General features: G+C 38.6%; 2 protein-coding genes across 8 annotated transcripts; one reads left to right on the forward strand and one right to left on the reverse strand.

The window, feature by feature from the left end:
- Positions 1-10,554: 10,554 nt before the first annotated feature.
- Positions 10,555-18,544, reverse strand: LOC116666976 (translation initiation factor IF-2-like). 6 transcript variants are annotated; one of them, XM_032490807.1, is made up of 3 exons: positions 18,299-18,507; positions 13,349-13,408; positions 10,555-10,759 (listed from the first exon to the last, which is right to left on the reverse strand). In XM_032490807.1, exons 1-3 carry the CDS (start codon positions 18,471-18,473, stop codon positions 10,692-10,694), a joined length of 303 nt encoding a protein of 100 aa, XP_032346698.1. In that variant the 5' UTR covers positions 18,474-18,507; the 3' UTR covers positions 10,555-10,691. The 6 variants fall into 6 exon arrangements, with proteins under 6 accessions (XP_032346698.1, XP_032346697.1, XP_032346696.1 ...); XM_032490806.1 differs by having other exon boundaries at positions 13,349-13,499; XM_032490805.1 differs by having other exon boundaries at positions 13,349-13,514.
- Positions 18,248-58,362, forward strand: RAB11FIP2 (RAB11 family interacting protein 2). 2 transcript variants are annotated; one of them, XM_032490802.1, is made up of 6 exons: positions 18,248-19,006; positions 24,357-24,799; positions 25,496-25,964; positions 26,216-26,282; positions 48,270-48,315; positions 54,027-54,077. In XM_032490802.1, the coding sequence occupies exons 1-4, from the start codon at positions 18,654-18,656 to the stop codon at positions 26,277-26,279; spliced, it is 1,329 nt and encodes a 442-aa protein (XP_032346693.1). In that variant the 5' UTR covers positions 18,248-18,653; the 3' UTR covers positions 26,280-26,282; positions 48,270-48,315; positions 54,027-54,077. The 2 variants fall into 2 exon arrangements, with proteins under 2 accessions (XP_032346693.1, XP_006192993.2); XM_006192931.3 differs by lacking the exon at positions 26,216-26,282 and having other exon boundaries at positions 18,256-19,006; positions 54,027-58,362.
- The last annotated feature ends 13,727 nt before the right edge of the window (positions 58,363-72,089 follow it).

Consider the following 72,089-nt stretch of genomic DNA (forward strand, 5'->3'; position numbering starts at 1 on the left):
AATCTGGGTCTTCGCTCCTATAAATGTATCGTATTGCATTTACTGGCTAATAAAGTCTCAAAGAACAAGATTGCCCTTCTTCTCACAACTTGATCCTTTACAAATTTACAAATGTAATGCTTTAACCTACTTGAACTCAGCTCTGGCTCCCTGAGGGAAGATGCTAACCAAGTGAAAGTGTCTGTTCTCGGTTAGCTGGGCCCAGGATCGCAGCGGCTGCATCAGGAGAGGGCAGACTTGTGCCTGAAGGGTACGGGTGGCCTCCCGTAGATGTCTGCGGAGCCCGCGTTAATGAGGTTAATAAACCAAGGTCAAGACAAGGAGACAAAAGGAGAGGGTGGACACCGAGAAGGCAAAACCCAGGGACCAGGTACCGGAAGGTTTGGAAACACAACAAGGACAACGCCTATTATCAGGCTGGAGACTTAGTACCAACTCCCCGAAAACCAAACAGAGCTAAAAGCTGACGAATAGGTGACCTTCTTCAGAACTGAGGTATTCAGTCCCTCCAAGCCATCAAATGCTGAAAGAAATATTTCTCTGCATGGTTTCTGTATGTGGACCATCTCAGCCATCTTACCTGAAAAGCAGCGATGACACTCATGTGGTCTGATGGACGGTCTTGTGATAAAAGGTCTTTACTCAAAGCCCACCCAGAATGAGTCATTTTAGCCTATTTTTTGGTTAAAAGGGTAAAAAAAAGAAAGGGGGGGGGTAATAGTTTGAAAAGAGAAGCTCCAAAGGAGGTAAATACATAAGAAACTGCACTAACATTGTAGGCAGTAACTTGAACGTGACCTTGTATAAAAATGGAACTTTCTTTATCAAACAGTGAAATGTTTTGTCTACACAATGCAAAGCATTCTGAACTCAGAACAGTAAAACAATGAGTTTGTACCAGAAGAGAGGGTAGGTGGAGAAAAGTAAAAGACCAAAGAGAAGAGAAGAAATAAGAGGTAGCGAGAGGGTTAATGTGTCTTCTGAGCATGCTTCACCTGTCAGATAAAAAGAGCCCATTTCTGTTGCAAATTATCCTCACGTAAGACTGAAGTTTTTTCTGAATTCCCTGGATGTTTGTCATTGAGCCTCTTCATTTGAAAAAAATGGATTATTAAAGCTGTTGGCTAAATAATTCAACAAATTGTTTCTGTGTTGACACCACCACAAAGGTATAACCCAGACGTTAATTTCTAGGTAATTTGAAACCAAAGCATTTGGATCTAAAATAATTACTCGGTTTTCCATTCTGCTCTGCTAGTTGATGTTCATTGGAAAGAATAAATGGTTTCTTAGAGTCTGAAATGCACGTGCCCTATTTGTTTTTAAGTTCTTGATTGGGCAGATACACCACCCATTATTCATAGCTAAGAACCACTTTGCTGCCTCCTCAAAGATAAAGCAGTGTGTGATTGAGGTGGGAAGCCCCCAAAAAACGACCAGCAGGACTCCCAGGCAGGGCCACTACTCTCCTGCCAGCACCATCCGGTTCCCTGGCCCAGATGCTCTGTCTCACTTTTTGCCTCTGATATGGCTTACTTCTAGGAAAGTGGAATTTACCCCTAAAATTCTATTGGTTCCCTGAGTTCACTCCTGATTGGTTCTTTCTTTCACTCCTGTTTGGTCCATTTCCCTCACTCCTGATTGGTCCATTTGTAGTGCTTTATTTGCAAGGAGCTCACTCCTGATTGCTTATTTCTCTCCCTCCTGATTGGTCCATTTCTACAAAGCTTGTTCCTAATTAGTCAACTTTTGTTATACCTTATTTGCATATGATGTTGCAAAGTGTAAACTGGCAGCTTATGAAAGCCTGTGTAAATCTACAAACCGGGTCCAGAGCTTGGAGTGTTAACTCCTCTGGGCCCGCTGGCGTAATAAACCTGAGTTCTCCAACTCTCCGAGTGCTGCTTGGTCTCTCACCCGGATCCAGGTTGCTGTCACCACCGAGCTGAAACATCAACACGTTTTTCTGCAACATGATCACCGTCAAAATGTCAACAACAAAATCTGTTTCACTGAACTTCAAAATAAGCCACTAAGAGCACTCAGTGGCCACTGGCCACCTCTTGTTTGTTTCCTTCATCATTTAACAGTTCAAAATCTTATGGAAAGCAAGTACTTCTCAGGAAAATGGTTGTAGCTCAGGTTGTTCCTCGATGAATGTGGGGCCTTCTGGAAATAACATTATATAAGGTCCCTATTGCCAACATCTTAATCCAGGTTAAAAAAAAAATCAAGTGACATGAGAGTCTTTGGGGCAACCCTAAAGAGTGAAACAAGGTCATTCAGAAGGTCTGCAGGTGTCTGTGGAGATGAGGAGGGGCAGGGAAGGAATACGGAAAGTCCACGGCTTCTGAAGGATGTTCTGGGGAAAACAAGTACCCTCTTCCCCGCAACACACACCTTTTTCCGACCTCAGTCCACTCCCTTGTAGAAGACAGGTTTTTTGTTTGTTTGGTTTATTTTGTTTGGCATATTCAGGGAACCATCTCCACCAACTCATGAGTTGCTATCTTAGTCTCAGAGGGCAGGGGTTCAATCATCTTGGATTAACATAAGGAGAACAAAATCCACCCTGTGTTTCAGAGCTGAAATGCCAGTTGGTCTATGTTTTATAAATGTTTCCGTAGTTTTATCTTTATTTCGGATGCAGATGAGACACCATGACTTTCCTCCTTCTCCTTCTTCCCCTCCTTCCCCTCCTTCCCCTCCTTCTCCTCCTTCTCCTCCTCCTTTTTTAAGATTTTGCATGTAAGAGAAAAGCTTTCCAGTGAAAAATCTGTTTGCAGGGGTAACGTGCTTGCCTGAACATTTTGGGAAATATTTGCTTATTCTTCACAACAAATATTTGGCAGAGTAACTGTGTCTTAAATAGTAGCTAAAACTCTGGAGTGCAGACATTATTCCCCGAGGAGTGGCAAACATTTCCTTTCGATGCAGTGAGTGGTACTGCATTCCTACTCTGTGCTTGGCACCCTCTAAGTGCTGGAAGGTATCAAAGTGTGAGAAGCAGTTCCAAGCTTTTTTCAATGTTATTGAAGAGAAAAGACAGATGTAATGGACTTTGCAAGAGAGCATGTAGTTAAGTACCAACATATGCCTTGCCAAGGACATACTCTTATATGAAGCACTAAGTAAAAAATAAAAATTAAAAAATGAATTTTTATAATAAAAAATAAATTGTATCGAAGCCCTGCTAAGAAAAATGGCTTAGCATTACCTTCACTGGAGGCAGCACAGTAAAAACACAGATTTTTAAGATCAGACAGTACCAATCCAGGTAATCAGTGGAGTGGCAAATATCTCAGCCAGGCGGTCCTTAATCAGACCTGGGTTTGAATCCTGACTCTTCCATTTATTGGTTTTGGGGTCTTTGACAAGTTTAGTTTCCAATTGCAAATGAGGATAATAATGTAGTATAATTTATTTATGTCAAAGTCTCACTGAAGTGGGGTATAAACATGAAATGGTTTTATTTTTGTCCAATCACTGCTTTTAACTATTGTTTCGGAAAAGCTTACCTTTCTCATTTGAAGGCTTGTAATTTCTTATCCCTGTGATGAGCAGTACTGACCTCGGGAACAATTTCTTGTCCCTCCATTAAACAGTACTGAGATCAAGCAAAATCACTTGGCAGTTTGGTCCAGAAAACAGTTGTTTAGGAGGATAACATGATAAGCCGATTCTGGAGGATAAGAGTAAACTAAATAGCTTACTGATCAAGACTAGCTACTTGCTCAATAAGATTCATTTAAAGACCGGAGCTTTGATTTGCACTTAGCTAAACCTATTAGCATTAAACTTACTATTATTATCACGAACTGTCCAGTCTACCCCAGTGAACCCTCCTCCTGCCTTGCAATTCCTGTCCTGTCACCAGTCCAGACCCTAACACCCTTTCCCAACTTCCCCACTTCAAGGCACCACTGAGACTTTGTCAAGGCAGTGTTCTTTCTTATCGCAGTAGATCTAATAAATTTCTCCCTACTTTACCAGTAGGTTTTCTGGCGGCTTTTTAAGACGTTAATTGTCAACACATCCCTTAAGAATATCTTCAGCAAGTTTCATAATATTCTGGCCATGCTTGAATTAAAACACAAACCTATCTGGTCTGGCTTACAAAGTTCAATTTGCATCTTCTTCAAAACACTCATCCGGCCTTACCTCAACCCAGATGTGTGGCTTAAGGGAACTGAGAGAGGGAAGCAGGTTGGCCCTCCTTTTAGATGGGGGTAGGTAAGAGGCAGAGGGGATGAGTGGTTTGAGATGAGCTTCTTTCCTTTAGAACTAACACCACTTGGGGGGAGGAAGGTGAATGGTCACTTGTTAGTTGTGTGGAGAAATTTCTCTCATTTTGCTGCTCTGGCTGGTTCCACATGTCCCCATGGCTCCCAACATGGCAGCCCCAGGTAGACGGTGCTCATGGCTTTCTCTGGGCTACTTGGCATCATGCTGGCCCCTTCATCACTGATGGCCCTCTCAAAGAGGGCCATCATACCTGCCTCCCAAAACCTTTCTTGGTAAAGCGTTGCCCTGTTCTGCCCCCTCTTTTATAAACTTTGTGCTCCTTCATATGGAGCCACAAAACTACTGAGAAAATTAGACTAAAACAGAACGCTGCAGTGAGAATTAAACACACTTTTAAATATGCAGCCCATAGACAACAGCTAGAAATCGTCTTTCTTCCCTATTCTACGCGATGTGTTGTGTTGGTGATATGACCTCTGTAATCAAGAATGAAATACAAGAATATTGTATACATTTTTTTCTGATAATGGCACCATATACATTTGGTACCATTGGTAAATACATTTACCATTTTTAAGAAAGTAAGAAAAGAAAGGTTCATGGACATTACACTTGAAAACCAAAAACTAACCTACTTTAACTCTATCAAACGACAAACAAATGCAAATTTACCATCAAGTATTTTAATTCTTGTCCAGACCCAATAAGGAGGAACATTTTGATGGCGGAATGTCACTCTGTTTTTGACTTTTTGTTGTTGCTGCCTTTTAATAAATAATCTTGAACCCCATGTCTTAAAAATAGATATTTCATGGTTGATGTGGTTAGACTCCATTCAAGGTGTGAAATGAGTATGTGCCAACATGAAAGGGGAAGAGTTCTCTTAATAACGCTTTCTGTGACATGTCTTAAAGACTATTGCTATTTGGAGGAGCTCCAAGAGAGCAGAGTGAGAAATATTTATAGCATATGCATGTAATAAAAAATGTAATCATGAACAAACAATACATTAAACTGGTAGGACATAGTTTACATTAGATCACAGGAATGAATATCAAAAATATAGGCAATATTTTTGAAAAAACAACCAGCAGTGAAAAATTTATTTATAATGCAAACCAGACACTCCAAAATAATTTGTGGTTTACTTAATTCTTACCGTTCATCCTATATTCTTTTGAATAAGCTGAAGGAAGGCACCCGAGTAACTACCTCAGCTGTTTTTGATTTTGATTCTGAATTTTCAGGGAGATGAAAACTCTAGTGTATACAACAAAAGGAGATGGCATGTCATCTTTTAGAAATTTAGATTTTTTTTCTCCCTCATTGTAGATACATATTAAAAAGAAATGTATTACAATAAATTACTATATTTCCAAATTCTCATTATTTTCTAGGCAAACAATAATTGCATATAAATTCTGACTAAAGAAATATCACATTGCATCTTCTGTGTTCTGAAATATGCGCTCATAGAAAATCATTACAGTAACAAAACCAGCTGTATGTAATAGAAAGCAAATGATTTACAATGTTACTATGTGAAACTACTTTATTTCATATTATCATAAAAAGAGCAGAACTGAATATTTGCATGACAAACAGAAGAATCCAGGAAATTCCAAATGCAACTCAGTTTTTTTTTTTTTTAAATAGGTATTAACGCTGGGAGGTGATTTGAAAGCCTTCTACTCTAGAGAATATTAGCAATAATAATTTGCAGTCATCATTAGTTCAACAATTGAAAGGGAAAAAAATCTCCAAACACTAATAGAATATAGAAACAAATACTTGGAGTAATATATGCTTCAATCGTTCAACATCTACATTACAAGAGCTTATTACACTTCGCGATTCTGAACACTTTGTTTCATTTAAGCTGAAAAGTAGAATGCATTTTTGTTCCCGAATGACGCTTGACCCTGACACTTGAACCTCACCGAAAGTCTTCAATGTCTGTATTTTGATGTTTTATATGTCCATCATCGTATCTGCCTATCAGCAGCCTAGTCCGAGAGAATTGGCCCCGCCCACATCCCTAAGAAATGGGGAATCCTATACAGACTGTGGGGGCCCCAGCTCTCTTCCTCTATCCAGCCACAGACACAGGGATGGAGTCAGAGTTGCCTCAAGAAAAGTCGAATTGGACTTGGGAGACTTTTTCAGCCATGAAGTTAAGCCTGGGCAAGAAGAGGGAGCCTTAAGATGAAAAAGCAGAAAATGAGGAAGTAAGAGCTGTGAGGCAGAGACCAGGCACAGAGTCCAGAGAGAGAATGAGGGGATAGTGACACAGAAGCAGGGAGAGCCTGAGCAGAGAGGCGCGTCATTGGTGGGTCACCCGTGAGGTCCGGGAACCCCTGCAGCTGAGAATCCCCTACCTCCCAAACTTCAGCTCTGGTCTCTAGGACACCTAGCCCAGAATTGGGTCCGTGGTGTAAATATCCGTATCTTTGATTTTCCTCCACATATATCAATGTAATAAAACCATCCTAAGTAAATTACCTGGTATGAGTCTCAGGTTCCTGCAGCCTAAAAACCTACAATTTATATGCATATGTGTAAAATTATATATATTTATTATAGTGCATAAATAATATAATAATTGTTACATAATACTATGCTATTATATATTTTATATTTATAATACAGCATAGTATAGTGTAATATTTATAATAATGTTATATAATACTAAATATATAATAAATACATATATATTATATATTACATATTACATATGTAGCATGGTAGGTTCTTACATACATCACCAAACCAGAGAAGGGTCCCAGGATACAGTTATTTCTGCCTAAGGTCCAAGCTCCAAGTCCCTTGTTAAGCTACCAAATAAGAGTTCTCTTTAGTGATCATACCCTTTAGAAGCAACTAGTATAAATTATTTAATAACTTTTATGGTGTGAGCAATGGGTGGATATAAAACACATTTTAAACAATTGAGAAAATGCACTGAGTACAGTAAACTAGCTCTTGGTTTATGTTTTCATAACTAAGTATCATATGTCACGATGACATTAAATTATAATATACCAAAGACTACAACAGGGTGGGCCATGACTCTAAATAAACCTTGGTGTTCTTCTAAGATGCCTTTGCTTTCTCAACTTGAACATCAACTTTACCTAATGCGTGAAAGCTCTAAGTGATTAACTGTATCAAGTGTTGCTAATCAGCCCAATAAGATGAGGACTGAAAATTGACCCTGGCGACATGTAGGTGTAGAGCGGCAAAGACAAAAATCTGAACTGAGTATGTTCAAGAGAAAATCTTTCTCCAAAAATAAATAGAAAAGTAGGGTGATAGCTGGAGGGGGTGTAAGGTCAAATGAGTTGTTGTTTTAATATGAGATGTATTAGAGAATATGTACATTGATGAGAAGTGGAGAAGAAAACAGCTAAGGATGCAAGAGGCAGAAGGGATAATGGAAGGTGCAAAACTTTGAGAAGACAAGGGATGAGGCCCATTACCTGTGCAGAGGAACCGTCCTTAGATGGGAGCACAGATAGGTGATCCACTGCAACAGGACAGGAGACTGAAGGAGAGTAGTGGGGCACCCTCATGAATTTCCATTAATGCAGGCAAAATTCCCATTAACTTTGCAAGAAGCCACATCACAATATGTTTCAACTGCCATTGGAATCAGCCAAGGCCCTACATCTTTTCCCTGTTTGCTGTTGAGGGGTCAGTTGTCCAATCCACCGCAGGTGATTTTTAGGACCAGGATCACTACAGACATCATGTCAGGTTAACACATTTGTAGGGTTATATATGTTAATACATTTTAACATTTAGTCCTAAAGTACCCTTATAAGCTGATAGAAAAGGGGAATCCAGCACCGTATCATAACACCATGGAGGGGCCCCTCAAATCCCCTCCGTGGGCTCTGGCAATCACTCCACTTTGCTTACAGTGTATTGTCCCTTGTAGTGGGCATTTCAGGCTCCACACTCAGGTGATATGTAAGAAATGCAAATATCTCCCTCCTGTTCAACTTAATCTCTATTTTGATCCTCCCCTTTCTACTCCTGTCAACATTCATCGAGAAAACATCATAGCTGGATAAACTTAATCATTTCAGGTTTTAAACTCAAGTTAGGGAATAATTTCTGCCTCCCTATCCTTCTCCCTGGGACAGAGTTTTCTAAGGGCTGAACTGAATTTGAGGCCCCAGGGGAGAAGCCCGGGTGAGTCCAAGGCTGTGAGCATCTGTTCCCACTGGCATCTCCTCATGTACAGAAATACGTGTGGGCGTTCTCATGGTCGGTCCGTGGTCCTTGCTCCGTGGGCTCCAAACCTTCCCAGCTATGACTTAGAAGATCATTTAGGTCTACCAGTGGTTTCTTAGTCACTTTCACACTTCTCTGGGAAAGATGAAATTCTCAGAGGTTTTCTGGTGCCTCTCGGATGGCAGGAGGCTCAGGGGGTTAACCTCGGATTTTCTCTGCCTGGAGTTCCCCTGGCCTGATGTTCCACCGCTACAGTTGCTGCTCCAAGTCAGCATGCTGCAAGGGATTGGGGAGCTCTAGAACTTTGCTCAGTTGCAAGGACCCTCCCGGGAAACAAGATACAAGCGATAACTGCTTTTGGTCTCGAGGCTCCATCAACATTACGCCCAATTCCCATGCTCATCATGGGCAGGAAGAGAAGTGCCATGGAGACATTCAAAAATATCCAACAGGTTAACTTTCTCTACCAGTCCTCTTTTTTTTCTCCCTTCTCCCTGATTAGTGAGATCTTTGTCCAGGCTAATTCTTTCATCAATTGCATTCTTCCAAAAGTCTTTATTTACTGCATAAACTTGGGCTTTTGCTAATTCTTCCCCTCCTGTTTACTCTGAGATGGCAAAGCTAGGAATGGACCCTGGTGCAGTACGTCTGGCTCTCTGAGCTGCTGCCTGAAACTGGGAGGAAAGTCACCAGGGGACCGGGTATTATTAGGAATGAGAAGCACATAAGTTATCAGCATATTATCAACCTTACAACCACATGAGCTTGTTAAGGTGTGTTTTTCCAGGAAGGCACTGGCTTTTTCATTCCATAATAAATTTAAATTTAGTCTGTCTAAATACAGTATATTTTATCAGTATATTTGCTGAAACACATATATTTATCTACTTAACTATCAAGCTTATTTATTCATTACCTTGTAAAGTGGATTGAGTTGAATGATGGTAAACTAGAATCTTTTTGCTTTTAAATCTGTCCACCTCTTATCATTCTGTGCAACTACTGGTGCTAAAAGAAAAAGTGTGAATGCTAATATGTATACACTTAATAAATACAAGCCTAAAGACTATGATCAGATTTCACATTTGTAAAATTCTTTAAAATTTACAGAATGCTTTTACATGCACTACGGTGTGTTACTCTCCAGCAAACGTCTAATAAACATAATTAGTAGATTGCGGTGGTATATGAGCCTTGGTCTCCTGAATGAAAACCCAATGACTTCCCAATATTTGGTTATGAAAGCAGAAGAACCTATGGGATGTCGAAAGTGACTTTTTTCAATGGATAGTGTTCACTAATACATTTCAACCCCTCTGCAGTTTGTGGATGCCAGACACCCACAGTACAGGCAACTGCTTTAGGGAGTACGCCGTGAACAAAACAGATCAATTGTCTTTGGCTTGTCTCTGAGCTTTCACTAAAGCAATGTTAGGCTCAGGGATTGTGTCAAGGATGCTATGATAATGCTTGAAGCCAATTGAGGTACAAGAGTTGTTCAAAGGATAGGAAGGACTTGGTTTCCAAGTTTCCTGCCTCATCCTGATGTGAGCAATGCCTAAGAGGAGAATCCACTGCACAACCTCCGTTCATTCTTTGTGATGGGATGGGAAAAAATGGTGATGTGTGTGTTGGCTGTAGCTTTCTCTCTTTCAAATTAAATGAGAATGTGATGTTAAAGAATTTAGTATGAGGTGAGCAATCAGCAAATATCAACTATTATTATTATTAAAATAGAGATAACATGCTTAAAATTAGAATGGTACATGGGGATTCAAGAACACTGATTAGTCACCAAATGTTTATGTTAATAGGTGTACCAAGGGATGTTTTGTTTTTAAATTCATCACAATTCGCAAAAATCTAGTATATTAAAATATTATCTGGTATATGATCTATTAAGTTTCTAATTCAGCTACTTATAGAGATAGAAGGTACATAGTTAGGAAGTCTTCATTATTTTTCTGCAACTCAAGAATGTTTAATTCTTATAAAATTGTAAAAATGATACTTTTGAAAGTCAATATTAAATATTAAATGAAGGTCTGAGATATTATTAAGGAGTAATTTTATTTTTATTTTATTTGGGAAAAAATGCCTAATAACATCAGGTTTGGCTTGAAACTAAAGTAACTCGGGTTCTCCACTTGCTGGCTCTCATCTCATGCTGAACTAGAGAGATGCCAACCATAGCCCCAGATCCTTAACTACTTGGTGAAGAAAATTCCAGAACAACCGCGCTGTGAGCCTTTGCCTTCAGATACGAGGAAAGCAGCTGCAAGAGAGGTGAAATTGCGCCATCAGCAATTGTGCCATTTTTGAGCCCTCCCTGCCCTTTACCTGAGCCCTCATGTTTCCTCCCAACGACCCATTTTGCAGATGAGCAAACCTAAATTTGGAGAGTTTAAATAATGTTCCAAAGGTCACACTGGTAGTGCCCAAGGGACAAAACCTTTCCTGGGATGGACACGCAACAGAAGTCGAGTGAACATCTCTGTCTGAGTGAATGTCTGTATCCCAGGAACATTGGAGAAATCTCATTTTAGAAAATGTTGCAAGCCCTTGTTCTCTGAGGTGTCTGATGCACCAGACTTTGTTTTTACAAAGCTAGATTGCTCCTTTTTTTTCTGATGTCCAAGTGTCTATAGAAAAGGAAAACAAAAACCCCCAAAATTACAAAGATGATTCAGCTCAGAAATTCATGCAATGCACTTTGTAGTTTGGACAGGAGTTTTTTGTTTGTTTGTTTGTTTTTGTTTTTTGTTTTTTTTTAGAACTTCCTTTTCTTAAGACCTCAGGTTACAAGAGCACAGTTACAAGCACACATTACACCATCTAAATACCTTAACCCTCCTGCATAAGCCTGATAACAACCACGGTAACGCTCATCGATGAGAGTCTATTGGGAAGCCGTCCCTAGATCATCCGAGATCCAAGTTTGGAGACAGAAGAAATTTACAAGTTGCTATTTTGCTACAGAAGAATTTAAGTTGCTCAAAGTCATGCATGCCATTAGTTGGCTGAGCCAGATGGCCTCTCTCAGTTCAACGCTCCTTCTATTATACTTAACTTTCTGGAAGCAAGTGTCGCTTTTCGATCTACACTGCCAAAGTAAGTCCAATGCTTAATTTTGGCTACGTAGGTCATCAATGATCATTTCAACAACTAGAAAATGATTATAATACAGTTTCATAACAGTCCTCCCTTATATCATAACTTGTAAGTGCTCTGAATGTGACCTAATCCTGACCGTGTGAAAGATAAGCGCCCAGTTGTGAGCCAAAACTGTTTTTATTATCAGACATTCAGACGGGCTACATAGTTCAGGCTGATTGAAAACTGCATAGCAGAAATGGTTTAAAATGTGACCTTGGAACAAGAAGAGTTGGGTCTATCCCTCAAAATGCAGTGCTTTTCTCCGGGCTTTATATCAAGCACACAAAATAAAACAAATACTTTTGAAGCCTTTTACTTTGTTTTGCACAGATTAAATAAGTAGAAAGCGAGAGAGCACTAGATCTTATGTAGCGGGAGAGAAACATCCCACCAAATGTTTTTTGCCAGCTGCTCACCAGTTTAATGCTCTCCAAATGATCATATATATTAGTTCCAGAAATGTTACAATTCTAATCCTTTACTGTTTGTTTTAAAAAATCCTCCATTTTGGACTTTAACTGGTCATGAAAAAACATTAACAGATGTTTACAAAGGAGAAGGACGATAACTTTACGTAACTCTAATAAACATGTTTTTCAGTATTAACCAAAATTATCCAGTCCCTGTTAACCTCCACATAAATCCATTAAAGCAGCAATATTTTGGAAGATTTCAGTAAAACTCTGATGATGAGACAATCATAATTTGAAGACAAATATCTATGTATTTACAAAATCTCTTTCCAATAACAATAACCTCTGCTTTTCAGTAGTTTTACATATCTATAAATTTATTTTATTTTATAAAAAAACATATTTTTTCATAGAAACAAATCATGTATTAACATATAAAATTATGATATGTTATAATATATGCTATATAATATTTATTAATTTAATATATATTATAAATTATATGTATTATATAGGCACATATGATATGTGTGCTGCTAGATATTACATATCACATAGAATATGTAAATTTTATAATATATTATTATGTTGTATGTTTATTATACATGTAACATATAACACATTATCTACAATATTTTATCTACCTATCTTTCTTTCTATCTATCTATCAATTTTGGAAATTCTGGAGGTGGAAGGGGCCTCAGAGGCACAGAAGGATTATGACTTCTCAAGTCTACAACTCTTTAACTGAAAAGCCAGAATTAGAACTCAGGTCTTCTGATGCTCAGGCCTATGGGTTTTCCACACTATCATTCACAAACTCCTAAAAATTTCATTGTCAGTTGTCAAAAGGAGGCCTGATTACCAAAAACAAACAAACAACTCAACACATATGCACAGGAGACACAGATATCACTGTAGCATAGTTTATGCAAGGGAAAAACTGGAAACTATTTAAACATCTTTTGGAAGGAGAAAAGCTCACACTGGGCCTACTCATTTGACCCAATACCGCTGTAATAGTTAAAGTAAATAAATCCACATTCTATGCATTAACATGTGTTGAATTTGTTAAGGGAACAAAAATTGCACAACATAGTAGTATGATGCCATGAAGAGAAATTTTTAAAAATCCATGCAAAACATTTTGATGTACAAATATGTATGTATTCTGGTCTACAAATTCTTACCCTTCTCAGCATGTCTTCATTGTTTGAAAAAGCTACACATAATATGAATAGAAGCTACATTTATTACTACAAGTGAAAAGTTTAAGATTTTTCAAAACCACTTACACTTCCATGTAATTTCTTCCAAATCTTGAACTGCTAGTGTCAATTTCCTCAATGCAGTGTCTATTAATAAAAGTTATATTTACTTCCTTTCTGTGATGATCATTTTCATTTGGGAGAGAGCGAGAGCTGTCATTTTGAAGATCTTTTTCTCCTGAATTAGAAGATCCTTCATTAATAAATTACATAAAACGGAGTCTGCTTTAGTATATTGACCAAATTCAATTAGATAATTATAATACAATTTGCTTCTTTGTGTCGTGGATGTACTACTTAGAATTATTAAATGATAGAGAATGTTTTAGTGGTTCTTATTATAGACTCTTACTTTACAAATGAATAAACAGAGGTCCAAAGAAGGCAAATTACTTCCCTAAAGATATGCAGCTAGTAATAGGCAGACCTGGGATTAAGACCCAGGCTGCTGCCTAGAGCTCTTTAAATGACACACCACACTGTTTCTCCTGCATCACAAACCTTGTCTATACTCTGCCCACTCCCAGAGACAAATTAATCAGTGATGGAAAAAAAGGCAATCACCAAAAACTCCTGATACTAGTTTATTGTGATTATAATTTCAAATCAATATGCCAAGCTTACTTTTTGACTGATGATGTGGAGATTAATCTATGCATGTATCTCCAACATAACTCTTAGTTTTGCCATATGTATATGTGTATAAATTTTATATACATTTGAGTTGTATATATATTTGCAATGTGCATGTGTATACCTGAAGTCTGAAGATAGTAATGGTACATTGAGAAAGCTGCTTGTTGCCTTATGTCTCTGAACCTCCATCTGGAAAATAATATCTGTTACGTAATGTGATGTATATATGGGCTATTTAAACACTAAGAGTACTATAACTGGCCTACAATAGATTTGCAAGTCTCAGTTTTGGAGATGCTGATGCCCAAAGTGGGGAAAAAATCTTTCATGATGCTTGGAATAAGTCTCCTTATGGAATTTTATTAAATTAGTAAATACGTACTTAGTAAATACGTTCATCTGTGAAAGCCTCCACTGCTGGAGAATAAATATTGATTATTTTTACTTTCTTGTCAAATCGTTCATTTTCATTGCAGCAGTATTGTTAACAGTTAGAAATTCCAGCATTTTCCTCCTTTAAGATATATTATTTTCCCAAGCCCTTGACTGTGGAATTATACCAAACATTTCTGGACATATCATTAGTCACAGGTTAATTTTGAAAAGTGACTTCGATTCTGGTGTGTTATCCTTATGAATGCAATCCTTTTCCCTTGTTTAAATCATTGTCTTTGTATATCTTAAAATCAGTAAAAAAAAATCTTTAAAACTTTAAGACAATAAACATTTTTGCAGAACCACTTTGATCCCAGATCTTACATAATTACTATTATATTTCAGTATGAGTCAACCATATATTTGACCCAAGTTTTTTTTATTGAATATTTTTACTTTAAATACAAATAATCAAAAAAGAAAAAAAAAACTTTCATATAGGAAATCACTTTTACAATGTGATTCAAGATTCTATTTAGTTTATTTTGATTTGTTTGTTTATTTGTTTCTCCTGGAGCAAAAATATACTATATTCTTATTTTGGCTTAGAATATTAAGTCATAACTTCTGATCTTGCCAGATAGTAAAACTAAACACTTTTGGCTCTAGCCAGGTTTTTGGAAGAAATTTAGGTGCAGCAGGAAGAGATGTTAGTAATTCCAGTTGTCCAACTCTCGCCTTTAGAGCATTCCCTGAATTGTGTTGGAATATGTTACTGTGTTGCTGCGAACTACGCCTGCCAACTTCCACCCTAGAGATGGCTATATTTCAGAGATGAGTGAAACGATACTTGTAAACAAGTTTATAATCATTAATAAAGCTTACCAAACAACTTAAGCTCTTTAGAAACACATTCATTCTCATAATTAGTTGCCTATTGCTTATTTAATTACAACTTTTAGTAGAGACACACAGACTTTTAAAAATGCAATTTGTGAAAATTTTAAACTTAAGTTTATCTTCATGATGTTTATTTTGCCTTTGTAAGTTTTAGGTGTCAATTTATTTCTCTCTGGAGATCCTAGTTGAAACTCCACCATGGACTATTCCAATGCACTCTTTAAAAATCCCTACGAATATTTTTCTGTAAAGTTGACAACTGCCCACTTTGGGATCCAGATGCTATATTCGCAGTGGGATGATTTTGTTCTGTTTCCCAAACACAGCCCTTTCTTATACGGTCTCTCAGAGATGGAAAATTCTGCTTCGTTTTTTTACATTTTATAGTAACCTTTCATCAGAATTACCTAAAACCAGGTCTCTTCATTCCAGATGGCGTCTAGTTCAAGATTATTCAAGACTCATTTGTAGTTTGGTTCCCTAAATATCTTGGTGGTAAATTAATCCAATGTCTCTTTTTAGAGCTCCTACTTCTTGCAGAACTCACACAGCCACTGTTTGTGTGTGTAAGCAGCACTGAAAAACTGGAGTTTCCAATAAATGAAAAGAAATCGACAGACACTAGCAAGTGTCAGCGGGTCTCTGAAAGAATGTGCTGGAACCTGAGAGGTCTTTGAGCTTTGTGGTGGTGTCCTTTAGAGTCAGGGGAGTATTTCTTTCTACAAGATTAAAATAATATATAATGTTATCCCCTCTTCCCCTAAGGTTTTTCAACTCTGTGGTTGCTCTTCTGACACAAATATATTGGGCCCTCTTGTATCTCCATTCAAAAAATATTTAATGAAAAGATCCTTGTTTCTTAAGAGTTTTAAGTGCTGCAGCTGGTATCCACTGGGCAAACAGAAAACATGGAGAACATAGTGTTCTCCTCAAATGGAAAGTTTTTAAACCTTGCCTGAAAATAATAAACACAATACCTAACACTTTCATAGTCATTTTAAGTTGGAGAAGTGTATGCACATCTGTCATATTGTTTTGTAGTCTTGTGAAGGGAGAAAGGCATTAAGCCATTCAATAATTGTCTACTGCATGCTAAGCACCATGAAAGGATGGGCCATGATACACAAGGCAGTCCAAACAGCTTAGGCTTTTCTTGGGAAGAGGAGACACGAATAGAAAGAGATACAATAAAAGTAGTATATAAATATCTACTGTAATAGAGAAATAGAGGGACAAATGGAGACTTAGAATGATGTTCCACACTATGCTAGGAAATGTACATGTATTGTCTCATAATATCCCTCCCAACTCTATTACAGCAATTTTATCAACAATTCATGGACAAGGAAATCCAAGCTCCCAGAATCTAATTGCCTCAGGAAGCTAAGTGCCCATCAGGAGCTTTGTACGGAATTTCTGGCAGGCAGGACATCAAGCAAGGCTCCTGACTCATCAGCCATTACCCGCCAGATCAGGCTGGTTTCGGAAAAAATGCAGTATTAACATATCCCATTTTTTTCTCTTAACACTGCCCCTTTCATTCCAACAGCACTGGTGTCCATCAGGCCTTGCCCTCAAGGCAGGAAAGGAAATTGTAGGTCGTCCTTTGTGAAGGAGGCTGTTTGCTTTTCTTAGTTGACTTAGTTGACTATGACCAGAATCATTTCTAAGTTTGGTTTCCGGGGAAAGGAACAGTTCAACAGGTAGAGCGCAAGTTCAAAACCCCAGAGGTCTGGGGTTCAATTCCCAGTACCTCCTCAAAGCCGCAATCAATGAAGAAATGTAGTTAAATTTGGTTTCTGAAGTTAGACTTCCAGACTGAGGGCCCAGGTGGGTCCTTTGCATAGTGAGCCCATGGAGTCGCGATGGGGTCTCAAGACATGATGGAGACCTGTTTTACCCATAAAGAAACGGAGGCTCAGAGAGGCGAAATGACTTGAGTAAGGTCACACAGACTTGATGGTGGCAGACGTGGGATCAGAACTAGGTTTTCTGATTCCAGCCCAGTGCCTCCCGTGATCTTCATTAATCCCTGTGTTAGCTTTGGAATCTTTTATGTGCTTCCCTCTGTCCTGTCATCTGAGTGGGGGATGTCCTTCTAGTCAATTAACAGCCTTCTCTCTTGTCAAAAAGAGAAGAGTGGATAAGGGATCGAGGGAAAGTGTGTTTTCGGCCACTGAAGGGGGCTGCTTTATTTCAGCACCACCCATGGACCGCCCGCTCCGTGCCAGGCACTGGGCATCCAGGGTACAGCAAACACAGCTTCCAAAGACTGAAACTGGGTTGCTCTCTAGACCAGGCAGGCCCCGCTCCTTGACTGTTGCATCTCAGTGCTGTCTCCCGCTGTTCCCCGAGCCCCACTGCCGGCCCGTGCAGGTGCCCACGGCCCCAGCGCCGTGCCAGGCCCGCAGCGGGCGTGAAACGGCGGGAGAAACCCAGCAATCGCGCGGAGCAGGCAGCCCCAACGCCCGAGCCTTACGCTCCCGGTCACCACGGCAACCGGGGAGGTGCTGACCCCTGACCCCGGGGCCCCGCCCGGCCCCGCCCCGTCGCGTTCCCGAGATCAACATGGAGAAGGCCAACCCGGAAGTGCCGCCGCCGCCGCCGCCCGCCGGGTGCTAGGAACCGCCGGCCCGGCGAGGCCGAGCCCGGCGTCTGCCGCCCTGCAGCCCGCAGCCTGCCCCGTGGTCCTTCCACTCCAGGGCAGGCCGCGTCCCCGCACCCGGTCCCACTCCATCCCCCGGAGACCCGCGCCCGCCCCCACCCCCGCCCGAGAGGAGGAGCCGAGGGGAGGAGGAGGAGGAGGGAGAGGTTTGTGAAAGGGAGCGAGGCCGCGCGAGCCGCCGGCGGTTCGTATTACCGGGGTCGGGAGGAGGAGCCCGGCCGGGCCTGCGGACCAACGCGGGGAGGGCGGGAGGCACGGAGGAGGCGGGGGCGGCCCGGTCTCGAGGAGGCGGGCGGGAGGCCGGGGGCTGCGAATCGGGGTGGGCGAGCTCTAGTCCGCGGGGCGGGGGGCGCCCTCCCACCTCCGCCGCCCGCCGCCGGGCCTTGGCGGCCTGGCCTCACCTGCCTGCAGGCCCGGGAGCCGCCCGCCGCCGCCGAGGGCCCGTCCCGGGGGCCGGCGGGACGTGAAGGTGCGGACTCGAGGCGCGGGTGTCCGTGCGGAAGCCTGGACGGCGCGGCCAGGTGATGGTGGGCCCCTGTACATCTCCGGAGGAAAGGGGACCCCCGCCCAGAGCATCCGTGCCCCCGGGCTGCCCCAGTGAGGCGTTTGGACATCAACCCTAGGGAAGTCGGGCAGCTGTGAGTTTGCCTGTCTCCGTTAAGTGCCCTTAGGATGCAGTGATTAAGGAATTAGGCTCTGCCTCCGGGAGGGGCACTGCCTGCGCTGTTGAACTCGGTGCAAAGAAAAAGGACAGAAATGATGCTTTCCGAGCAAGCCCAAAAGTGGTTTCCAACCCACGTGCAGGTCACAGTGCTCCAAGCCAAAGATCTTAAGCCAAAAGGCAAAAGTGGCACCAATGACACGTACACTATAATTCAGCTGGGCAAGGAGAAGTACTCCACCTCTGTGGCTGAGAAAACCCTTGAGCCAGTCTGGAAGGAAGAGGCCTCTTTTGAGCTACCTGGATTGCTAATGCAGGGGAATCCAGAGAAATACATTCTTTTCCTCATAGTTATGCACAGGTCCCTGGTGGGTCTGGATAAGTTTTTAGGGCAGGTGGCCATCAATCTCAATGACATCTTTGAGGACAAACAAAGAAGGAAAACAGAGTAAGTTATGTAATTTATTTTGAATTTGGGGGAGCTTAACTATATCTTATTTATGGATTTTCTGTTCTTGGAAATGATTTGTCTACCTGGGGCATTGGTTTTTTGGACTGAATTATGAAACCCACTTTTAAGCACCATATTTGCATGAATCTGACATAAAAATAGCCCTTGTGAAGAAACATTTTTTAAATGGAGTATTTAATGATCCATTACTCTCTCATTTGTTTGGGGTAAGCATCTTCAATAATTGAATGTTTTGCACAGGATTTCAAGTATATTCACATTGTTTCACTACTTATAAGAGGACTGGATCACAGTGTTGACCAACTAAAACAACATATATGTAAAATTTTAAGATCTTTAAACATTACAATTTTGCAGGAAATAGAACATCAGAAAATTAAATCTGCCAACATAACGTCTTATGTATATATATTTTTTTTCAGTTGAACTCCGAAGCTGTCAAGTGATATATTACCAAATTTAAAACTCAGTATTTTATTTCAGCATTTTAAGCACAGTTGGCTTTTATTTTAGCTCAGCCATTTTTCGGGGTCACTACATCTTGATGGAGTCCAAAGCTGTTAAAAAAAAGTTTTAAAAGTATGTGCAAACATCCTCAACCTTGAACACAATTACTTCAAAGTTAGTTCTGCAAAGCCAGTGTGTTTAGACCATATTAAATGCTGTCAGATTGGAGACAGTGATTAAATTCTTGTCATGAAATGATTTAATGACGTCTTCAGTGACAACATGGCCTTTTTAATACGACTTCCAAGCTTAGGGTAGATATATTCTAATTTAAAAAACTGAAAGTTAAAACTAGGATATTATGTCTTAAATTGAGAAATAGTATGTTTTCCGAGATAGTGACACCCCTTACTTAAATTTTATAATTCCTCTAGTCTGAGAGAAGATGGAATTAATGAGAGAAGAATATAGATTGAATTTTTAAGAGAACTTCAGATTTCAAAAATAGCTTTGGAGTTTCAGTTATAACTGAAATTTATTTATGCTTTAAAAAACTTTTTATAATAACTTTCTTGAAGTTCATTTTACTTTCTTATACTTTAAAGCAACCATCTCTTTCTATATATATCTTCCTGCAAGCTTCTCTTGATTGGAGTTTTATTTTTATTGAAAAAATGTTTTTTAAAATCAGGTCTTTAAGGTTTAATATATTGTAGGGTAAAAGGGTAGAGAGATAAGCAATACTAGGAATTCTAGAGGAAAACTGGTAAATATTTAAACCGATGAGATGAAAATGTTTTAAGAAAAAGGTTTAATAAAAGTGTAAAGTTGAATACATTATCAGTGATTTTAGTAACACTTTGATACCTTACAAAGTAGCATTAAGATACTTCTGAAGAGTTCTTCATCAAATTTAAACTGAAAAATAGATACTCACCAAATAATTTATTTCAAATTGCCTATTTTGGATGACCTCACTGTATAATATTTAAATGTTTTGAATGTAAACTTTTAAGTATATCACATCTTCAAATTTCAGACTGCATTTACAGTGCTTTTAACGTTAATGAATGATGTACTACAGGTCTTCTCTGAAATACAAATTTTCCAAGTGAAAGTAGGCCCAACTGTGAACCCAGAGATTCTGAGGATGAAATAAGCTTTTAAAATTTCTTCTCATTTTACCCTCTGTTTTTGGCAGCATCACAATAACGATAAGTATGACTGTAAACAATTCTCTAATATCATAGTTTCCCTACAGAAACTCTCTGTTGGCTACTATGTAAAATGGATCCTAGAACTTTTTGGGATAGAGGGAGTGCCTTTCAGTGTTAGCAACAGGACTTGTGATGTTATTGCATTCAAAGTGATTTTCACATGTTATTAAATCCCTAACATTTTCTCTCTTTGTGGATAAATGGGGACCATATATTTGGTGAGATACCTTTATTGGTAATATTTCTAGTTTTTTAATATATTTAATAGCTTCCTTTTCCAGCACAGCTATACATATGGCACAGTAAGAGACAGACTTGAGCCACCGGTGTATTGCAAGAAAGATATTTAATATTCTACACATTGCTGAACCTTGTCAGCATATTCCCAAGTGCTTTTTAGAAAACCAGTATGAGTGATGAAGGCTACCAGCTGATTTAGAAGTCCCATGGAACTGCTGGGTGTGACGCTTTTTACTATTGACACTGAAGACAAGTATTTACAGCTTGTCTTCCAGTTGTGTTGTGAGAGGCAGAGAAGTGTGATGGCTAAAACTATGGTATTACCTACTTCTATACCTTAAAAAATTAAAATCCACCCCCCCCTTTTTTTTCTTTTAGGGCGAGGGGAAAAGGGCCTTAGCCAGAACACTTTGAGTAGGGCATGGAAAGGGAACTTCTGTATCTCCCACTTTAATGGGTGTCTGGGTTGGTCCTGGCACAAGATTTAAGGAAATTTATATAGTATTTAATAATAGAATGGTAAAATTTTACTTTTATGCTGTTATGTAATACTGATTGATATTTTTTTTTTTTTGACAATAGAAATGGGTGATGTTGATTTTTTTTAAAATGCTCATGAAAAGTAGTAACAATCAGAGCCCCTAGAGTTAGGTACGACTCAAACACATGCAGATTTTAGGACTTTGGTGTGCACCTCGGCCATGCACCTGCGTCCTGGCCTCTGGCACCCTTACTGCCAATCTTGTCCTGTTTCTGACCATACAGCACCAATTGCTTGGGATAGTTCCCACATGTGTGGTGGTTTTTGAACATGGGCCTGTGCCCACGAAAAATTGAACAGAGGCCATATACAGTTTAAATCCAGCACTCCAGAGGTAAAAAAAAAAAAAAAAAATCAGCATTAATCCACTAAGCCTCAGATGCTATGTCTTCATTTTATCTTTTCGAAGCCTGGGAAAACAAGCGCTATCTCTGGAATGATTCGTGAAGGTCTCATTAAGACCCCCCATTATTTCACTTTCAGAACAGAGCAGCCAGAGTTACTTGTCATGCCTGTGTTTTGAATTAGTGTATTTGTTAAAGTTCTTTGCAATTTTTCCCCCACCTTTGGCGGGGAGGATGGAAAATACTATATTTACAGTTTGTATTCAAACACAGGCTTGCTTTATCCTTTAGAGCTTACCTAAGTCTTTAGCTTTCCGTAGCAAAGAACCAAACAGTGCAGCGCACACACACACAGTATTAGCTTGGTGGTTTTAATAATATAGTTCTAGAAATGAAAATTCACTGAACATTTATTTAGTCCAAGGCAAACTGCCTTCAAGGAGCTTACACTCCAGCAGGAGAAAACCTGTATTGCCTTCCTCTTTGGCTCTCATGCCTCCTGGTTAAATACAGTGTTGTGTGATAGACAACCAGGTATGTGTTTAACCTTATTAACATATGTGGTTCATTCAATTCGAAAGAACTACTGTTTCCATGCAGCTGTTTATTCATCAACTTTGGCCATTTTCCTTGTTGATTTCAGTCTGACATTGAGAAGTTACTTACTCTCTGTGCCTCAGTTTCCTCATCTGTGAAATAAGGATGTTAGGCTAGATGATGTATTTGATCATATTTCTAAAATTCTATGCATTTTGATTATCCTCACTCCCTTCCATTTTTTTTGGTTATTGATTTTTTTTTCTCAGATTTGCTTTAATTTGTTATACATGTGGAAATCCTACATGCTTGAGTTTTTTTGTTTGATTCTGTTTTGTTTGGGAATTTTGAGAGGTGCTTTTTTTCCCAAAGTGGACTCACCTATTTTCTGTGTAACTTGAGATGTTAACAGAGCACTTCTCACATGTCAACTGTCAGAAGGATTCCCCGCCCCACCTCCCAACTGAAAATGCTCTGTTTTCCAAAACTGTGAGTTAATAAGTGGATATATAACCTTGTTTCATGTCCAGGCTTTTCGAGAGCTCAGTTTTGTGGTTGTTCAGGGTTCTCTGTTCCACAGAGTGTGTTGCTGTCACTTGTTACTTCTTAGTCCCTGAGTCTTCAGATTTCACCATTTGCCTCAGATAAGGGATTTTCTCCATTTAGGGTCTCAGGTTAATGCTTTCTATTATAAAATATTTTTTTAAAGTTGCTTGTTTTGATTGATTTGATCGTTTTATTACTTGATTGAATTGCTCCAAATTAATCAAAATATTTCTCTTGCCCGATACTTGCTAAGATGTAGCTGGTATAGATATTATGTGCCAGTTTTCTTCTGCCTGGAAAGACCTGTGAACCAGTCTTCCACCTGATGTATAGTAAATGTAGCCGCTTCTGCTAGATCCTGTAAAATGAGATCAGAGTACCCTGTGTAACTAAGAAAATGTAACACCTATAGAGCTGTATTTAAATAACAGCCTGTCTGCAGGAAGAGATACTATGCTTCATTGTCAAGTAATGTGAAAACATGGTAGAAACTCTCCTGTAGGCTGGAGTTTGCAGATTTTTGGCTGTTTGCCCTGTAGACAGACAACTTGTGACACCAACAACTAGAGAAGTTCTCATGGATAGAAGTACTATAAACAAAACCAAAATAAACTTTGCTTCTTAGACATCGTTTAAAGATGGGCAGTGTAATTCATGAAGTGACTAAAAGCATAAGATTTGGCTGCAGTTAAGTTTTATTTGGTATTGTCAGTATCAGTAGTTAATGAAACACAGATTCTAGGAGGAAGCGTTTAAGCTTTCTTTTTGCTTCAAAACTCTTTACAAGATTTATTACTGTTTGTCACTTTTGGCATTTTACTTATTTTGCATATTTTATTCAGGAAAAGGCTTTGACTTTTTTTATATGAATCTAAATTACATCATATGTAATTTAATTTCATGATTAGCAAACTATAGTAGTCTCCCATATTAACAAAATTGTTTTAATAGCTTTTATGAAAGAAATATTTTAAGATAGAAGGTAAATATTTATTATTTTATTAAAATGTTATTTTTAAATTATTTTATAGTGCTCAAAAATAGTTTGTATTGATAAATTATTTTAGGATCTCTACCTCAGTGTCTTTTAATGATAAAAAAAAAAAAACATTCTTCAACCGTTAGTAGCACTTACCCCAGGTGGAAACATAATAGCCATCATTGGTAAGAATTTTTGATGATGAGTGATTTTCAAATCATGAAAGAAAAAGTTGTCTAAATACCTTTACAGAAAAGACTGATTGCTTCTGTATATGCCACATGGCAGAGACTTAACTAGGTTTTTAAATGAAGCGATGAGTAAAACCAGAAGCGCCCTGGTTGACAGTTTCTCCTCCAGTGCTCAGATTGTCTTGATGTAGAGTAACTTTACCTAAAAAGCTATTTGTATACAACAGAGCTCAGTAATCCTCTCTTCATTACATGTTACAACCCTGTTTTTCCTTCTCTTTAAGGTGGTTTAGATTAGAATCCAAACAAGGAAAAAGAGCCAAAAGCAGGGGTGAGATAAAGGTCAATATTCAATTTATGAGGAACAATATGACAGCAAGTATGTTTGACTTATCAATGAAGGACAAAACAAGATCTCCTTTTGCAAAATTAAAAGATAAGATGAAAGGTAGAAAAAATGATGGAACATTTTCTGATACATCTTCTGCAATCATTCCAAGTTCTCACATGCCTGATGCCAATGCTGAATTTTCAAGTAGTGAAATGCAGATGAAAGCTAAACCAAAAAAGCCTTTCCTTTTGGGTCCTCAGCGACTCTCTTCAGCACATTCTATGTCTGACTTAACTGGGGCCCACATCTCTTCTGAGAAGCTGAAGTCGGGTACCATCACTCAAACCCATCTTCTCGGACGCCAGATAGATTCCTTTGGAGCAGTTCCGGAAAGTGGTAAGTGACACGTTCTTTCTAGTTGCCCTTACGTGGTCTGAACTACCCTCTTAATTTTTAAAGTTTAACTTCTGCAGTTAGAGAATAAAAATTGCTGTTTCTTGGTAGTATTTTCTAGGTTTTGTCACCAAATATTTATTGAGTACCTACTATACTCAAAATTGGTAAGATTATTAAAGGCAGAGCTTGTCTGCATTCAGTGCTGTATTTGTAGTATTAGATAATAAAAGTGAGCCCTGGTCCTTTTTCATGGCCTGGCTTTTTTTTAACTGCCGTTTCTCCTGTCTCAAAAGCCTGACACATAAATGAATATTCCATTTCATCAGAAAACTCCTAGAAAAAAAACATTAAATGTTCAGAAGTAAGAAAGTAAATTTAATGCTAATGATGAAAAAAAGTGAGAATTTATAGCACTATGATGCCAACCCGAACCTTTAGTTTTGACATTATAATCTGTTTATGTTATTCTTTCTGAGCTACTAATTACTAATTGTCTAGCAATATACTAATTGTTATTAGCCTACATACTGTTGTACCTTAGCATTTTTAGGTTGTTTTCCTTGATTATTTTAAAGGTTAATATCTTTAAATAGCTAATTGCTCTCATTCTAAAAGCAGCAGTATGCACCCAGAATGTGTCAAATAGTGTGATGTAATGTGTCACTGATTATGTACTGACTACAAAATTGTTTGCAGGAAGTCTCAAATCTCCTCACAGAAGAACATTAAGCTTTGATACTTCTAAAATGAACCAGCCCGACAGCAGTGTGGATGAAGGTGAATCGTCTTTCGGAAGACAAAATGACCCATTTACAAATGTGACTGCTTCATTACCACAAAAATTTGCAACACTGCCAAGGAAGAAAAATCCATTTGAAGAAAGCACTGAATCATGGGACAGCAGCATGAATTTATTTTCAAAATCAGTTGAAGTAAGAAAAGAAAATAAAAGAGAGAAAAGGGAGAAAGTTAGCCTGTTTGAAAGAGTGACTGGAAAAAAAGACAGCAGAAGATCTGATAAACTTAACAATGGGGGATCTGATAACCCTTGTGACTTGAAATCACCTAATGCATTTAGTGAAAATCGCCAGGACTATTTTGATTACGAGTCAACCAATCCGTTTACAACAAAATTCAGGGCTTCAAATGTAATGCCATCTTCAAGGTAAGCTTAACATGGGGGAAGTTATACTCTTCTGGAAAATATTGTACTTGAAAGTATCAGATATCCCTTTTAAATACTTGCATATTTTAAATTCCTTTTACTTTACTTGAAAAAAAAAATTCTTATCTTATTTTTATAATTAATTTTGGAGCCAGGCAAAGTTGCATACATCTTTGGAATTGAACTTTTTATCTCAGAAGGATACAAGATTCTTAATCCCTACATAGTTTATTTCTGCTTATGTTCGCCAGAAATTCACCGAAACTTTCAGAGAGAACAGCATGGCTTTTGATGAGACATGATGAGAGTGAATGAACGGTGGGTGTTAATTCAAGCCAGAAATTAAGGTGATATGTTGTGTTTCTAGATATTATTTTTCAGAGTTTAGTTATGAATCAATAGCAGCCTATGGGCTATTCTTTAAGAAATACTGGCTTAAGTTAAGTATTAATAGTTTTCCTTATAGGTGTTAACTATCCTTATTAAATGACAATTTGAAGTAGTTTTTATTTGTGGATGTTTATTAGAAGTCAGTGAACCTTAGGGGTACTGTAAATACATGAAAGAGTATCTGTAATGATGACTTACAGTCATAGAAATAATCTATCACCATAAACTTTAGATTTTAAACATCTGAGTTCTCAGGTATATAATGGTACTTTGTAATGCCTTAAATGTATGCATTTAAGTAAAATTATGGATTTTGCAGAAGTGAATGGTGGAATAGCTGACTAAGGAAACCTCAAGCAAAGTGTAAGATGAATTTATTGGAATCTTACGCAGTTAGCACGGAAGAGTGTGGTAGACTGCTTGCCACGTAACATGAACATTCTTTCCCTAGGTGGAAACGTATGGTGTTCAGACCCAAATGGGAAACCTGGCTCAGTAGCTCTGTGACCTCTCTCAACGTCAGCATCTCCATCTTTGGAAAAAAGAAAATAATACCTACTTGATAGGATTGGGGGATGATAAATGATTAAGTACATGGTACCAAGCCAGGCCCCATATAGGGAACCCATAATGATGGTTGCGCTTACGTTTTATATAGTGCCATGTCATACTGAATTCAGAAACAGTGCTTTGTTTTGTCCCACCATAAACAGAACACAGAACCGACAATCAGCTTTTTAGGCTTTGATCTTCCCCGCCTGTCTTCTCATCTTCTCATATATGTTAAAACATGGATTTAAAGTTTTCCAGGGAAAGTGTATGTCTCTTTGTTTTCTTTTATCTATAAATGGGCATTTACTGTGGCTTTAGAAAATAGTGTTTGGTTTTCTTTAGAGACTGTACTCCAAAGAAATACGTTTTTATTATATGATACTAATATTTTATTGGAGAGTCCATGGTTTCAATATGCTGTTCTCAAATATTTCATTTTGGCATTTTACATAATATTTCACTTCACATATTGCATTGAGTCTTACACTACAGAGGTAAATAGAAATGTATTTGCTCCCCCCTGCCCATAACAACTTTTTTTGAAGAAGAGTATTAAAAACAGCTATTGGAGATAATTTAGAGATTGGGTAGTTTACATAATTTTAGAGTCAAAGAAAAGCGAGAAAATGGGAAATGGGAGAAAAATTGTATTTTTAAATTTCGGCAGCATATGGAAAATAGTATCCTCAGATTTTTAATTGCCTCATACTTGGATGGTTTACATGAACCTAAAAATTAGTGTTTTAGAAGTGAGTGTGGCATTTTGCCAAATTTAGGCTTTGTTTTGGGCTACCTCAATATCAATGTTGTTTCCATCAAAATTAGAGCTGTTTCATGATATCTGTATAAAATGATTGTAAGTATGTAAAAAGCGATAGTTTTTTTTAAGATTTTCTCTTCTTCATATTCACATGATGCCATCTATGAGGACAAAAACGTTTGTAGATTTCTGTGAAGTTGCTCCTCCTTTTTGTGTCACAAACCATCTTTGTGGCAAATGTAAAACATTTGCAGCCAAGGGGTAGCTCTAATTAATAGTATACAAAAGAAGGATTGACTGTAAGTAGATCTAGGAAAAGAGTGTAGTTCACATTTTTTGGAAAGCAGCTTTATCTGGAGTGGAATCAGGGAAGATACAGTCGAGGTAGTTTGGCCTTGCAGTGTATTTGTGTATATCATTCCTCAGTTATATGGGACATTTTAGATTTCTCATGTTAGCATCTAAACCAAATGCACTTTTGAAGCTACAGACTCACATCACTAGGACACATGCTGTTGATTATTTTTTTCCCGTAGTGCTAAATGGATCTATTTACAGAGTCTCTTGGACTCTTGCGACTGATGTTTGTGATGTTTGCTGAACAGAGTCAAGAGTGAAATATGTAGCTGTGAACCTGGATATTGTTAGAATGAACTGGCTGCCCTGGGATCACAGGTACACGGGAACCGTGTTGTTACCCTCTGGGTGAATAATGTGTATCATTATTGGAAAACTGGAGACCTTTCCTTATGCCAAATAATTTTAGGTACTAAGGAATACTTACTTAAAAGTTAGGGTTTTTATTTCTTTGTGAGTAAAGTCCACCTGAAGAAATCACCTAGTAATCACAAAAAATATTGCATCTTGCTTCTGTTCTTGGAATAGATCCCACAGACTGGCATAAAACGGAGAGAGGAAATGAGTTAGGCTTTTTGTTGGGTTATTTCAATAAAGAGCAGGGCTCTCTGAAACAGTTTTTCGTATAGTTTCTAATTCTTGGTCTCTTTCCTCTTCCATGCCCCCACTTCTTTGAAGCCTTTCTTACCCTTGTATGAAGAGGTAGTTGCTCCTTGTGCCGCAGTGTTTCCTACCTAAGTCTTACTTCTATGGACATCACATTGTTTACTAATGTGACCAGCCACTTTTTCCCCCTCTCTCCACCATGGACATCTTGAGGGCCGGGTCTGCACTTCATTCATCTTTCAACGCTTAATCTCCAGCATGATGCTTGGTAGGTAGCAGATGTTAGAAAATCATTTTTTGAATAAGTGAGCAGAGTATAGCAGATGGACTTCCTAAAATGCAGCTTTCATTCCCTCAGTCCCTTAGTCTCTTGCTTCCAGCCCAGTGTGGGCTGTGAAGGTCTTTCTGATACACCAAAAACAGACGTGCAAAGGCAGATGTGTGCATTTTTAGATACAACTAAGCATGATTAGAAATCTAAGTGAATTTTAAGGGACTACTAAAATTTAATATTCATACCCTAACTAGCACATTTCTGGAATTTGTTAAGAACTCTGTAGTAGTTAGGATAGGTTGTCAGCTGCAATAAACAGCCTCTGATCTTGTGGCCTTGTCTCAGTAAAGTTTATTGCTCTTTGTTGTCACAGTTTCATTCCCTGAGATGGGGATGGGAGAAGTGGGTGCTTCGTTCCATGCACTCATTCAGCTCCACACAGTCACTCAGGAACCAGGCACCTTCCTTCTTGTGATGCAGCCATTTCCCACACGTCCTCCAAGGTCATGTGGCAGGGAGAGTGGAGGATCACACGTGGGACGTCTTCATTTGCCAGGCCTGGCAGGGTTACCCGTGACTTCCCCGTGTGTACTACTGGCTGGCGCTCGGTCATGTCCCAACCTCAGTGCAGCCAATTAGGAAACAGGGTTTAGCTGTGGACCCAGAGGAAACTGAATTGGGTGTGGTGAGTATACAGTATTGCCCTGGATGCCTGTTCTAAGAAGACTGGATACTAACGCTTGGCATGCTGTAAAACCCCTACTACACGTGTACATGAAAGTGTAGTTGGAACTCTTGTAATTTTCAGGAAAATGTTTTATCAGTTTATTACTGGTATTGAGTTGTGTTCTAGAATTGCTCCTCCTCTTGCTTTTTAACTGTAATTGACGGTAGCTTAGCAGCATCGGTATCAATGAATTTGTTGTGCGGTTAACCCCACAGATTGTAAAACAATGCTTTTTTGCATCAGCAGTATTTACCTTTCTAAAAACAAGTATTTCTGAATGTTCGTTACGCCACTTTTCAATGATGTGTTCACAACCAGCTCTTCTGTAATACTGGGCTAGTTTCCCACTGTGGGGTGGGAATAGGTGGGTTTGTTCACTGAGCCAGATTTCTTTCTTTCTTTTTTTTTTTTTTCAACAGAGACAGCTAGACCGTTCACTTAGGTAGAGACGTGACCACGTTCTGGCTTATCAAAGACTTAGTGGAAGAGATGGAGGGTCAGCCCTCCACATCCCTGGGTTCCACATCTGTGGAGTCAGTCAACCTCGATTTGAAAGTATTTCGGGGGCAAAAATTCCAGACAGTAAAACTGGAATTTGTTGCATGCTGGCAGCTACTTACATAGCATTTACATTGTATTGGGTATTATAAGTAATTGAGAGATGATTTAAAGTATATGGGAAAGATGTATCTAGATTATATGCAAATACGACGCCATTTTACATAAGGGACTTGAGCATGGAGATCTTAGTAATCTCCTGGGGTCCCAGGACCTGTGCCCCACAGATACCGAGGGATGGCTGTATGCCAGTTACAGTCTAGTCCATGAAAACCTCCTATACAGTCCTCCCTGTTGCCTGTCTTCTTCCATACCCTAGACCAGAGGTTGGCAAGCTAGGCTGGTGGCCCATTCTGGCTTGCTGCCTGTTTTTGTAAATAAGGTTTTATTGGAACCATTTGTTTATGGCTGCTTTTGTGCTATAATGGCAGAGTTGAGTAGTTATGACAGAGACTGTGTGACCTGCAAAGCCAAAAATATTTGTTATTTGACCTTTTACAGAGATAGTTTGCTGAACCATGGACTAGCTAAACGGAAATCTTTAAGAAAGGCAGAGCCATAAGATAGGAGCAGCCTGGGACCGCGAATGCATGTGGAAGTTCTTCTAATGATCGAGAATAACCCTTGAACTTTGTCTTGAATGATAAATTCTCAGAATATCAAGTTACTGTGATTTTTGCATATATTTATAATAGCACTTAGCATTAATATTATTTAGCATTTAGGGCACATAGTGGCTCTTCTTCTGTTTAAGAAAGCCTAATTCAAAAAACTGTCAGAACCGCTGATTTGCAGCACCAAATCCAAACTCTTCTTTCTAATTTTCAGGGGTTGCTGTAGACTTCTCTTAATGATCCAGCTTTTCCTTTACTATTCCTCACCTCTCTGTTCTAGGTGAGTTAATTTCCTTAGCGCACCTCTCTACCCTGAGTTCCTTGTGACTCTTGCCAACTCCATTCCTTGGCCCAGTTGTGGAATGCACTCTTAACTCATCTCTGAGTGTCCTAAGCCTGGCTACCCTTGATGCTAAAAGCTCTTTAATCCTATCTTGGTCGATAACATAGTGTTCCCTTCTGTGGAATTCTGCCGATACAGAACATAATTGCTGTGTGATGTTTATTGTATCTAGGTTTTGGCCCAACTAACCTGCATGAACTTCTGAACAGTTGTGCTGAATCTTTTTTTGTGGGTGCCTGCAGCGCCTGGGTCACCGCGTGGCCTCAGTGCCGATCATCAGGGGCACCCGGGGATTTTTTTTTTTTAAACTGCAGTTTGTTGGGTCCTACCTCAGACTGAATTAGAATCTTCAGTGAGTATGCCCTGAAATGAAAACCAAGATTTTAAAAAACTTCCTACTGATTCTGAGGCTTAAAAATTGTCGATCTAAATCACATCATTTATTTCATAGAAGTTCATTAAGTACTTACTTCAGGAGTTGTGCTCGTAAACTGGTAATGGAATAGACAGTTCAGTCCCATTAGCTTTGTTTATAGGGCCCTAACTAAGGTAGAAGGATCAGTAAGGAGATCAGCTTGACTAAAACAGGGATGTGGAGAAGAGTACGGACTTGGCTGAAAAGCTAAGAAACACCTAAATTAGAGTAGGCACTGAAGACCAGGCAGAAATGTCTGACTGTTAAATGTTTACGGCATCTGAGGGATGAATGGTTTCTCAGGATTGTTCAGTAGTGATGAACAGCAATATTTTTAAAATATGCTTGTGTTTGTATGCTACCTGTAATAAATTGAAGAGAAACTCTGTGATGTGTATTCTTCTGAGCCTCTAGTTTAGGACTGAAGAACTCCTCCTGGTTAAGGGAATTCATTAATATAAGGAGTAAATTCCTTATGTTGTGTACGTCTTATCCTGAAATTTAAAAAAAAACAGTCAGTCACACAAGCATACTCTGTATGATGGTTGTTTAATGTTACAGGGGCAGCTCATCAGAGCAAGAACTTATGGGAGATCTTTTTACGAAGGATTTTGTTTTGGGAACACCCTTCTATTGAGTGACCTGCACAAAGAACAAGCCTTCCCTTCTTTATCTTCTGCCTCCTTGTAGTTGTGAATACCATGTAGCAGATTTCAGTTGTGCTGTGATTACTTAATGGTATGCTTTATGGTAATAGTCCTAGGGTCATTGATTTTACTAGAACATGTTATGTGTGTATTTCCCTTTGCAGTATTTGCTGTGGAAGAACCTGTATGCTGCTTAGCTGCTGAATTTAGGCCAAACATATTTTTTACAGCACTACATAAATAGTGTCTGAGATCAGTACTTCAGGTTGCTCACTAGTATTTCATAATTTTGCATGGTAGTATGCCTTTTACTTTGGGGATCAAGTTAACCTAGTTCTCCCTTCCCTTCGTCCCTCCCTGCTTACTTTAATCAGTTCCTGTCGATGGTTGTATCATAGGTTTCTTAGAAGCTACAGAAAATTGGTTACCTAGAATGTATATTTAAATGTGTTTCTAATTTTCACACATCAAAAATCACCATAGGCTTTTAAGCATGTAACCATTATTACTAAGTCGTATAACATGTCCATTAAAAAGACGAGACTGTTCTCTGTAGACGTACATCTTGATTTTAAAAAGTTATAGTAAACAAATGATCCTAAAGAGAAGATCCTATTCATAGTTGGAAAACTTTCATTTTTATAATGCTCCGTATGGACTTTTTTTTCCTGTATAAGTTTAAAGCTCAGTCTTTGGCTTAATAAACCTTAACATACATAAGGTTTATTTCAATAGCAATATTTATTTTTGTCCATATTTGTCTAATATTAAAGATAATCTGCCTGTTATTCATGGCAGCCTATAAATCTTTTATAGGCTGAAAATTCATAGCCTCAGGTATGAGGCAGAAAGCAAAAACTTTTGAGATGATTTTTGGAGCCATTAATCCATTACTGCCCAGGGATTTACAGAATGTATCCAATGAAACGTTGACTGGGAGCATGAAATACGCGATTTGATTAGTTCCCTTAACACTAACTAGAACTTTTATGCTTAACTCCCCAGATACTACTTGAAACTTTTTTACCCTTTGTCATCCTAATACTCATTATAATAGCTCTCATTAATTGGTACATCTCTCAATGGGTTAATTTGCAGATACCAACCATGCCATCCTTTTGCTAACTTACAAATGCAAATTGGTATTTATAGACTTCAAAATTGAAAACAAAAAAAGCTCTAACAAAAAAAAACAAAAACAAAACTTTGGTAAGTTATTATTATTTTGAGCTGAGAGATTGAGATACAGAGAGAATCTGTGAGAGAAGAAAACAAGCCAAAAATATCCACAAAAACTACTGTAGGCTAATAAACTGATGTGAAAATTTCTCAATTTACAGCACTTGACAGGTGCTAAAAGAAAAGCATCTTTAATTTTAATGTGTTGTTAGGACCTCTTTAGAGAGACTGTACAAGTTATTAACAAGGTCCTCTGAGACAGGAGACGGGTAATTAACAAGACCTATGGAGATATAGTTTAGGTAATTAACGAGCTCTTAGGCACTGGACACGGGATAACACATAGCGAGTCCAGTAGTTAAGGAGAACAGGTTGTTATGATATGATCAAACACGAGATGTAGTATGTAAGTCCTCTTGAGGTTTCTGATAGGAAAGTATTAAGATTATATTCTAGTGACGCCAGTGCACTAATTTTTGTAAAGCAGTATGTAAATTTTTTGGTTTAACTTTTAAGATAGTATTTGAAAAGATTATTTCTTTGTAAAGTCAACAAGCAGGGAAGCTTGTTACATGTAGATTAATAATCTTCATTATTTGTAATTAATGAACATTTATATTTTGAGAATAGTACATTGGAAAGACAAATGATGTGTTTTATACTTTTATTGTCCTGTTTATTTTTCATCTGTGGCCTGTTGGCTAAAATTGCCTATTCCAAATTGGCAGTCCACTTTCCTTGTCCACTTTAAAACTAGTTCTAGGCCAAAGAGAGGACTTTCCTTCCTCAGTTTGATTTTTGCATAATGTGCACAGATCCCTCCAGTCATGCTCCTGTCGTACCTTCAAGTCTGAGACTAGATTGTCCCAATTTCAGATACTTGGTCTAATTATTTCTTGTGTAAATTTGAAATGTTGGGGGTATGAATTGAGTTTTGGTTCAGAAAACTCACATAGTCAGCAAGCCTTTATTAAAAACATGTTATCCTCCGAAGATTAAGAATATGAAGAAATCCTTTGCAGGTCTCCTGATTTATCCCATTGCCTCCTCAGCTTGGCTGCTCTAGTCCATCAAGATTTTTTCCAAATTTCAGATATGATAATCGAATGATATTTTCATTATTTTTAGATGAATATCAATATTTTTGGAAATAGCAATATTTGCTGTATACAGGGAAAGCAGAGGTTATTAAGATATAAATCCTGCTCTTAGAGCTCATAAAAACAGGCATGTAAATTATTAGGTCTGAATTCTGTGCCAAGGACTGGACATTGTATAGGCATTGGAAAACTGAAACATTTTTAAGTTGGATTGTGATGTATTCAAAGTAGTATCTCAGACAGATACCCTGTAGCATGGGGGGTTCTGCTGGGGACAGGAGTGGGAAGAGGGAGGAGGCCTTGGGGCAAGAGAACGAGTTAGGAAGTTACTGATTGTTGAGAGTTGACGGAGGTCACTTGGCAGTGAGGATGGGAAAGAAGGGAGCATCTCTGAGATATGTTTCTGGGCTAGAATAGAATAGGAGGGGTTTAACCATCATGCTGTTGTATGTGTATGTGGAGAGGAGGGATAGTGGGGGATTGGTAAAGGAGAAAAAAACAAAGATTATTCCAATGATACGCCTTCAATCGGCTTCTTAAATTTGATGAATCACAGTATTATAAAAACTGTATTATATCAATGTCAGATCTGTGGTCTTTGAGTCAGACTTGGCATTTCAGTCTTGATGGAGAGGTTTGAGTTTTGGGCTTTTGTTTTTAATGAGGTGCTGTCTTATTTATTTTAGAGTTTTGTTTTTACAAAATAGAAATTATGTGTTTTGAGTTATTCAAGGCAAGCAAGTTGGTATCAGTAAAGGTTCTTGAGTGTTTTTGAAAGCTGGAAAATACTTTGGCTTTTTGAATACAAGAGTATGCATTTCTGTAACTGCTTATGGACTTCATGCATTTAAAATGTGTTCACTTCAACACTGTAGTTGCTACATGTACTTCTCTCCAGTGGTTTTTGGCTTTACCAAATCTTACTCCCTTTGGACCCCTTTTGTTAGTCTCTCACTAAGAGAATAAATTCTGTTTTTTATACTTTGCCCCTGCATCTGTGCACCACTTTTCCAGGCCTCCTGTTTCTGTGTTTAGAACATTTCCTTTTGGACCACTGTGATCCCACCTGTGGTTCACTTTTTTCGTAACAAAAAAGCTTTAACTTTTGAAATACAGGTATTTTTTCTATAAATATAATACATGGTGGTAGTGTTACCTGTGGCCAGAGTGTTTGAAATAGCTGCTGGTGATCAAAATTAAAACAGTTAATTTGATTTTTAAATGATCTTCCTTTTAGGCATTTAACTAGTTTCTAAGAATATTGGGATCTGGACATTTGACATTTGTCTCCTTGAACTTACATTTTAAGGATAGATCGTTGCTCTTTGATTTGGTGATCAAATATAATATGGTATTATTATGTGACAAAATAATTATAATGTAAATATAAATATAAATATGAAAATATGATATATAAATATTTTAAATATATATTAAATAAAATGTTCTATATATTTTATATATTTAAGCTTAGAAATCTTTCTGACAAAGGTGCTAATACCACTTAAATGGAATTACATCAATCAGCTGGCCTAGAATAAAACTTAATTCAGATTGCCAGTTTAAAAAAATTGTTTTAACAAACATGTATGGTAAAACTCTACTGGGGCTGGAGGTTGAAGATAGGATTCATCGATTACTAGTAGCTTCCCAGCAGTGACCTATAACCCAGGCAGAGTGAACCGTGTTGAAGGCGGAGTTTGGTGCTAGAAATTGGGGTGCTGCTTCTTCAGGGAAGAGACCTTTGAACTTTTGTTCTTCACCATTGAACATGATTTTTTAAGTTGGGGAGTGACTAGATACACAATTGTTCTAGTAAATAGCAAGAAAGCTTATTTAAAAATTTGTGAGATGCATTTTGAAAGAGTGTTTTCTAAATAGTGACTATACACTATTATATCATTAGCTCTCTCCTGACTACGTAGTAATTTTACCGTTTCTTTCCTGTTTGGAGTCATGGAGCTGTAGTGTGTGCCTGTCATTCCCTGCCTGGCTCGCTACTTCGGGCTCCCAGGAGCCAATTAGTGAGTGCCCTGCAGCGGCTCTGCCTTAAGTATAACAACCTCTTTGTTATGGAGCTTGGTGTGGGAATGGGGTATTCAGGTTAATCACGTATTTTGTTTACTTGAGGTGTACAATATATTTGTTTCATGTAGATTTTTTCACTTTCAAAGAAATGAAATATGCCCCTAAATAAATTAAAAATGGAAATCATACCAAACGTAATTTAACATTTGAGTCAGAAGATAAATTTGATTAACTCCTTCTACCCAAGGGTTTTTCATTGTTACTTGAAAATATAAATATAGTAATGGTAGAATATCCTAGAAGGAGTACAGGATAGGTGTTAAGAATTCAGGCTTAGGACTCAGGTCTGGATTTGAGTCTGCTGAATAGCTGCATGACCTTACTTAACCTTTCTGAGCCTCATTGTAAAATGGGAAAACAACCTTCGTGTTGTGGAAGAGATCAAATAATGTAACGCACATAAAGTGCTAAGGGTAGGCTTGCCCCATAGTCAACCTGGAAACGGTAACTCTGGCTGTGATCTTAGTACAAAGCATCTACAGAATATAAAACAGTTGCTTTAAATATGTTAAATGAATTTATTAACAAGTAATAATATATTCTCAACTTAAAAAATTGTTAAAGAACTTAGGAGCTCATGTTTTCGCTGACTGATGAAGGACATACATTTGGTAGAAAACAATAAATTTGATAAAAGTTTTTTTCAAGATGTATGTTCAAAAATAATCTTTGATGAAGTAGAATTTAAACCACATTGAAATTAAGTATAAGTATTCCCTGTTTTTAAGTAGAAAATTTCTTCTATTACTTTCAAGGCAAAGGTGTCATAATCAGTATTGCTGTAAAATCCTGTGTTCAGAAATTGTTGCACAACGCTAATAAGGACGGTGCAGGGTCCGTATCTAAGCTTTGGCTTTACCTTCAAGCATGGTGAATATTTCCCAAACTCATGTGACTGAGTTCAGATTAAATCGTTTGAAACTACTGTAAGAAAGAGAAATGCTGTTTCTGGAAAACTCCTCAGAACATTTCAGAGTCCCTTTGGGAAAAGGGTCTCTCCTTGCCTTAGGACATTCACACAGGCAGCAATGCCTCCCTTCTAACCAAGGTGTAGTAGTTGGGTTTTTCATTGCTTTGTCAGTGAAAGTACCCTCTTTTGTTTTTGTTTTTCACCAAGAGTATAAGATTCTACTCAGGTAGTCTCTGAACTCAATGCTCTTCAGTATGCCTGAAATAATATTAACTGTATTTTTAATGTTCTGTCATTCTAGTTTTGAAAAAATATATTTCTCAATTAGAAAAAACCATATAACTAAAATTTGAATGTGAGATATTTTTGGGTTGACATCAATTTATTTTATGGATTAATATCTCATCTACTTATAGGGACGGGTGGGGTCTTACAATGTCTCCTGGTACCTTCTGTCTTTAGATTACTAAACAGCATGTATTAGAGTGACATTCTAAAATATATTTGTTTTAGAATTTAATAACAAGTAATGGACATTACTTTTCTTTCTCATGTAAGAATTCTGTTATTGTTGTGAAAGAAGGATGCATGAGGCAGTGTGTCTTTGACATCATAAGCAGGTTACATACAAAATATGTAATTGTCCTGATTGGAGGTACAGTTAGTAGATACTGATGGAGATAAAAATGACAGGAGGTTGAATGGGTACAGTTAGGCAGTCTAAGCATCATGGAAAAGGTAAAGTCTCAAAGGATGGATGTATGAAAAGAGAGGAAAGGGCTTCATGAATGGAGATTAAAATGAGAAAAGGCAACGAGGTAAAAACTAGTTTTGTAAGTGGCTCTCAGGGACCCAACCTACCCTAAACTCTTAAGGTTCGGGTAGTAGTGGAGATGAGACCTTACTATTAGGAGCTTAGCATGCTAGGATGGAGAATTTGCACCTAATTCTAGAGTGAGTATAAAGGTTTTTCAGCATATGAACAATATGACTGGAGTACAGTTCTAGGAAAACCCAGAGAACAGTGCTGTTGTGGTTGCTTGTATGATGTGGACCTGAATGGGAAGGGATGACGTGAAATCAAAGAAAGATGCCAGTGAGATTCCATTTCATCGCAGGGTGTTCTTGAACATTGGAGGCCTTCCTGGTGGCCAGAGGGCACCATGGCTTCTTTTCCAGAGCTTGGCTTTGTCCCAGGTGCAGAGCCAGCTTGGGGTACTTTTGGCCCAGGGTATTGTGGGCCCCCCAGCCAGAGTGACAAGTTTCCTAAAGATTCAAGGAGAAAAGATTTCTTTTTGTATCAAAAGAAACATGATTATGGTATGTATGTAGTTAAATGTAAAAATTTACCTGAATTTTGAAGTTAAATTTGAATGTCAAAGACATTTTATACTTATTCTCAGATTTATTCTCATGCATCAGGGGTACTAAAGAGAACAAAGTTTGAGAACCGTAGTCTTAAAGAAATGGAGAACTTCTGGAATTCATAGAGCTTATGTTTGGAAATTTGTGGATTGTTTGATTGACTATATTTAAAATAATTATGTCTTTTTTTCACCAGGAGAAAATAGTATGAGTTAAACTTGATTGAACATGATATTCTTGATGAAACAAGCCTCGATTTCATGGATATCTGTCTATCAGTCCTCAAGTCTTACATATTCATTACCACTTCATGATGGAAAAGCAGCTAGGTCTGAATTTGCTGTCCATGATCTTTGGTGTCATTGTCCACAGTTTCTTAATTGTTTTGCCTGTGAGATCTCATGAAAGATATCCTGTGAGAATAATAATAAGTAAATTACTGTTAATCCCCATAGACGTTTATGTATTAGGTTCTGTTTTGCCATCCAGGTATTAAGCGTGCATGCCCACTCCCAGGAGAGATAATGGAGTATTTTAATCTATAGTATCATTAATTTGATTTGGTACTGACACCCCCCCCCCCAAAAAAGGAGAAAGGAATAAAGCAATATTGAGGTGCATCTTGGCCCTTAAGCCGTGTCTGCATGTATAAAAAACATAATTGAAATGTGCTAAGGGTGGTTTCCTAGTTGAATCTCTCTGGACACTTCATTTTTTAGGACTTTTATAAAGAGGATCATTAAAGAATATTTCCTTAAACTCCTTTAACATTGAACTTCTATGGAATAAATGCTTGCAGAATTTACCAGAAAACTTTCAGTTAGTCTGTATCGTGGTCAAATACCTAAACTGGTAGACCTGGTTGGTAAACTGGACAAACTGGCTCGTTGGACTGATTTTATTGGAAGTCACCAATTTGAAGCTTATTTCAATTCATATTGGCATTTGTAAGTATCAGAGTAATTCTGTCTTTGAAAGAACTGGAAAGTACTGCATTGGTAAATAGATTGTGAGGTCTTGATAGAAGTAATCTTTGTTATTCAGAAGAGTGACTTCCTCTACTCTTGGGGACTTGATACCTAGTTGTCAAAACCTGTATTGACCCACTGTTGATTTACTCAGTCAACTAGTAGCCCACTTTTTAGAAACTTTTATTAAGCACTGGCTATTAATTTACTCAGCATACATTTGTTAAGCTCTGCCCTGCCCTAGGCACTGTGTCAGATGCTGGGACTGAAAAGGTTGAGATGTTCCTTCCTTCGGGCAGTCTGTAGTAGGAATGGGTGGGGAATCCAGGGATTAAGATCGGTACCCAAAATGCAAACTTAAAAAAATTTATTCTTAGAGCAGTTTGAGAGCACAGCAAAATTGAGCAGAAGGTACGTAGATTTCCCATGTACACCTTACCCACACACATGCATGATCTCTCCCGTTATCAGCCTCCCCCACTTGAGTGGTACATTTGTTACAATTGATTTTATGTTGACACATCATAATTGTAATATTCATTTAAGGTTCCTCTGTGTCTTTTCATGGCTTGGTCGCTCATTCCTTATTTAACACTGGATAATATTCCATTGTCTGGATGTACCAGTTTATCCATTTACCTACTGAAGAACATCTTGGGTACTTCTAAGTGTGTGCAGTTATGGATAAAGCTATAAACATTTGTGGGCAGGTTTTTGTGTAGACATAATTTTCAGTTCCTTTGGGGTAAATACTTTGGAATGCAGTTGCTGAATTGTTTGGTTAAATTTTCTGTTTCTCCACATCTTCATCAGCATTTGGTGTTGTCAGTGTTGTGGATTTGGCCATGCTGATAGGTGTGTAGTGGTATCTCATTGTTTTAATTTTCTTTTCCTTGATGATACATGATGTGGAGCAACCTTTTATGCTTACTGACATCTGTATATCTTTGATGAGGTATCTGTTGGGATCCTCGACCCATTTTTGAATGGGGCTGTTTGTTTTCCTATTGCTGAGTTTTAAGAATTCTTTGTGTATTTTGGATAGCAGTCCTTTATCAGATATGTCTTTTGCATATATTTTCTCTCAGTTTGTCGTTTGTCTTTTCATTCTATTAACAGTGTTTCTCATAGAGCAGAAACTTTTAATTTTAATGAAGTCCAGCTTATCAATTCCTTCTTTCACAGATCATGCCTTTGGTGTTGTATCTAAAAAGTCATTACCATATCCAAAATCATCTAGATTTTCTCCTGTGTTGTCTTCTAGGAGTTTTACAGTTTTGTGCTTTACATTTGGATCTGTAGTCAGTTTTGAGTTAATTTTTATGAAAGATGTAGGGTCCGTATCTAGATTCGTATACCTTACATTGGAATAGCACTTTGTCATACAGAACATTTCATTTTAACTCTCTTTTAATCCAATTTGAAATAGGTGGTGGAATTTTCTATTTCTTAATAAAAACAAAGTATGAAATTTAGAATAGTGAAATAGGTTGTACCTGGGTACTGGATGGTGAACGATAAGTTTGGAAAGATAAATGTTGTCAAATCCAATAGTCTTTGAAAGCCAGGTTGAGAAATTTTGTTATTGTTCAGGGGGAAGTTGGAGGCCAGAAGTTTTTTGACAGATGAATAATGAGGTTAGACTTGAACTTTAGAATATCTTACCCAGCCAGGTGCATAGGCTGGATTAGACAAAGGAGTGGCAGAGACCATGAGGAGGCTGTTGTGACAATCATTTTGTAACCAGTTTACACAGACTATGTATGACTGAAGATATCAAAACTGCTGACTTTGATAAAACATTGGCACGTACATATGCAAATATATACATGTATAGGTGCAAAACTCAAAATAATTTTCCATCTCCGTGAATATATTTGAACTCTTGGTGCATTTGTGCATGTTAATTTTTAAAATTAATTAATTAATTATTTTAATTGAAGTATAGTCAGTTTGTAATACTGAATCACTCTGCTGCATATCAGGAATGAACACAACATTGTAAACTGGTCGTGTGGTCTTGTGATCAGAAAGGCAGCAGTGCAAGTGAGTGGGGAGGAGACAGTGAGAGATCCATCCAGAAGCGGATGGGGAGGACCTGGAAGGTTCCTGGTGAGGCACACAGGCTAAAAGGCTGGAGTCAGGGGTGTCTCTGAGGCTTTCCATTTGGTGACCAGGAGATGGACTGTCACCAGAAGGAGGAAAATCAGACAGAACTGATAGAAAAGTCAAGATGATGATTGTTTGGGGAGAACTTTGAGGTGCGGCTAAACTGTCCAGTCTGAGACTTTAAACAGACATTTATTTGTAAAGGTGATATTACAAAGGATAAAGTGATTGTGGTTGAAAATAAAAGATTTAGCAGTCATCAGTCCATACAGTGGTGGTAGTCGAAGTAGTGGGAGAATATGGAATCACCAAAGTAGGGTAGGAAAAGAAGTTTGAAAACAGAGCTTTAAGAAATAATCCCAATGTTTCCCATCTAGGGGGAAATGAGGAAGGTGACAAGGAAAAGGAGTAATCAGGAATGCAGGAGAAAATTTAGGCTACCGCAGATCACAGAAGGGAGAGTCTGAAAAAGACAACACAGTGATTGGTATCAAGTGGAACTGAGAGTTTAAAGAGAACGAGGCTGTTGCCTTCAGTAGACATAGTTGGCTGGTAACCTTCCTAAAGGCAGCAGTGAGCATTGGTGGTGGGGGCTGTGCTTCAGATTAAAAGGTGAGTCAGTAAAGTAACAAAGACAACAGGAATTTCTCAGGAGGAATTTAGCAGGGCCTGGAGATTGGCAAAGTAGCAGCGGTGGAGCATCCGAGCAGTAATGGGCTGGAAGCATGCTCTGGGGGAGAGGGGAGTAAATACAAATAGACAAGGGAGACAGTTGGGACAATAGTGGGGTCCACACAGCAGGCCCCCTCGGCCTGAGAGACCTGGAGAATCAGACGGCATGATTGATCACGTGGGGTTTTGATTGTGTGAGATCTTACTGTGAGTAATCGTCGTCCACCTTACTGATTACTGTTCCTTTGGAAACATGTTTTGAGAAATTCCATTTGTGCAAAAGTGTTATAAATTGTTAGGCGGCTCATAAATACACAGTGGTATGCTGCAAATCCCAGTCACTTCAGTTATACCATTTCAGAACTGCAGTTTTTCTTTTGCTTCCTTCTTGCTTGCTTTCTCTCCTATTTTAAATTATTAAGTGAATCGTTTATGGCATTTGTCGTATATTCTTGTATCAGTTAAAGTCTGCAGTAGGAAACAAGTGCCACACTCAAAATGAGTAATTGAAGACAGTTTAGTGAAGAGATCATGTGTAGAGGGGTGGCTAGGGTTAGGACACCAAAGAAGGGACAATAGAGCACTGGGACCAGTGGCAGAGTGAAACGAAGCCACGGGCCAGGTGATGCACTCTCCGGAGGTCAGCCTCCTGGGGTGCAGGGAGGGGCAGAATGAAGCAGGAGGGGCGAACAGAAAAAAGTTTCAAAATCTCTTGCTTTTCAGCCTTTGTTCTGTCTCTTTAAGATTGTCTAATTCTTGCACTTCCCTTAGTCATTGTGATTGGCAGAATCCTCATGAAATTGTGTTGGCCTCCTTGAAACCAGCTGACTCTGAGCTCACAGTAGGACCGAAATGCATTTATGGCCGGAGAGCCCCGATGGTGGCTTTCGGCTGCTTTTCTTTGAATCTTGACTCTGCTCCTCAGTGGCTGCTTCTCTTCCCTGCGCCCGGTTCCTCTCCTGTAACTCACCTCAGAGGAGTATGCAAGGATGCAGGGGTTAACGTGGGAAGAGCTCACCGGGGAGCCTGGTACCAGGGTTCAAGTCCAGTATCAGCTGGTGCTGCTGTTAGGCCTGCTGTCATTATTCTCTGCCCTTGCTTCACTGGAAATGGCGGACGTTTCTTTTCCTCTTTTCAGACTCATTATAGGTTGTATATTATGTTACAGTTCTCGGTTTATACCCTTCCCCCCCCCCCCACTGCATTTGTCACCCAAGTGAAGCTCCAGGTCTCCAGAGCCCACTCTCTCAGCTAAACAAGATCAGTAGGATATTCTCCTTTGGAAATAATTAATGTCAGAAGTTCTGTGATAGTTTATAAAGTTACACTTATTTCCCCTACACAAGAAGGAATGGTGTTCAAGAACGTTACTCCTCTACCCACTCCTTCCTCTCTTTGTCCCCCTCCGAGACGGGTGGGACACCTCCTGGATTTTGCAAATAACTTGAATTCACTTACTAAATACAAAATGGGTCAAGCTGTATAATTCCAGCAGCATGGGGGCCTGGAAAGAGGTATTATGAAAAATGTAATAATACTTGTTTTTAAAAATGCCTTTGAAAGAGCTTGTTATGTGACTTCTTGTTGAAAGATTTAAAATCCTAGAGCCAGGAATTGACACAGTTTGCATTATCTTAAACAGGGCAGTTAATTAGTTAACCAGTTTTAATAGGTCATTGTTCTTCTGTGGGCTTGTTTTTTGTTTATTTGTTTTGTTTTTGTGTTTTTTTGTCTTAACAAACACTTCACATTTTTTCACTGTTAATAGACTCCTCTTCTCTTTCTTAGGTATTCTTGTTCCAAAAGAGAAAAGGAAGGACAGAGAAAAAACTCTGATCACTGCCATATGCCTTAGTGATTTCTGCAGTGGTTGATTTTATCACTTTATAAAGATTGGTTTGTTTCTCTGGCCTATCTGTGGAAGACTAGTCCATAGCAGAAATGAAGGACAGTTTCACTTTTCACCAGTTCACTCAGTATTTATCCTAACTTCAGAGTAAATTAATAAGTGATGTTATTGAAGAGAAACTAATGATTTCTCGAAATATATATATATGAGTACTGTTTATTTTAAAATTTAGAGTTTACTGGGGAAAATTCTTTAAAATTTGGAAAATCACAGGGTAAAAAATTAGCTTTTATGAAACCTAAAAACTGCTGAATGTTAAGGTAAAGCATTTTATAGGTTTAAAATATTTTTTAAAATATGAATTTAAAAATATCTTTTATCAGTATTTAAACGTTACTTTAAAATCCTCTGCTGCCCGCAAACTCAGTTCTGATTTCAAAAATTAATTTTTTTAAAAATTCTGAAGTTTACATTTGTGTGGACTTTTTCAGTGTGAGCATGTTTAAGTTTATTTTCATACCTGATTAAAAACACCATTTTCCTTAATCTGTCGACAACTCAGTTGAGCAGTCAGACTGTATTATTCAGTATCTTGTCGGACATGCGGACAGCAGTCCAGAGAGAAAGCTATCACAAATTGGTGCCACACTTCGATAAATAGAGACATTTTATTTTTCCCCGAGCTAATTCAATCCAGTTCAGTTAACTCTTTTTTTCCCCCTTAAGGACAGATCAAAAAAGGCAGCTGTGAATGACTGAGTTGGTCATGTGTTTGACGTGTCAGTTTGTGACTATAAAGCCGACCACAAGGGAGGGGCTCTGTCTTTAGATTTCAGACAATGGCCCACACATGAGCCCTCGCCGCCTCAGAGCGCACCGTGGCTGCTGGGGGCAGCGAGGGGCACTCACATCACAGTCAGGTGCAGTGACGGAGAGCCGGGCGCTGCGCTCCACGCCCCTCCACCTTACAGTGTGACCTCTTCACCTTACTCGTTCTGGAGAATTCTCAGACACTTTTCAGGTTGTCACTGAGTTTCACTTTAGTTTGTAGGCTAAAGCTATTGGAAAGTACATATTATTAGTTTCGTGATTTTGTTAAAATCTTTGTCCTAAATGTCTGTTCCTTGAAGACCCTCATTATAATAAATGTAACCCCAGCATTTCTATTTCTTAGTTCAGTAATCTTCCTGAGACATTGAAGGAAATTTATATAGGCAGAATACTGTTTATTTTTCTAGGGTGTGATGAGATAGGTATGAAATATTTAAGTAACATTTATGAAAGATTAAATTTGTCCAAAAATGGTCTATTGATCAGCGCTAAGAGCCTCATCTCGTGCATCACGACCCTCCCAGGGCGCCTGCCACCCTGCTGCCGATGTTCCAGTCCCTTCGTGTCCTGCCATGGCACTGCTGTCTGGCAGCCCCAGACAGCTTGTGTCTTCAGAGTCCTCTGTCTCTGACCTGCCAAACCTGCCTTCACATAATTTTAAGCCCTACTTTTGCCTTGGCTTAGACCTTTCTCAACTAATTGCTGTGGTGGAACGTTTCTTTCCTCTCGGCGGGCCAAAAGTTTAACTCAGGAGTGCTCGCCCCCAACAGGTGCAGCTCTGCCGTGTGCTTATGCAAAATGAAGTGTTGTTTACATCTGGTTAATCCGTGTGTCCTCTGTGTTCAAGCGTTAGCAGTGCAGCCCATGCTCACTAAGTAGATCTGTGTGCAAAAAAGGGACCGTGTGTCACAATTAGAACAGATTCTGGAGCCAGACACCTCCACCTGCACATACCCACTGTAGGACTCACACGAGCTGCCTAACCTCGCTGTCACTCCTTTCCTTCTTTTGAAAATGAAGATCATATTTACCGTAAAGTTTATAAAGATTAAATGAGTTAATTTTGGTAAAGTGATTAGAGCAGTATCTAGTAAAGTCTAAGTGCTATGTAAATGGTCATTAAATAAAATAATTTACTGAACATGTTCTGCTAGTCACTGTGCTAAAGGTTTTGCATGTTCAAACTGATTTAATCTTCACAGTAGTCTTACATGGTAGAAACTGTTAACATCCCCATTTTACAGACAAGGGAACCCAGACACACTCAAAGGCAAGTACCTTGCTCAAGGCCACACAGCAAGCAGAGGGCAGAACCAGGATTTGAGTTCACACCACCTGGTTCCACGGCCCTCAACCACTTCTCTGCTTGTAGCCACTGTGGTGTGCTGTCAAGCTGAGTGTACATCATTCTGTCTTCGAGAATATCACAGTCGGATGGAGAGAGGTGCAGCAGAACGTGTTTCTTGATCTCTTAGAGAACCACATGCTGCGAGGTAACAGGGCAAGGAGAGACTAGACCCCACCCCGGGCCCTGATGTTGACCTCCTTGGACTGGAAGTTGGGGCGGACGGAAACCGCATGTGTCATCATCTGCCCTCATGGCACTCTCGGCCTAGGTGATGTCTTTTGGATTTTGTTTTGCTTTCTTTCAAGCCACTCTTGTCAGGCTCTTGAGGCTTTGCTAGTAAGTGACTCTAGTCTGGGACCACACGGAACACCATAAAGATGGTGAGAGACGGAGTGAGAAGGCGCGTCAGCCATGTGGGTCTGTTAGATGGTGCACTGTATTTAAAACGTTTCAGTCTTTCCTACCACGTCACTCAGCTCTGCTGAGACACTAGATTTACCCACGGGAGTTCTAGGTGGAAGAGGTCAGCAGCCGGTTCTGGAAACTGGTACTGCAAATCTTAGTCATAACAAATGAAACCTTGGATATGTGAGAAATTCTCTTGATGTGGATTGTACGTGTGTGTATGCCCTGTCGATTTGCAGCTTGGGATATGTACTCATTATAATAGGTATTTTTCAGTGTCCAGACTTTTTGTGCACACAATCAGAAGTTTTAAAAGTGAATTTCTTCAAAGGATTCCAGTTATGTGGCTATAAAGGAAAGATAATGAAAAAATGTATTTTACAGTTAATTTGTTTCTCTTTTTAATAAAAAGGTTCCTAGGACAGTAACGCTTTGTAGAGGTTCTAATGGCTAATACTCTTAAGTGCTGGGTAAAAATTAAACTTGAAGAGCAACGATGAAATATTTACTCATCAGGTGGCTTTGAAGTTTAGCTTCTTTTGGGTTGCAGTCCCCTTCCTAATGGACATGTTTCAAAGAAGAAGATGATTATAGCGTTCAGCTGTGATGTTTTCCTACTCCCTACATGGAAGAAATCCATTTTGCTTTGGTCCATTTGGGTATTTAAATTTTGCAGGTCAGCTACGTAGAAATCCTCTAATGACAGAAATGATTCACACAGCTCTGAATTCATTCTCCTTGACAGGATGTAACATTTAAAGGATAATTTTTCTAATACCTATAGAAATAATTGTTGTAAAAGATTGCTTCAGCTCTTTGATTCTATAGTCTTTCCAACCTAAATTTATTTAATTCTCCATAGCTTTATATCAGAAGGCAAAAGGTGAGTGAATATTTGTGTATAAAATGAATAACATTGCAAAATTTAACTTTATAAAATATCTCACTGGGTAAAATCGCTTATATTTGAAGATGTTTAGAAACTACATATTTAGAGGCATAGTTCTTCAGTTCTAATAATAACTGAAGGGTTTTCCTTCAAAGTTTAAAATTGTAAGTGCTTTAGAATGTTGAGTAAATACTGTTTTTCTTTTACATCCTAGATTAAATTTCACTCAGGTAACGTAGGAGTTTAGAAATTGTTATTGCAATGTTAGTTAAAATGTTCCGGTTTCATGTTTTCTCCCATGTAGACAATGATACACTTTTAACATTTATGTTTGTCTTTTAATTTTCAGTTTTCATATGAATCCGACAAACAACGAAGACCTCAGGAAAATCCCGGTAAGTTGCAAAGGGGGTTAGAGAATTACTAAAAACCAAGCTACAAGCTGTCTTTCCGTCTGGCACCCATTTCTAAAAAGGCCTCCGTCTCCTTGAATCCGTCAGCTACTTACGGATTATAGCTTAGTATGGTAATTTGAGGAGAAAGAAGAAAAGCAAAATTCAGACTTTATCTTCAGTATACCATAGGGTATGACTTCTGTATGATCTGTGGAGGTGCAAGCAATAGTTATAATCGAAGCCTATTTGAAATATACAAGTGTTGTTCGCAGGCTGTTTTAAAATGAATATGAAAGCTGTGTGTCAAGGTCAACATTATGGTTGTGAAATGAGAGCATGTGGAGAAAACTAGCACGTCGTTGCTGTGACTAAGACCGAAGGAAGAGTGAAACTGCATGTTAACACTTAACAATAAGAAAAGCATCCTGGCAAGAGGTCCAGTTAACCAGGATCATGTATTTGAAAGAACCTTTAGGACCCTTGCATTCCAAGTCAGAACAAAACTAAATATATTAGCCTTGGTATGGACAGCTGAATTAACTCACATGTTTTGCAAGGATTATCCAGATTTCTTAACTTCATTTTATTGCTACTTAAAGTCCAGTTTTGTATCTCTGTTCAAAGTTTCAGTGCATCTTCAGTCAATTAAAAATACGATACTAAACATAGAGAATAAGTTACTTTACAAACATATGAGCGCATGTCTTGGTGGGAAAACTAAATTCTCACTGAATAACAGAAATAGAGCCTTTATTTCAAGAGACTGTTGGTTGCTGTTTGAACCATCTGTCCTTAATGTGTGTGATCCAGATGTATAATAAGAATTTTTCAAAGCAATAACATATCATCATTTTCTATGATGTGATATGCCTAGAAGAAACCATGGTGCTGTATAAACCATTCTAAATGTAGTTATTTGTCTGGAAAATGGTAGGAAACATTATAAAGGCAGAGGACTTTGTACTGTGTTTTTGTTGTTTTATGTAAATGATTTGTACGTTTTGATGTTTCATAAATACCCAAGTCTTTATATTATGGCAGTCTGGCGAGAAACGTCAGAATGTATGAAGTCAGCCTTTGATCAGATAGTAAAATGAATTCTATCAGGCAGTTACTTAATCTCAAACAAAATGCAACATCAAAAAATCGATTTAATGCACAGCTATTGTTTATTAAATAGCCTTAATTACAATTTCTATGTGCTTGTAAATGTACTTTTCCAAATCTTGTAATTTATTGCTGTAAAAGCATCTTTAGAATTCTTTAAAGAAATAAAATGTGAAAATTGTTTTAGTTAAAGGATTTAAAGGTGATAAAAGAATCCTTGATGTGTGATTATTTTTCTCTGGAATACTAACTATTCTAAATGACAGTTGAAGCATTACTAGGTGCCGTTAATTTCCTGCAAGATACAATTAAGAGGAGAAAGCTCGTCCTCACACTGATCGTTATTGAGGAAAAGTATTTGAACAAGTTTTATGTTGAAGATTATAAGATGTTTGAAGTAATTTACATTAAGTTCTCCAGTAATAGCCATCCACCAAGTTATTTTTTTTTCCCCTTCTGGATCGTAGTATTTTGTAATTAAGTTTGTATGTCTTATATGCTAGTGCCAACACCTGTCTGTGAAAGCACAGTGTTTAAACAGGAGCAGTAGCCAGTTGAAAGGGCAGTGTGAGCTCTTTAAGGCCTAATTAAGAACTGAAAGGGAGATGAAGGGAGTAGGACAAAAGATGTGAAAGTAGCTGAGATGATATTCCCAGAGCAAAGTTCCTCATTAGAACAATAATGAGATGATCAGAGAATGCCAAGCCTTCATCTTCTCTCTCTCTCCCCTCTCGTTGCCTTGGGTGTCAGTTAGTGCCCCACCAATATTTAGTTACCAGGACAACCTTTCTTTAAATCTTCAGTTATTTTGAGTCTTGATAATTTGCTTTTGTTGAAATTTAAATATTGTAAAAAAATACATACATTTCCTAAGCTAGACTGTGAGTTAAGTACAAATAGATCACCAGTAATTCTCAAAATCTTTTCCCCAGCTGTTATTTAAAATTCCGATTAGAAAACTTCATGTAATAATTCTGTTCTCTCACCCAACCGTTATTTTCTTATGTCTGCATAGGAAGATTTTTAACAGAGGTTGGGGGAGGAATGGAAAAGGATTGGTTATGAAAGGGGAAGAGAGAAGAAAAATTTACATTGAATTTCAGTAGAAGAAGACATCTTAAAAACGTATGTGCCATCTATATGGAGTGCTGGAGGAGAGAATATTGAGTACTTAGGAGTCCCATGGTAGGTTATTTGAGTCTACCAGTTTGGAGATTTCTCAATTTTAGTTTTTCCAAGAATAGTGTGAAAATTATCTTTAGAAAAAAATAATTAATTTTTATATTTTCCTGAGCATTTCCCTCTTTATGTAAAGTAATTTTTGTAACCAGAAAATATTTTAATTTCCTATTGTATGTATTCGTTAATATTAATCTTTATTTTATTTGGAATTAAATCAACAAACAGAAGGATAGATATATTTATTGAGTATATTATTCAATTTAAGAGTCTTATGCCTAAAATTAGAAAGTTTACATGATTTCAAATATGGGATAAAATCAGGAACTAAGTGCAAAACTTTTAAATTATTTTATATCTTTCTCCAGAAGATAGTTTATTAGTACATGTGTTTCTAAGATGTTTTCTTGCCTAGAAACTGGATGCAGAAATTTGGAGTAAAATTTTCATATAAAAGGACAAATGGAAAACTTATTGGAAAGGTCAGAAATGAATTTCTAAGAAATCTGTTTATCCATAAGTATTAGATGGTTGTGAGGGGAAAAGTAGATTATGGCTGTAAAGTGTTGAACACTATTCTGGGATAGTAATTGATTATTTGGAAAGATTAAATTTTTTATTTATATCATGGCATTAATTTAAACTACTTATGTCAATATAAGAATTTTTTTGACATGTCTTTCATCCTCACTTAGAGAAATGTTTTTAAAAAAGCTGTTTTAACTGCATTCCCTGGTAGTACTGGTATGGTGTTAAATGTAACAAAGTAAATGTATATTATCACTTAATTAGTTTGGAGAAGTCAGTTCATATATGTGTAATTTGATTAAGATTAGAGAGATTCAATCTGATAATATTATGTTAAATTAAAGGGAAAAAATAAAACAATCCATCAGTAATGAATCCCATTTAGTTTAATTTCATTAATTCCTGCAGTTCTCGCAAGAACTCCTATTTTTCAATAAATGTCTTATTAGAAAAAAATCACATTAGTGGGACATTATTACTTTTTTAAAATGCAGTTCAGAAAAATCACTTTGTAGACCGGGAAATGTTAGAGTTGAAAGGGAGCTTGAAGAACATCTCACTTATCAGGGAAGTAAAGTAAGACCTAGGCTGGTTTTTGTCTCAAATTTTGTGCAGAATTCTTTAGGTTAAGTTAAGAAACTTTAGCTTATTTCGAATTAATGTTTAAAATATACTTAACCTTTATGGTATGTCTTATCTTTTCTATAGGAATCTACTTGGTAAAATAATAAGAATGAGATTAGGAAATTGTAAGTTTTATATCTCTAGACGGCTCATGACCAATTAAATAAACTAATAAATATGTGTGTGTGTACTTATTCTTACAAAAGATTGATTGATCCAAAAGAGAAGAGAATAAAAAGTAAAGCAACGCGCTTCACCAGAATTGTCCTTTGGTTGTTGTAGAGCAATGTTCTGAAATGTCTGGGGACAAAGGTAATACAGCTCACAAAGTTGTATCTGTTCCCAGTTTCTGATGCTAAAATAAGGCATTGTAAACACGTCTTACAGAAACTTCGTTTTAGCATCCTCTCTATTCTGTTACTCTAGTGGAGGCTCTCATTAACTCTTGTCTTTACTATTTAAATGGCTTTGTAACTAATCGCAGTCCCTCCAAACAATCTTACCCACTGCTGCCGTTTTCCTAGAACTTAGCTTTAATCACCTCTCCTTGTTTAGAAGCCTTTCAAGGGGTTTTCTATTTCCCACAGCAAAAGTCTAATAGCATTAGACATCCTTGATGGTGTATTTGGAACCACCATTTCAGCGTCTCTGTGTCCTTCCCCGAACCTTATTTTCTAGCCCTCCTCTGTTGATCACCTTTATTGACCCACTGTGCCTTGAACTTTGCTTCCTCCTTTGAGCAAACGGAGCCCACTGCTTGAGACGCCCAGTACGCGTTTCTGCCGGGCGAAATCTCTGCAGACCTAGTGCAAGCTGTGCCTTCTGTATAAAACCTGAGGGTCTCTATGGATTAGAGAAGTCCTCAGTCCTGAATTTTTTTCCCCCTTTATCCTAGAGAAAGGAGTGTGCATAGGTAATGCAAGCATCAAATTGATACCTGTACTCTATCTTGTTTTTCTGGTTAGGAAAGCCATGGTGCCTGGGGGAGGCAGAGGTGAAAAGTTACACTTTGGCTTTACTGATGAAGGCTCCTAGACACATAGCAAATTAATATAGATCCTGAAAATGTGTGAAGATGGATTTAATTTCTGCAACAAAAAAAAGGCCTTTCTACATTCACCAGTCCTTACTCTTCATCCTCCACTGAGTAGATCAGATACTGTTGGTCCTTAAGAGCAAGAACAATTTCCTCAGTATTTTAGTTTATTTCCTTTAAAGCCAAATGGAAATGTTTTAAAAGAAAGTGATGAAAACCATTTTAAGTTTTTGAGTTAAAAAAGCACAAAGATTGCTACTTTCTATTTTGCCATTATATTTTACATAGTGAAAAAATCTAAATATTATACACTTTAAATAGATGATGTTATAGTGCTGACTAAATTTGACTAAATTCCTGAGAAATATGTTTCTTTTAATATTAGAGTACTTTTTAATAAAAATTAGTTAAGTCAATGCCTTTTTTTTGGTTTATGTTCTTTCTTTTATGTAAAAGGATTTTTTACCAGTAGAGTAAGGTTAAACAAAACAAGTGAAATGAGAGAATGTAGATATACTAATCTTAAATGTTAACATGACCATAGTTGAGCACTGAGCTTCCTGACAACCAATGCAAAAAGGGAAATAAAATGTTTAGGTATTAGTACTAGGAGGAGGACATAGACTAGTTACTTAGGAGAGAAAAAGGTCTATTTGCCTCTGACTTAAAACGTAGTTACTCTCGCAGAGCTTCTTATAAGGATGCTCATGGATTTAATTCTGAGTATCTTCAACGTTTGATAACAGATTGGAGAAGAAGATTTGATATTGCTGTTTCTTGTAACCGTCTTCAATAAAAAAGGCAAAGGCATAACATTAAAGTACAGTCCAGTGGAAGCAATTTTGTGAGGACTAATGTCCAAATGTATGGTTCTCAATAGAGTCTTACATTCCATACAAGTTAATTCTTACAAATCTTTTGGGTTTGTCTATACTTATTATAGATCGTGTTATCTCTTAATTTAATCTTAAGTTATGTAGTCAGTTTCTTATACTAGGACATTGTGCATGATGTAAACACGGTTTTAGAAGAACTTAGAGTTGTAATCGGGGCTTTGGTGCATATGCACCAAAGTCCTTTCCTGAGAACTGGCTGGCCATTCCGTGAACTGTCACATTAGTTCTAGCCAAGGATAGAGAAAAAGTTGGGGGGGATTGAAAAAGTTGAAGTTCAAAAGAATTGTTAATTTGTCCCTGATATTCCGTCTGTTAAAGTGACAGTCTTGATCCTGTTCTAGGACAGCAACCCCTTCGACGCCGCGGCAGGCTATCGGAGTCTGACCTACGAGGAGGTCCTCCAGGAGCTGGTGAAGCACAAGGAGCTCCTGAGGAGGAGGGACACGCACATCCGGGAGCTGGAGGACTACATCGACAACCTCCTCGTGCGGGTCATGGAGGAGACGCCCAGCATCCTCAGGGTGCCGTACGAGCCGTCCAGGAAGGCTGGCAAGTTCGCCAATAGTTAATAAGCCAGTGATGCTACGTTTATCACTGGGGAGCAAGGAAAGGAAGGAGGAGAGGGAAAAAAGCTTGTTACTGAAAGAGACTCCACTATCAGGTTCCATTACACACTCTCCTTCATTGTGAAAAAGTGTTTCACTTAGAAATATTAGCAGGGACTTTCAAGAGTGACCTTTGAAGTGAGCTAAATCATTTAAACCTTTCAAGTGAAAATGGGCCAGATTCTCGATGAATAAGCAGTTCCTTAGGATTGACTTCGGTACAGGTGCCGGCCCACTAATCTGCCATAGGCCTAGAAATTTCTTTAGAAGTACATGACTTATTCCTCAGGAACAGATTTCTCACAAAGCAGGATTGATACTGGGGTTGGCTTCTCAGAAGTCAATTTGTAGACGTTTTGCTACAGGAATACTGCTCATTATAAACACTACTTTAAGAAGTTCATATTTTATATACATACATATGTACATGAATGTTCATGTATTCTGTATATAAAATACATGCATATACCTCATATATACATGTGTTTGGGAACATTTAAAAACAACTAGTTGCCTCTAAAATTAGGATACCAATTTCTTAATTTGAAAATATATGTGTATTCTATTGATGCAAAAACAAATCATTGCTGCTATAATGGCTTATTATAGAGAAGCTGCTTCAAATCACTCTTGACTATGTGAACCTTGGTTTCAGAACAAGCTGCTACTGTGTATTATTCCAACAACAGATTTTTTCTTTCTCCAAAAGTAATGATCCAGAGTCCTTTTTTTTTTTAAGAATGACATATTTTAGGAAACGTCATTAACTTTGCAATAGCATGAATTTCTTGAATTTTTATCTTAACATTTGACTTTTGTTTGAGCTATAAGCAGAAGATAAGCAAATGTAATTTGTTGAGATTCTGAATGTCTTTAAAATGTTAACAAAGAAGATATTAGGAAACTGTATCTGAAGATAATTCAGGGGGAGAAAGTAGGTGATTGTCTGATGCCTGATAACCCAAAACAATGAGCAAATTCTAGGAATGAAGAATTAGGCTTGGCTTCAGGTTACATAAATAATCGAACAGATGGTTACATTTGGGTTCTGAACGAAAATAAAAGTTACTGAAGGGAGGGATGAGTTTTCAGAATAGACCTTTACTAAGCACAACATTTTACACTTCTCCACGTCCACCTTTTGAGAACTGATTTATCACAAAACTGTATGTTGGCTTTTTTTAAAGTCTGCTACCCCAGAATGTTGCCTACTCATGAATTACCTTTATATATGCGTACAAAATTCATCTATGATTTAAAGTGTAAAACAATGATATAAAAATATTACTAATAATCTACTGCTTTACTTTCTAATCTCTAAAGTCTAAAATACTTACTATGAAATACTGAATCTGTCTTCTGAATTTAAAATGGAAAATTCACCTGTATGTGGAGATACATGTTTCCCAATCCTTTACCAAACTGCATTTTTGTCTAGTATTTATCGCTGCTAAGACTTCATTGAAAGTTAAATAGAAAGCACATATAATAGTTTTGTTCAGTTTAGTATTTTAAATCAGATAATACTTGGCCAAGCTTATATTCATAAGCTAAAATCTCTTATTACTTGTATTTTCTGAGTTTCTTTAGTTTTCCTATGAGAGTATACACTTTGAAATTCTAAAAATTTTTCCCAAATACAAAAAAATTAAATAATGTTTAAAATGAGGAAATGGAGAAGGAAAAATAGCTTTTCCTCTACTTATAAATTTTTGTAATAAACCTTATAATGTGGTATAGAATTTTATTTTCTCATTTGAGGTCTTGGTAATTATTACTTTTGAAAGTGGTGCCATTTTTAGTTAGCATTTATTAAATGTTAACAAAATTCTTAGCATTTGTTTTTTTCTCTTTTTGGTATAATTGAAGCTCTTATGCTTTTTAAAATACTAAAATCCATGTGTTTTCAGTATTATGACAGATTATCTACAGATGCTTTAATATGCTTTGGCCAAATTTACTCTTGGTAGAATGAGCCAGGCTGGCAGTGTTGTATTGGGGCTATGTTTTATGTGAATAGAGCTCATGAAAGAATGTGGTTCGAGTGCTAGTGTTCTTTTTATGGGGAAATTCATTGTTAAAGAGAGTTTTTTTCCCTATATAAAAACTGTTAAGGATTAGACATCCATATGTGAATGATTTGGTTATAACTGCATTGATATTTTTGTCTTTAATTTTGAGATAAGAATTGTACTGAAAACCAAATCTGCATTTATCACTGCCCGAAATGTTCTGTTCCCATCTTGATAAACTTTCTTTCACTCACGACCTAGAGTAAAACTTACTATGTATTTCCATAATCAGTCAGTATAATGGACTGAAGACAAAAAGTAAAAATGAGTTCCTAAGTAAACATATTAGTGCTTCCTGTGTTTGGCAAAAGGGCACATAGAGTAGTTTTAATATCACTCATTGTAGAAAAAGGCCAAAAAGATCGCATTAGTTTATTTTTCCAAAATATAACTTTTACGTATTCCATTGGTATTTGTTAGTAGCTTAGAAATGGAAATAAAACATATGTACTCATTAAATAATGTACAACACAGTAGACTTATAGACGTGTTACTTTTCCTCTTACGCTTAAAAAAGGCATGCTCAAAAATATTTCCACCAGTAAGAGGATTTTTTTAAATTGTAAGGTTTATAATAACCTCACACCTGTCTTAAGCTGACATATTTCTGTTACATAATTCAAAGTACTTCTGCTAATATTTTAAAAGCAGTATTGTTTTACAACCACTTCCCCTCCCAGTTCTAAAATTCAGCTCGAAAGTATTGAACATACTTTCCTTCACTTGTGCTTCAAGTTCATTTACTGACTTCCCAGGAATACATCATAGGATTGTACATACAGTGCTGGCTGGTCACGGAAAATATTTCAGTATTGCTTTCTGCTGCTGTATTCTGCATTCAGCCTGGTTATGTCATCCCATGAATGTAGTATTATCCATAGATTATACATAACTGCATCTGTTGCTTTTAGCAGTAAATGAAGATTTATTTGTGATTTTCTGGCCGTGAAACTGTTACCTTGTAGTTAAAAGGGTTTCATGAATGGAAACCTCAGTAAAACTCAGCTCGTGAGTGACAGACTTGCTTTCCTCACCACCTCCTCCAGCTCTACGTCCCTCTGCCGACCATCCCATAAGGATGCTTATTCTTTAGCAAGGAGAATCTCCGAAAAAAAAAAAAAAATTGTCTTTAGTATTTCGAGTAACTGTTATACTAGAGCTTTTATTTTCCTCTGTAGCTTTTTAGGAAAAGCAGCCTACCTTCGGTTTGTAAAGCAGGCTGAAACTTTTTGATGTCCGCGTGCTCACGTGTCCAGTAGACGTGGTTGATGTCACTCGTGTGTGTGTAAGCGAAATAGGAAGCATGTTCTTTCCTCCATCTCTGTGAGCTTAAAGGGAAAGGATCGCGGTGCTGCTGGTTCATGATCGTAGATGGAAGAGTCTGTCAGCACACACTGAAAGCCCCCCTTTTCACAGACTTACGACTTTAAGAATCCAGATGCAGTCATTGGAAGTATTTAATATGCAATAGGTAGCACCTTAACTAATTAATCTGCATATGAAGTGTTCTCTGATGTATTTAATAAGAAGTATAGAAGCTCATCAAGCAGTAAACTAGAGTTGACATTTTATTTTACTTACTTTCCATGTCAAAAAATCCACTCTTAACAATGGAATTGAAGTCTGTAACAAACGGTACATTGGGCCTAGCAATCTTCGAGCTTCCAGGTGGTTGGTATTTTGAGGTACAAAAAAAAAAATGCTGCAGATCTAGAAATGTATATATTTAGCAGGTATTTGAAAGAGACAAGCATTATTTATAACTGAAGAGTATTAACACTTATTAAGTAAAATCCTCTAGTAACTTGTATACGTTTTGCAGGTACTAAGTAAAATGCTCTAGTAGCTTGTATACATTTTTTGTAGGTACAAACTCAAAGGTACGTAAGCATTCCATAATGTGACAGTTGTATAATTTATGTAATCTGATGCATGAATCAGAATTTTATATAATATATGATTTTTGGTTTATTATAGTTGATTAAAAGTGTTTAATCTTATTTTGGTCGTCATAATTTCTTACCTCAGATAAAACAGCATGAATATGCATTTGTACACGCGCCCTCCTTGTCTTTTAAAAATACAGTACTTAGAATGCGTCTTTTTTGATGCACTGCAGCAAGTATTCTGTAAGACCTGCAGGCTCACTTCATTATGAAAATAGTTTTGAAAAGTCACTCGGAGAGTGGCTTGTACCTCGGCGCGGACGCTGCTCGGCACCTGGGTGCAGAATGTCCTTTGTGTGTGAGACACCCCCGCTGCAGAGACAGAGCTCGTGGTTTGGTAGAAAATGCCATCTGAGGAGTTAAACAGAGGCAAAGGCCTCTGCTGAGTGCTTTCTCCTTATGCGTTATTCCCTTTATTCTTCACAACAACCCTGTAAGGTAAGGGCTGTACAGGCTTTCAGGGGAAATTTAAAAAGACAACTAACAGAAAGCCTGTGCAGAACTCTAGACTCGAGTTAGCAAACTCGCAGCATTTCTCACCATTTTTTATCGTCTGGCTCATGGCAGAGACCTCTTAACTGATCACCCCTTCCCACCCTCTCAAGCCGCGGTGCAAGTGTAGCCCCGCCCGTCCTGCCTGCTGTCTGAGGGAACCAGGGGTCCAAGCGCTGGGGTGATGGTGCGGGTGTGGATATGGCAGTGCATGAGGCAGCTGTGTTATTCTCAGTTATGAGATGTGGTCCTCACGTGGTGGTCTTGAGGGTACACACACGGAACAAGGGGTTTCTCCGCAGACCAGTGCACCTGCCTCGTCTCTCATTGCACTCGTTTTAGAGGCGCATATCCCTTCACTTCCCATGGTGCTTCTCTAGATCGTTCCCCTTTCTTCTTCCCCACGGCACACGCATTTATTTTTCCTTAGTCTGCTGAGACAGAGATATTTGGGGTGATTTGGGAGTAGAGAGTTACCATTCTATTGAAATGGCCATTTTCCACACAGGTTTTTTTTCAAGGTAGTGCCATCTCAGAAATGTTTTCATTCAGTTTTTCAAAGTAATGGGCTTGTGACCTGGATTCTCCATTTTTCCCCAAATAATTTTACATGATAACGCAAAATGGCATGCTTTCAGTTTTACGGTTGTACAGAGTTAATACTTAACAAGCAACATTCTTATATAATTACATGAACCTGGAAGTGCTTGAATCTGTTCTCCCCCTGAAATTTGATTCTTAAAATTTTGAAGGTTTCATCATGTGTTAGGCGTTCTCAAAAAAACAATGTATGCTGGGAAGCACAAAATCAAATGTCTCTCTCAGAGGTTTCCAGCATTATGTTGTGGTTAAATGTGAGATATGATCCAGTTTCTTAGCTAATATTAGAAGCAAAGTTTGCAAATGATTTTTTAAGATACATTGGAGCAGAGTAAAAATCATCACTATTATAATGTCGCATTCTCTTGTGCTCTGGCGAACGACAGGAAAGCCTAGGAGACGGAGACTGGTTATGTTCAGTTCCCAGCAAACGCTCTTGTTTGTGCCACACCTTAGTGCAGGGATTGCAGACTCAAACGTTTGTTACAGAGCCAGGTGGGCGCGGTGGGCGGTAAGACAGAGTAGGTGTGGAAGAGCAGGGATCACTAAGAACGTTGTCTCCCCCCCAAAGGGGGACAACGGCTTTTCAGCCCCGGCTCATGCTGCTCAGATGGAAATGTCCGCAATACCAGGGTTCTAAACCTGATCTTTCCAGAGAACCTGAAAATATAGATTTTTATGTGAAATAATTCCAAATGTTAGCAACTGATTCATTTTTTTTCAACAAAAAACCCTGCAGGCCGCCAGTGTGCAGTCTCTTCCTCAGTGAGTCACCATTCCTGATGTCCCATCAGTCATCATCATCGTCAGAAAAACGTGGAGTGGAGTTTCCTTCCCCCACAAATGATCTTGTGTTTCATCATAAAGTGGGTTGGCCTGGGGGCGTGTCGGGGGTGTGTGACGTGTAACACGGAAGCACCGCTCAAGACTTGGGAGGGCCTGGGGAGGGGGGCAGGGAGGAACTATTCAGTGACTATCAAGTTTCAGTTGTGCAAGATGAGTAAGTTCCAGACACCCGCACAACATGGTGCCTACAGTTAACACTGCTGTACTGCACCCTTAAAATTTGTTAAGAGGGCAGGGTTCATGTCAACTGTTCTTACTACAGTGGACAGAAAGCCTTTCCTAGGTCTGCCTGCCCCTGAACCCGATGGTGCAGAGGCTTTTAAGAGGGGAAGCAGCGCAGGGAATGTGAGTTACAGTCCGAGGGCCACTGCTCTAGGGTTAGAGCCTTTTGGAATGTTAGCTTAGGATCTGATACACACCCTTTGTGGTAATTACGGTTTTTCAGTATCTTATTTATAATGGTCTTGCCTTCTGATAAAAACTGTGCAAAAGCGATTAGGATCCCAGAGATCAATTTAGCACGTAGTATTGTGCTGAGTTAAGGTCAAATCGCATACCGTGTATGACAATTGCCAGTGAGACCAAGTCAGTGTATTTTCATGTGATTTTTTTTTAGGATATAAAATACATATTTCAATTGAAATATAATGGTCATTGATTGTATAGGTTGATATTGTACACCAGCCATTTAAAATTCCACATGGGACTCCAGCCAGATCAGGAAAGGCAGATGGGTTAGGTCACTGGTTCTCAAAGTGTCGTCCCAGAGCAGCAATGACGGTATCACCTGGGGACTTGTTAGAATGCAAACTCTCAGGACCTAATGCATCAGAAACTCTAGAGGTACGTCTGTCCGTTCTTCCCCTCAGCTTAATGTAGTTTCAAGGATCCTTTTTTTGACTTAATACAACTTTCCTTGCCAGTCCTGATTTATGAATCTATCTTTTTATGTTTTTGAAGAAATGAATATTTTGTGTTTTAAAGAAACTTCAAATCTGATGAAACTTGATACAGATAGAATATTCGTAAGGTACACACTATACATTATACAGAGTAGATCCCTAAGCAGTGCTGTTGACTCGTTGCTGTGATGTTTTGTTTGTGCAGTAAGATTGCACACAGCGATTGAGAAAGCAAAACTGCACACGAGCCTTAATCTGAAACCACCAGAAGAGTGTCTTTTTGTTCTGCTGTGACTAGGCCAAGCTTGGTTAACGAGGGCATCTTTCTTAGCTTCACAGAGGCCTTTCAAACTGAGGTAAAAGGTATTAGTGTAGAAAGGAAACAAGAGACTGCAACCACATATGGAATGTGGTAGAATCAAGTTTTTTAACGTATGTGTGAAATCGGGCAATGAACTTCAATATAACGAATGAAGCCAACTTGTGACTTGAAGTGAGAGGTTTCATTTCACGGGCACTTTGTAACTTTGCTAGTTACAATCATCTTGTCAAATAGTTCATTAAAAGCTTACATTATCTTCACAATCAAAACTAGGTCAAGTTCTCCTTTCTAGGGAAATCTAGAATGAAATGGAACAAGTCTTGTTAGATCTTAGATGATTAGGAAAAGGCCATGATGTATTAGGCTGAATAAGAGAAAAATCAGGATGGTATGAGAGAACTTCCAATAGGAGAGAATTTTATTGGTTTTTATTCCTCGGTGGAATAATGACTAGAACATTAACAGTGTAAGATGGATTCAGAGACATGCGAACACGGGCAAAATTGGTTGGACATGTGCTTTTTGTCTTGTTTCTTTTAATCATCACGCAAACCCTCGGTGGAAACTTCAGTGCCCAACATTAAGAGTGGCCTCTTGCAGAAAGGGAACTAGAGAGCACGTGAAAACCGAGCTGAGTGAGTCCTCAGCCGGAACCTGTGCTTTCAACCACTCTCGGCCGAATTGTGCTGAAGTTAGCCTAAAGAGTAACAAAGCTGGCTTATGAGTTCCATCGCCTTTCCTAGTAATGGAGGAGGCATGAATGAGGGGGACGTGGCAGAGAAAGCCTGGGGAACTGGGTGGTGAAGGTGGCAAGCAGTAGGCCAGGCTCTCAGGTCAACTGGTTGCCAACCTCAGATTAATTTAATTTTTTATAATCTGAGACTATAGGACGAGCACCTCTTTTAAGAAACAATTTATTTGTCAGAAACAGTTGACTGATCCAATAGCAGTATTTAATGCTTTTATGTTTACATGTAAAGTTTTTTTTATTAATGTACTGTTATTGAACATCTTTCATGATTTATAAACTGTAACATATTTTAATCCTTGACTCATTTGTTTACCAAGCTATTCACTTAACGCTATATAGCATGTAGCACTTGGAGACCATCTGTTAGGAATACTTGAATACTATGCACACTGTGATAAATGTATAGCAAATAAAGCACCAAACACATGAAATATTCAGAAAGAGTTTGTGAAGACAATCCCTGTGTTTTCATTAAAAAAAAAGATGTGGTCTGTAATCTAGCAGGAAATCTCTTACAACATGAAGCTCTCTTCTCACTCTGGGCAAATTATCTGCTGAGTGGCATTAAGATGTCATTTTGACTTTAAGTGAATAGATTTGAAATAAAAATATTGGCATTAGTACTAGTTAGAGTTGTGCTTCTAAGCGGCCTTCATTAAGTGTGAGAAGTTATTGTGATTAAGGGCAGCAGTCGCCCAGGAACCAGGGAAAGCAGATGCTCTGTGAAGTGGACCAGAGAGGGAGGCTGTGACCAGGACAGCTTGGGTGTCTTGGGGTCACCCTGGAGGAAGGATCTGGGGGGAACAGTAGGTTTAATTTGGTAGCCTTGGAAACCCTGAGCTCTCAGGGTGCAGGGAAACCCTAGGCCTTGGAGGAACTTTAATCCTGTTGGAGGTTTAAAGCTGTTTATTTCTTCCTCTGAATCGGTGGAGGATGGGGGCAGGTCGGCACCACAGATGGCTCTCCCAGAGCAAGGACCTTGTTGTGAAAGATTGAAAACCAGGGTTTCCTAAGTCGCTCATCTGCATGTAGACACCTGGATTCTCAGTCCCTCCCACCTGTTGGCCAGGAGGGACTGACCCTAAGGAGCCTCGCTCACTCCTGGGAGGCTTCTTGTTACTAAAGGGTCACACCACTTGAGCTATAGCTTGGACACCTGTCATGATGCCTCCTCTAAGAATGTGCCAGAATGGCGTATACCTGGAACAAAATTAATTCCCATCAGGCCATGGGAACGTCTGGCCAAGGGTAAAGTTAAGTCTTAATCCTGAAACTCACTCTTTACGCTGCCTTCTCTAACTGCTTTCAGCTCTTGTGGTTTTGATGCCTGAACCAGATGTCCTGGGAATTAAACCTTCTCCTGTTTTAGTGACTTGTTACTTTTTGGTCTCACAATAGCAGGTGTGACATCACTCACGGGGGTCCCTCAAATCCCCAAAGCACAGCTCTTGTCAAAAGTTTTAGTAAGACCACAGCCATGTACCACACCTTAATTTCTGAGTGGCTATGGCATATAACTCACTATTTGTGGATATTAGCATATTCTTCCAACCTTTTGTCTGATCCTCACTCTTTTCAGCATTATTACCAACACCCTAAAATAATTTGGGGCTATCCCTCCTGGTGATTCCCAGAGATTGGCCCATCATTTAATTAGTCAATTTATTACACTTTGATGCATGCTTTGATCAAAAAGTGTTGTCGGGTCCTTTAGTAGAAAATACATCGATTGATGTATAAAACAATGCTGTTTCTTTAAAAAAAAAAAACACTTCCCGTTCCTTTGATAACAGTAACTTTTCAATTCACCATGTTCTAGTTGAGCGTGAACATTACACAGTGTAGGCCAGTCATTTGATAACTGCCTTTCAGTTGTCTTTGTGCTGAGTTCTGCCATGTTTGTGGTGGGAATCCACTGTGTTGACAAGTTTCATCGTAAGTTTCTCTTCCGTTCGGCGATCGCTCGTGTTTGGCGTCCTGTCGTAACGAAATGAATTTCAGTATGCATGTCTACGTGATACGTTTACGCCTACCTTTATTATTTTTATATCTGTATTTCTCTTTGTCCTGCCTCCTTTATTTCATCATTCTGAATTGTACGTGTTTTTGTAAATCACCTCAAAATCTCTTGTGGATGGGGCATTGTATGAATACTTTTTTTATCTGGCACTTCTTCCAACCCTGCTCATTCCACTCCATGCAAAGTGCCCGTCTGATCTTTGCTGACCTCCAGCAAACTGCCGTCCTGTACATTTATTTGCCCTTGTTTTGCGGTCTACTGATTATTATTAAAGCATGTACAAAGAATTCCTGGCAAAGAGTTTGAGCCTCAGGTCCTTGTCGCCCTGATATTGATGCCTAGCACAGTGCCTGCTGTCAACTCACAGAAAGTATTTGTTGAGTGAGGGAACCATATTATTTTTATTAAGACCCATATGGTTGTTATGAATATCTTACGAACAGTGATGTTATCTTCTAAGGGAGCCAGCCCCTTTGAAATGAATAAAAATAAGGGTTTTTAACAAGCAGTGGGAGTCAGATCTAGAGGAGAAATGATTGCTACCAAAACATTGCCAGGGTAAACCGAGAACAGGCCGAAATAAATGTTCATTTTAAATTGTAGGCAGTCTACCAACATGTAAGAAGTATGCTTAATCAATTCTTCACTCCTCGATGTGCATACTTGTCTCCATGCCCTGCGTATCGGTCTGCTTGCTCAGCAGGCCAGAATAGCTGCTCATCTTTGCTTCCCGACCACTGACCACTGACAGGTCACGTGTCACATTCCAGGTCCTCAGTAAATGCACGTTAGAGAAGGGAGGAGGGAGAAGTTTAATGGCTGGTTCTTTGAAATATGATGTAAGAAGGTTTGACTTTTTTGTTTTATGTGATTTGGATGGCGGCATGCTGAGGTTTGAATTATCTGCACTTTAAAATATTGCAACCATGGCTATTATGAAAACACTTTCCATTGTCCTTGATGAAGGGAGGGGCTCCCATTCTAATTTGGCTTCTATTTGTAATTAATGAGAAAGAAAGAAACCTTGAGTGGTCCCTAATTGAAACAGGAAATATGTCGATCCACCTTTGTTTAGGAGTCCCCTGGAAACTCTAGGTAGAAAAACCGTTTTCTTAATTATATTGTGATGCAAAAATAAATCGTTTTGATGAGAACAATAAGCAAGATAGGCTTTTCTGATTGAAGTGCGTCATTTAATGTACATGTCTTTCATTGAACAGTTAGGAAAAATGAGTCCAGAATAAAACCTCAGTGCAGTGTGGTAAATAGATACCATCTTGAGTGTTAACTGCTCAGTCAATTGCTGTTGGGTCGAGGAAGTTGGTGAAGAATCATCTGGACTCTCCCATCCCCCATTGATCCAACCCAACATCTGTCTATCTTCCATTCTCTCCTTCCTTCCTTCCTCTCTCCCTTCCTTCCTCCCTTCTTTCCTTCCCTCCTTCTTCTCACATGCTATGTGCACTATAAGCACTGTTCTAAACGCTAGTAATAGAGCTGAGCAAGATGGACAAACGCAGACAGGGCCATGGTCCATCAGTGACGTCTACCAAAGTCTCATGAAGTCTATGCCCTACCATTTTTAAGAAGCATTTTTGCACCTTTTAAGGTCTGTTCAAGTTGAAATAACCAGTTAAGTACTCTGGAGTTAATCGCAGCAGCACCAACTGATTGCCCGTGAGTGTTATCTTCTCGTGAGGGCAGAGCTTCACGTCATCTGATGAATACTGGCCTTAGACAGCGAGTTAATGGTGGAGGCATCTGGTGGCATAAAGAACGAATGATGAGCTCACGTTCAATGTTCCATGACTCTCTCAGTTAGCTCATGAGTTTAATTTTGAAAAACAAACAAACAAACAAATATAGTTGAAATCTGGAAGGCTGTTTCCAGACAAGATTGGAACAAACAAACAAAAAACCACAGAATTATCTCCAGTATAGGGACAATTCTTGGATACTTAAAGGTAATGATACAAATGGTCTGGGCTATCCTTTTCTGCAATTGCAGAGAACTCAGTCTCATTCTTCACTTGGATTGCAGCAGTGTCATTGAGAAATGAAAGAAGAATGAAAGTAAATTGTAGTTAAGAAATCATCGACATGTATGACATGTGAGTTTTCAGTTTGGAAGAAAATAAGTACCAAACCACTGAATGGATTAAGAAGTGTATATAAAAGGACTCTTTTTTTTTTTTTTTTTTTTTTTTGCCAGCAGCTTCTCAGTTGAATAAACTGAAATTTTTTCATACCCAGGATCTAATGAATCTGATTTGGCTTTTTAATTGAGAACAATTACCTTCAAAAGATGAAAAACGAACATCAAAGCAATGGGAAAGAGGTGGGTCAGTCAGTAAATAGACTTAAGGCAACTGAATTCCATCTGGAAAAAAATACAAATTCAAATCCATACCTCACTCCTTAAACCAAAATTAATTCTATATGGATTAAAATTTAAACATAAAATATGAGATACACCAAAATAATGTGCAGGTTTTGGCTTGGCTTGGTTTGGTTTCTTAATCATTTCAGAGCAGAGACAGCCTCTCTATTCAAGTCAAAAAACCTAAATTCTATAAAGGAAAATATAGATGTATTTGACTACAGACAACCTTAAAACATTTGAAGAACAACAACAACAAAAAATCCAATAAAGTCAAAAGGCAAATGGCAAAAGAGGAAAATATTGCAGCTCAAATGACAGACAAGGTCTAATTTTTCTGTAATATAAAAAGCCCTCATACACCCATAGGAAAAAGAGCATAAAGAAAATATTCAGAAGGCTGGCAGAAGAAAAAGCCAAATAGCGTTATAAAAATCTGCAAATTAGAAAAGACAAAGAAGAGCCATGTTTCACCTGCCAGGTTGCTCAGTTGTGTTAAAGCACAGGCTTCGGGGAGAAGGGGATGTGTGTACTAGGTCATTTGGGGTGTAATTTGAAACGAGCTCTTTGGAGAGTGATTTTACAATAGCTATGAATGTCTTAAATGCACATCCCTTTCAATCCAGCAATTTTATTCCAGGGATTTATCTTACAAATATGCTGGAAAGTATATACAAACATGTATTTGTCAGGATGTTGACTGCAGCATTGTTAATAATAACGGAAAACTGGAAATTGGCCACTGGTCAAACAATTTATGGTATCTGATAGAATACTACAAGGCCAGTAAAAAGCATGAGATCTGTGTTGTATAAGCTGACATGTCAAAATATCCAATTACTTTGTTAAGGGAGAAGAAAAAAGCAACAGAAAAGTATAGAGTGTTCTAGTAATTTGCATTTTAAAATACGTATGGGTATGTATGCATTTGTTGGAACATTTCTGGAAGAATATTGAAATGGTGCTTATTTCTGAAGAACAGGGCTGGGTTTGCCTAGAGATCGATTTTTTCATAGGTCACTTTCGGTCTGTTTAATTTTCATCACATGCATGTGCCATTTTCAGAACTAAGTAAGATATTTGACTAATACCTGATTTTAGACTTCAGCCACCCTTATATAATTTTGAGGTCGGTATTTGGAAAATTTGTACAGAGCCTCATGTAGACCACTGCCTTGCTGAGGTGAGTGGCTCACCATCTGGTCAAGAATAGAAGTCAGGCTCCTCCGTTTTCAGAACCGTCATTTTTCCCACTCACACATCTGGCATCCAGAACACATGGGGCCCTTCCCGCTAGAGCACAGAATCCCTGTGACCCAGGCTCTCCGAGAAGATTGATGCTGCCTCTGCTGGAGAACCACGGTGGAAGTGCTGCCCATCACGTTTCCTATAAGTTTCCAGTAGAATTCCGTCCAGGAATTTCTCTTTTAATTTTCCATAGGCGTTGGACAGTGACATTCACTAACTGACTTTCTTTACCACATTGCTTTCTTTGCCTGGAATCTTAGCATCAAAATCAGTGTTCAGTTCATAACTGGGTGTTTAATAACTCTTTTAATGATCTGCTTGTGACTGAGGTATTTATGGAAACCTTTCTTGGGAGAAACCATGACACCAATGTAAATTGTAAAGAAATGAACAGGCTTAATGCCACTCTGACGAGAACCTTTTCGGTCCTGTACATGAGAAGAAACCTTTAAGGTGTTCTTTCCTTCCAGGAAAGACAGTATCTCCTATGCGGTATTCTTACCAAAGATACTTAATCTGAATCTAATCATGAGAAAGCAATCAGACAAACCCAGAACGTGGTTTATTCTGTTCTGGTCAGTTACCTTTAAAAAAAACCTCAATGTCATGAAAAACAATAAACAAAAAAGGTTGCTCCAAATTAAAATAGTCTCCTGAGATATAACCAAATGTATTGGGCAATATTATTGCCCAAATATTGGATTCTGGATTAGGGAAAAAAAGCCAAAAAAAGCCCCAAAAAACAAACAAACAAAAAAAACAAGTATTTGCGGGGCAATGGAGAAAATAAATATAAACAACATATTAAAATTAATTTTCCCAGGTGTGTTGATGGTTATGGCCTTATTATTGGTAACTAGTATTAGGCATTATTAGGCATATTAAAATATTTAGAAATGAAGCATTTTGGTGTTTGCACGTCATTTTCAAATGGCTTAGGAAAAAGGTTACAGCTCGAAATCTAAAGTAAATTAACAAAATGCTGACAATCTGTAAATCCAGATGAAGGATGTGTGGGTGTAGTGTATTTTTCTTTCAAGTCTCCTAAGAAAGTTTGAAATTCTCAAATGAAAAAAAAATGGAGAGAAAAAAAAATCTAACTTGACTCTCATAATATCACTGTTCATAAACAGATACTTAGAGCAAAAAAAATTTTTTTAATATAAAAGAATTGTTTTAGGTTAGGCTCCTTTACTCTCTGCCGTCCGCCTGATTTGACATTTACCCCTTATTTATTCCCAGGTGAGACATTCTCTGGGTAACATCCCTGTAGTTCTAGGTCACTTGACGTCTTTGGACCGACAGCAGGCTGCCTAGTGGGCAGCGCCCAGCCCCCTGCACTCTGGTCCCTGCCGGCCTCCTTGACTTGCCTCCTTCACACCTTATCCCGGCAGACAGTGTTTCCTTTGGGGTCCCAGGTGGCTTGTTTTTCTCAACCTTTGCCCCTGACCCCCTGTCTCTCTGGCTCCCCAGGTGTCTCTGCTTTCAGGCCCCCCACCCCCCACCACCTTTGTCTAATTAAACTCAAGTGGTGCCACCTGGCAAAGTCGGCCTTCCTGGGCCTCTTTGGGTGGGTTTTCCCTTTTTTGCCTCTGGGGCTGTCATGAATGTCTTGTCAGCATCTTTGGCTTTTCCTGCCCCTCTTTCCCCCGAGCTGGGTCTGCGGCTGCCCCAGGTGTCTGGTTCTTAGCTGGGATGTAAATTGCTGATGGCCGTTTCAGAAGTCACGAAGGCCTGGTTGAGACTGCTACGTGCCCTTCCAGAGGCAGATTCCAAACACGGGTGCCCGGTAAGTGTTTGCAGTCAGCGGTCTGATCTCTTTCTCGCTCAGGCACCTCCGTGTGTGTGCGCATCACCTCTGGGCAGCCTGGGCGGGAGGAAGGGGTGCGCTGCCTCTTCCTCCCTGGGGGCCCTCCCGCCCCTTCTCACCCTGGTGTTGACCTTTTCACTTTCACACTTTGAAATGTAATGCCAAAACCTTTCCTGTCATCCCACCGGAATCCCCAGGACCCCCAAAACAACATCTAAAACAAATAAATCTGAAACAGTCAAGGCTAATTTAATGATTTATGTTGTGGGTCCATTCAAGCCAGGAAGCAAACTCACGGATGGATTCTTACCTGGATTTCCCAGATTTGAGCCGTGATCTGGCCAGTGGGGTTGGTCTCTTAGTACAGTGACTATAGGATACAACGTACTGAAAAGAGAAATGGAAGCTGGAAGATTGTGGGGACCAAGAGACAGTCATGTTTTGGGCCAGAACACAGTATCTACAACTTATTGCTGACCTTAGTGAAATAGTTCAACAAATGAGCTCTAAACCCAGAACACAGGTAACCAGGTAGCATTCACACTGCCTTCTTCTCTTGACATTCAAGTATTCTTTAAAGTGCCCAACATTTGAGAAGCACAGTTAAATAAGGATGGAGAACCTGGCCCTGACCACTGACCGGTGACTCTGGTCACTGATGAGCTTGGTGATTTTGCTCAAGTTCCTAAAACTTTTCCCTTCTGTTTCCCCATCTTGTAAAAGGAGGAAGAGTGTTGGAGGGCTGGTAGATTTGATGATCTCCAAGCTCTCCCCCAGCCCTAAAACTCCACGTCTGGGGTTTTACATTCTTTCCCTATATTTTTTTCCAAAATGCCTTTTAAACATTGAGAGGAGGTCTTAGTGCTTTTTGTAATTGGAGTAGCTTAATTTGGAGCAATCAACCCTGCTCTGAACCCAGGGCTAAGATAATACAAAAGGAACCGTGTGAAAATCAAAGACTGCAGCATGGGGGAGACACCTGCAGTGTATCAACTCCGAGGTGTCTTCCTTATTGACCTGATTCTCAGGGGAGCTACTCTGCAAACACCCTTGGATGCCCACGCCTGCGTGTCTGCATTCTACACCACAGAGCCGCGCCTGGTTTCATCACCTCTCCCTAGGTGTTTGATGATGGTAACTTTGATCTAAGCCCGAAATCCCAAGTCAAAGCGATCGTTTGCTTAATATTTGTCACACATCCAGAAATTCTAAAACCCAAAACAGAATAAAAGCACTATAACAAGGATTTTTTTTTCTTTGCAGCCAATTAAGGTCATTAAGGAAGAGTCTCTTGCTTCAAATAGTTGCCTGTGCTTAGAATGACTGAGTTCTCTCAGCAACAGTTTCCAGAAAGAGTATACTGAGTCATGATATAGAACAGAAGGAAAATGCAAACGTAATTTAAAAGTATGACCAAGGAATTCCTTTGACAGTAACATAATTTAATCTAAGTAGAAGGCAGATTTAAAACATGAATCTAAGCAATGATGTGAATTTTAAATTTGGAGTATTTGCTGACAGTTATACTCTGGTTACTACAATAAGAATAGAGTTGAGAATTCTAGACATGCGAAGCCTGTATCATTTTAAAACCACATTCCCCCTATTTCACTAAGCACTCGTTTCCACAGGTGTATGTGTCTACAGAGAGGCAGCAATTTCCACTCTCCTTCTGGAAGGAAAAAGCCTTTGGGATGCTTCCAGCTCCTCTCTGCCCTCTCCTCCACCAGGAGGGGGCGTGGCTTACCTGATTGGCGGGTTTGGGAAGGGACCTGAGCATCCTTGGCTCCGAGGCAGCCTATCCACAGGATGCGTGCGTTCTGGGGCTTCTCAGTCTCACAGTGAGCTCACAAGCTCACATCTGTAGAAGAACGTCCAGTTGGCCGGAGCTGCCCATGATTAAAGGGCCAGTTCCATCTAATTCAAGGTGAAGTGTTCAGAAGCTGACTCTGTATTCACAATGCCATCAGGCCCTCTAATTTAGCTTTATCTTTAATAAAGCTGACGTTTTTGTCTCCAGCTGTCTGACTCCTCCCTCTGTGTATCTCAGGCAGGGAAGAAAGGGGTGTTATTTATTGGCAATTCAATTTCAGTATGTTAGTAATGACTTATAGGGAGGCAGGCTCATTCCCAGGAACTGAATCTATAAAGAAGGCTAAGACTTGCTTGGTCTCTGTCCTGAAGAATCTGCAGTCTAGGATTATGAAATTCAATTTTATTAGCTTTATTTGTGGACAGGGCTCTTCCTCCTTTTTTTAAATCTCTTTGGGTGTTATCATTCTGTCCTATAAATAAATAAACAGCATTGCATTTCCAATGTGAATTATGGCAGAGCTATTTTGGTCCTCTTTGTGTTACTGTTGGGTTTTAACAGCTCACATAGAACAAATTTGATTGTGTTTATATTTAA

This window comes from Camelus ferus, chromosome 11 (genome assembly GCF_009834535.1).
Source record: "Camelus ferus isolate YT-003-E chromosome 11, BCGSAC_Cfer_1.0, whole genome shotgun sequence".
NCBI classification, from domain to species: Eukaryota; Metazoa; Chordata; class Mammalia; order Artiodactyla; family Camelidae; genus Camelus; species Camelus ferus.

Excerpts from the sequence above, each read along its gene's own strand:
- LOC116666976 (XM_032490803.1), bottom strand. The coding sequence starts at position 18,511 with ATGTCCAAACGCCTCACTGGGGCAGCCCGGGGGCACGGATGCTCTGGG.
- RAB11FIP2 (XM_006192931.3), top strand. The coding sequence starts at position 18,654 with ATGATGCTTTCCGAGCAAGCCCAAAAGTGGTTTCCAACCCACGTGCAG. Across the intron at positions 24,800-25,495 it reads TGGAGCAGTTCCGGAAAGTG|GAAGTCTCAAATCTCCTCAC; the intron begins GTAAGTGACACG and ends AATTGTTTGCAG. Across the intron at positions 48,316-54,026 it reads AAGACCTCAGGAAAATCCCG|GACAGCAACCCCTTCGACGC; the intron begins GTAAGTTGCAAA and ends ATCCTGTTCTAG.